General features: G+C 38.9%; 3 protein-coding genes and 1 long non-coding RNA gene across 4 annotated transcripts; 3 read left to right on the top strand and 1 right to left on the bottom strand.

The window, feature by feature from the left end:
• The first annotated feature begins 15,076 nt into the window (after positions 1 to 15,076).
• On the top strand, positions 15,077 to 19,303 carry LOC104115740 (laccase-4-like). The gene is made up of 6 exons (XM_009626432.4): positions 15,077 to 15,287; positions 16,441 to 16,592; positions 17,138 to 17,382; positions 17,488 to 17,616; positions 17,734 to 18,660; positions 18,930 to 19,303. Exons 1-6 carry the CDS (start codon positions 15,198 to 15,200, stop codon positions 19,058 to 19,060), a joined length of 1,674 nt encoding a protein of 557 aa, XP_009624727.1. The 5' UTR covers positions 15,077 to 15,197; the 3' UTR covers positions 19,061 to 19,303.
• A 15,297-nt stretch (positions 19,304 to 34,600) lies between these two features.
• On the top strand, positions 34,601 to 46,037 carry LOC138896550 (uncharacterized). The gene is made up of 2 exons (XR_011409902.1): positions 34,601 to 34,952; positions 45,720 to 46,037. It is a non-coding gene; the product is annotated as an uncharacterized lncRNA (long non-coding RNA).
• A 12,449-nt stretch (positions 46,038 to 58,486) lies between these two features.
• LOC138896125 (uncharacterized mitochondrial protein AtMg00810-like) lies at positions 58,487 to 59,070 on the top strand. The gene is made up of 2 exons (XM_070180906.1): positions 58,487 to 58,929; positions 59,049 to 59,070. The coding sequence occupies exons 1-2, from the start codon at positions 58,487 to 58,489 to the stop codon at positions 59,068 to 59,070; spliced, it is 465 nt and encodes a 154-aa protein (XP_070037007.1).
• A 4,050-nt stretch (positions 59,071 to 63,120) lies between these two features.
• LOC138896124 (uncharacterized) lies at positions 63,121 to 63,501 on the bottom strand. The gene has a single exon (XM_070180905.1). It carries the CDS (start codon positions 63,499 to 63,501, stop codon positions 63,121 to 63,123), a length of 381 nt encoding a protein of 126 aa, XP_070037006.1.
• Between the last annotated feature and the right edge of the window lie 8,588 nt (positions 63,502 to 72,089).

Raw genomic sequence — 72,089 nt, 5'->3', positions numbered from 1 at the left:
GTTATTCAAATCTGGGCTCTATCTTGAGGGCTCGATCGAGAGCAACCGCTGGCATTTACATTAAACACAAGGCTTAATTACTACGTCACTTTGGTTTGATCGTTTTATCTCATTTCAATTCAACTATTTACCGTTCTTTGATCATTTGTGTTAAATTAAACCGCATATCCTTTAAAACGCGTATAAATTTAATTGTTATCCATTTTAATAGATAAACAGTTTGGCGCCACCGTACGGCTAAGGAAAATAGTGGCAATTTAATACGAATCTTGATTACACAAATTATTTTACACTTGTTCTTTGAAGTTTGATTTTAGTCTGTTAAATACAGAGCTGCCAATATGGGTCGGGTAGGGCCGAGTTAGCCTAGCTCAACCCAGGTGGGCTTTAGCAATTGACGGGCTGGGCTGGGCTAGCCCACCATTTTGATGGGCTTTATAATGGCCAGCCCACCCTAGTCCTATGTGGGTCGTTGGTCCCCATGGAGCCCATCATTTTTTAAAATATAATTTTATATTTTTTCTTTAAATTCTAACCTAAAAAAAGATAAATATCTTAAAGTTAAAAAATATCTTATCAGAAAATTTTTGCAAAGCTTAATAATTTTTTATATTGTTCCAATATATCACAATAAACACCAAAAAAGTAAAAGACAAGACTATATTTTATTTACTAAAAGTCAAAACTCAAAACAAACTATTCAAGAGAACATCCATGATGCTTATGGGATATCCAACACATCATTTTTATCAAACACATTTGAATCTGCTTGTGATAAGATTGTCTTAACATCTTCACTTTCATCTACACCTACAATTCATATGCAATATTAATTAGTTAAATATTAAGAATAATAAAATTTTAAAAACTAATAATATTCAAATTCACATAAAAAATATTACTAGTTTGGGAACAAGTGTTTGGACATTTTCATGATGGATGCAACTTTTGTACTTTGTCAGAACATGTCCACCAATGCTAAATATTGATTCCGATGCTATAGTGGTAATAGGAATACTAAGTACATCATGCGCCATCACTAAAAGATCAAGATATTTTCTAGAATGGTCCTTCCAATACATCTCTTGAAACTTTTCAAGATCAAGCTTTGGTTCCTCTGAGTAAAGATCCAATTCTAACTTTTTATCATTAGAGGAAGTATACATTTTATATATTTTAAATAAATATTTTTATTAGGCCCACAGACCGGCCCAGTCCAGCCTCGGTCAAGCTTCACGGGCCATAGGCTTACTCGGGCCGGGCTTAAAAGCTCCGCTTTTAAATGGGCTCCAAATATTCTAGTCCAACCTTACTAAATTACGGGTTGGGCTGGACCAACATGCCAAGCTCATATTGACGGCTTTAGTTAAATATGTCACACTCTTAATCAGCTCACTTAAGTGTCAACGTCAAATCAGGACATCACGGCAAAAATAACAACGGGGTGTCGAATAACAACGTACCCCCTGTTGACCCTAATGGCGTACCAATCGTTGATCCAGTCGATACTAACTCATAGGTTGATGTCAATACTAACCTATCGATTGATCCTAATAACAGCATTCAGGGGGCACCTCGGTCATCAGTTTACGAGGTACCCGAAGGGGGAGGCGATGGAGTTAGCTTACGTTTGATTTTTGAGATGTTGCAAGCCCAACAAGTTGCAATAGCACAGCTGCAGAATCAAAATCATGCACACAATGCGGCTGAACCCGAACAGGTTAGAGAAGATACCCGGAGGGAAGAACGGGTTGTCATAGAGCCCAAAGGGTCCGGATCCGAGGTAACTTCCGAGGTGATGAAAATGCTCGAGGCACTGACAAAATGGGTAGAATCCGGCGAAAAGAAGATAGAGGCAAACCATAAGAAAGTACAAACTTATAACTCGAGGGTCGATCATATCCCGGGGGCACCTCCGATAGTGAAAGGACCGGTTTCCAAAACGTTCATTCAGAACCCTATCCTCCCAAGCGTGGCACCAAAGCCGATTCCGAAAAGGTTCTGAATGCCGATATTCCCAAATATAATGGGACCACAGATCCAAACGAGCATGTAACCTCCTGCACATGCGCTATAAAAGGCAACGACCTCGAGGATAATGAGATCGAGTTGGTGTTGCTGAAGAAATTCAGGGAAACCCTATCCAAGGGAGAGATGATATGGTATCATAATTTACCTCAAAACTCTATTGATTCGTTTCGTATGCTTGCATATATCTTTGTTAAAGCTAACACTGGAGCCATTAAAATTGAGACAAGGAAATCGGACCTGTTCAAAGTCAAAGAGACAGACAACGAAATGCTCAGGGAATTCGTGTCAAGGTTCCAAATGGAACTGATGGACCTACCATAAGTTGCGGACGATTGGGCCGTTCAGGCATTTATTCAGGGGCTCAACCCCCGAAGTTCAGTTGCATCTTAACAATTGAAGCAAAATTTGGTAGAATATCTAGCGGTTGCCTAGGCCGATGTCCACAACCGATATCAATCATAGATCAAAGTCGAAGACAACCAATTAGGGACCTCCTCAGGTTCAGTTTATCCAGGTAAAAATGAACGACAAGTCTAAAAGAGTAGTGGATCGAGAGTTGAGGCCACCCCGAGACGGATACCTGCCTTATAACTCAGATAGAAGGGGAAACAGACCCAGTCGCTATTCGACCAGGAACGACAGAAGAAATGATCAGGGTCCAAGCAATTGAGGCTTGGTGAATAAAAATAGGCTCGACAGATCATTCAGAGTCAGAGATGCCCCGAAGCTATCAGAGTATAACTTCAACGTAGATGTAGCAAGCACAATGTCAACCATCAGTCGCATCAAGGAGACCAAATTGTCGAGGCCGCTTCGGTCCGATCCGGCACAAAAGGATCACAATTTGTTATGCAAATATCACGGTACTCACTGTCATAGAACCGAGGATTGTTGACAGTTAAGGGAAAAAGAGGCTCGTTTGTTCAATAATGGACACCTTTGAGAATTCCTAAGTGAACGGGCCAAAAACCATTTCAGGAATAAGGACGCTAACAAACAGGTCGAATAAGAAGAACCCAAACATGTGATTAATATGATTATTGGAGGAGTGGATGTTCCCCAAGGGCCGATGATAAAACGCACCAAAGTCTCCATCACAAGAGAAAAACGAACTCGAGACTATGTTCCGGAAGGATCCATCTCATTTAGTGACGAGGATGCTGAGGGCTTCATTTAACCTCACAAATGATGTACTGGTAATATTTGTACTTATTAATAAATCTCGAGTTAAGCTCATGTTAATTGATCTAGGTAGCTTGGCCAACATTATCTGATGGAGAGTCATGGAGCAACTGGAGTTGTTGGACCAGATCATGCCAGCAGTCCGGGTGCTGAACGGATTCAATATGGCATGCGAGACAACAAAGGGATAAATCACCCTACCAGTCAACACGACCGGAACCATTTAACAAGCAAAGTTCTATATGATCGAGGGGGACATGAGGTACAACGCCTTGTTCGGAAGACGCTAGGTCCATAGCATGAGGGCAGTACCATCGACCTTGCACCAAGTGTTGAATTTTCCAACTCCATGTGGAATCAAAATGGTTTACGAGGAACAAACGGCCGCAAAAGAGATGTTCGATGTCGGGTAAGTGATCCCGGCACCTGTGATCACGACATCAAAGGATAAGGGACCGATCGAAAAGAAAGATACCAAATAGCAATCACAGATCTCAACCCCGACCAAATCGGAAAAATGGGAGGAACGTCCAACAGATGAAGAAGATGACTTCGGGGTCCCGAGATACTTCGTGGCACCTGATGACACCGATGCAACCAAGTCAACAATCGAGGAACCGGAACAAGTCATACTATTCGAGCATTTACCGGATAGAAAAGTATACATAGGCACGGGGCTAACCCCCAAGCTTAGGAAAAAACTTATTAATTTTCTTAAAGCTAATGCCAATTTTGTTTCCTGGTCCCACTTAGATATGACAGAAATTTAACCAGAGATAACAACTCATTAATTGAGTTTGGATCGGAGCTTCCATCCGGTTAAATAGAAGAGGAGGCCATAATCCGAGGTCAAACACACATTCATCATGTACGAGGTATCTGAACTTTTAAAAATAGGTTCCATTAGGGAAGTCATATACCCGAATTGGTTAGCTAACACTAGTCGTCGTACCTAAAAAGGGAAATGAATTTAGAATGTTTATAGATTATAAGGATTTGATTAAGGCATGCTCAAAGGACTCATTTCTTTGCCTAACATCAACCGAATGATAGATGCAACGGTAGGGCACGAGATGTTGAGCTTTCTCGACAACTACTCTAGGTACAACCAAATACGGATGGATCCGGATGACGAAGAGAAAACTTATTTTATAACTAGGTTCGGCACTTATTGTTATAATTTGATGCCATTTAGGTTAAAAAAATACCGGTACCACATGCCAACGCCTAGTTAACCGGATGTTCGAGGAACAAATAGGGAAACCAATGGAGGTTTATATTAATGACATGTTAGTTAACTCCCTGCGAGCAGAAGACCATTTTGAGCATTTTCAAGAAACCTTCGACATACTAATACAATATAAAGTTGAACCCAGAGAAGTGCGCCTTCGGAGTTGGCTCAGGCAAGTTCCTCAGTTTTATGGTATCTAACCGGGGAATAAAGATCAACCAAGATAAGATAAAGGCCATAGAAGATATCACCGTGGTTAACAATGTCGAAACAGTGCAAAGACTGACCGGACGAATAGTCGCATTGGGCCGATTCATTTACAGGTCGTCGGATAAAAGCCACAAATTTTTCTCGTTACTAAAAAAAAAGAGACTTTGCCTGGACCCCGGAGTGCTAAAAAGCTTTGGAAGAAATCAAACAATACTTATCAAGCCCTCCCTTGTTGCAAACCCTGAAGGCAAACGAGCAACTATACCTTTACTTGGCAGTTTCCGAGATAGCAGTAAGTGATGTCCTGGTTCGGGAACAAGAAGGTACACAATGTTTTATATATTATGTTAGTATAACTCTAGGTGATGCTGAGACGAGGTTTCCGCACCTAGAAAAATTGGCGCTTGCTTTGCTAAGTGGATCTAGAAAACTAAAACCATATTTTCAATGGCATCTTATATGTGTCATGACCTCGTACCCGTTAAGGAATGTTATGCATAAACCCAAACTCTCAGGGCAGCTAGCAAAGTGGGACGTAGAGATTAGCGGGTACGATATTGAATACAAATCCAAGACAACTATAAAGTCCCAGATATTGGCAAACTTTGTGGCCGATTTCACACCGGCCATGATCCCCGAGGTTGATAAAGAATTATTACTCACCTCGGGGACTAGCTCAGGGTTTGGACCATATTCACAGACAGTGCCTTCAACGCAAAAGGTTTGGGTTGGTCATCGTACTAAAACCCCCCATCGGTAACATAATAAGGCAATATATTAGAAATGTGAAATTGACTAACAATGAAGCCGAATATGAGGCTATGATTGCAGGTCTAGAATTGGCTAAAATCTTGGGGGATGAGGTTATTGAAGCCAAGTGTGATTCCTTTCTCGTTGTTAACTAGGTCAATAGAACATTCGAAGTCAAAGAAGACCGAATGCAAAGGTACTTATATAAATTGCAAGTAGTGTTACATAGATTCAAAGAATGGACGCTACAGTACGTGCCTCGAGATCAGAACAGTGAGGTCGATGCATTGGCAAACTTAGGATCGTAAGTAGACTCCAAAGAATTCAACTCCAGAATGGTGGTGTAGTTGATGAGCTTGGTAATAGAGGCCGGTCATGCCGAAGTAAACTCAACAAGTTTAACTTGGGATTGGCGGAACAAACACGTGGACTACCTTCAGAAGGGGAAACTTCCATCGGATCCTAAAGAATCAAGGGCCCTTAGAACTAAAGCTGCTAGGATTTGCTTGGTTGATGGCCAACCGTACCGAAGATCATTTTTAGGACCATTAGCGAGATATTTAGGGCTCGGGGAGACCGATTACGTGGTGAGTAAAGTACACGGGGACTTTGCAGAAACTATTCGGGAGCAGAATCATTAGTTAGGGGTGGGCGTTAGGTCGGTTCGGTTCGATTTTAAGAAATTTGGTTCGGTTATTTGGTTTTCGATTTTGTAAAAGTAGTAACCGAAACTGAACTGAAATAAGTTCGGTTCAGTTCGGTTTAAGAAATTCGGTTCGATTTATTTCGGTTCGGTTTTCGGTTTGAACATTATCATATTGGGCTCTCTCTATGTAATAATTAAACTGGCGAATTTGTTGGTTTTCTTTCAAAATTTCGGTAAATTAGACTGAAACAAACCGAAAATTTGTTGGTTTGCTAATAATTCGGTTTTTCAGTTAACCGAACCAAATAAACTAATAACCGAAAATCGAACCGAAAAACTGAAATTTTAAACCGAAACCGACCGAAAAAACCGAATAACCGAAACCGAAATAAAAATATTTTTGGTTCGGTCGATTTTTTCGGTTCGGACCGAAATATGCCCACCCCTATCATTGGTCCGAAAACTGATCAAGGCTGGGTATTATTGGAATGAAATACAAAAGACTTCATTCATAAGTATGACGAATATTAGAGGCATGCCCTGATGATCCATCAGCTGGGAGAGCTGCTCCACCGGATCCTTTCCCCTTGGTCGTTCATGAAGTGGGGAATGGATATAGTAGGGCTTTTACCATGGGCACTCGGTAAGGCTCAATACATTTTGCTTATGACAGATTACTTCTCCAAGTGGATTGAAGCACTTGCATTTGAGAAAGTTAGAGAGAAGGAGGTTATAGACTTCATTTGGGATCACATAATCTGCCGGTTCGGGATACCAACCAAAATTACATGTGACAATGGGAGACATTTCATTGGGAACAAGGTCAATAAGATCTTCGAAGATCACAAAATCATAAAGATTTTATCGACCCCGTATCACTCGAGCGTGAATGGTTAAGCAGAGTAGACAAACAAGATCATACAGAATAACCTAAAGAAAATATTGACCGATTCAAAACAAAGGTGGAAGGAAATTCTGCCTGAGGTCCTGTGGGCGTATCGAACAACCTCGAGGTCGGGTGCCGGTGAAACACCATTTTCTCTAGTCTATGGGGAAGTGGCTTTGATTCCAGTAGAAATAGGGGAACCGAGCTTAAGGCTCCAATATGCTACAGAAGCATCAAACGACGAGGCCATGGCCGCAAATTTTAGATTTAGCGGATGAACGATGAGAAGCCACCCTGGTCCGGTTAGCAGCTCAAAAGTAGCGGATAGAAAGAGATTACAATCGATGGACAAACCTTCGACACTTCCGGATCAGGGACTTGGTCTTGAGAAAATTCACACTGCATACTAAGAAACCGAATGACGGAAAATTAGGCCCGAACTGGGAAGGAACATACAGAGTCACCGGTATAATCGGAAAGGGCTCATACCAGCTTGAGTCCTGAACTGGCAGATAACTGCAAAACAACTGGAACATGGGACACTTAAGGCGGTACTACTGCTAATATATTAATATTCAGTTTTCTTTAAGATTTATTACCCTTCGAAACTAACCCGTGTAGGTACTTAATCGAAGTCAAGACCAAGAATCACAGAATTAGATCTGAAAGTACGCGTTGTACTCTTTTTCCCTTCGATCGGATTTTTCCTGAAGTGGGTTTTACGGCAAAATTTTTTAACGAGGCAACATGAAGCGTGCTACTTTAGTTCTGAACTCCGGTCAAGGACCGGGGATTGGGGACCGCCCACATCGGATCAATAGTACTCGAGCCCTCAAATTTCGGCCTCAAGTACTAGGGAACTATCATACCCCAAATCAAGCTTCAAAGATCTGAGTCCGAAAATTTTGAAGACAATTTTACTTGACAATCGAAGCCGAGGCTTGAATAATAGGATTTATTATAAGGGTCAAACGATCAAATGAATCGGGCCTTGATAGTTCATTCTTTCCACGACGGATAGTGTTTGTATCTTCGACTATTTACACGACATTTAAAGTAATAAAGTGAGAATTTCACCTTCTATACTTCGTCGGTTCACGCTTACACGAGTAATGTAACCGTTATATCACTTAGAATAAATATTGGGTTAAAAACCTTCTAAGCCCACAGGCCATTATTAACCTGGGGCATGAAACCCCAAGGGCAGTAAAAGTCCACGAGACTGTGCCCAATCATTTAAAGACCTCTAAGCCTGCGGCTATGGGTCTCCCCGAACCGGGGACTGCTGTATGATAATAAGACCAGGCAAATCAGGTTACAAAATTTTGAGGGCACCAAGCCTACGAGGCAAGGCCCAAATACAAGAGGCTACGGCCAACTTAAGGTCCGAAGCCATTGGAGCTTCGACCCCAATGTATAAACGATTCGGAGACGTCTGAGTTCATAAATATAAAAAGCAAGGTCCTTACATATTTTAATTCTACAAAGACTATGTCCGACTTGATCAAATTAATCAGTTTCGAATTTTTGCCAAGGAAAAGGTCACCTTCGGCAAAGACTACATGTGTCCGGATAAATCATTCGAATACCCGAAATTAAGACTTTGTTTCATTTTTGTCAGATCCTTCGAAGCCAAAGAAACTCGAAGCCGTTGTTTGACCCAGATCTTATTCGGGCTTTGGAAGTCAAACAGTTTGAGCGATGAAAATATTTATGCTAAGGCAACGATGATATATTAGCCATACTGAATTCGAGACACAAGTTATATATTCTAAGTCCTAAGCAAAATGCAAATGCGAAAAACTTAAGGGACATAATGTATAGCCGAAGGGTAATTTCATTTATTTACCAAAAATATTTACACATGCACGAGAAAACGGCCCTAAAGTACAAGATAAACGAGTACAAAAAAACAAAAATAACATAAACTAAGGCATTCCCTACATAAACTTCATCAGAGCCTAACTAGCTATCTGATCCCTCGGGCTGGTACTTCGCTTTGGCCTCAGCTTTGAACTTCTTGGCCTCTTCAATCTTGGCCGCTACGTCGACTCCCCCTCCCCCCCAAGCTTAGTTCTCCTCGAGCGCCTCCCTATGAGATAGCCACCTCACATACTCGATCTTCATTATAATCTGGGCTTCAACTATCTCAACGTCAGCCTTATACTGGGCCAGCATATCCTGGGCATCCAATATCTCTTTCGAAGACACTTCCAATTTGGACATCAGCATAGTATACTCTTGGCTAAGAGTGTTAAGCTCTACAACGGGAGAGGCAAGTCGTGCCCGGAGCTCCTCGTTCAAGTCCTCTTTGGTGGAAAGTCCTCTTTGGTGGCATCCCGCTCTAATGCTAGGCGATCTATTTTGCCTCTCAGCTCATCAACTGAAGCCTTGGCCCCGTTCATCTCGGTCCTGAGCTGGTTGATCAGAGTTATCTTTTCCTGGACCTGGGAGGTTACGGCGTTAGCATTGACGTTTAGCCTTTCATTATCAATATCGAGAACTCTTACCTTCTCAACCAAAAGGGCATAGTCCTGTTTTGCTTTCGAGGCCTCTTTCTGGGCCTTCTCCAGTTCAGCCTAAAGGGCGGAGAGGTCAGTCGTATCCCTAAAGACTTCATCCTTTTGATCACAGAGAGATTTGTACATCTCTGTTTGCTGGACTTGTTCTTTGAGGTCGAATTCGATATGGATCACCTCCATCCTGGATCGGTGGAAGGTCTCATGATGAAGCATCGAGACCTGAGATATGGAGAAACAAAATCGTTAAAAATAGTTAGGGCAATGGGAACTCGTTAAAATAAAAATAAAGAGGATATACCGGATTCAGCGCCTGCTTAGCCTTATTGAAAAGGCTTGGCCCTCCTACCTCGTTCATCTTCATTTGGTGTTCCTCGGATACCAAGGAACAGAGATAGCTAGCCACTCTGACTGGCCAGGATAACATGCTAGTGTCCGCCGGCACTGAGAACATGACCGTCTTCTTTCGCTCGGGGTCCACACTTGGGGCAAAAAACTATTTCTCGAACTTTGAGCTCGAACTCGGACCATCTGATTCCAGTTGCACAAACCTTTTCGGGATCTCCAGGTGGACAAAGACAGAATAGTCTTCTAACATACCAACGTCCACACCCTCGAAAAATGAGTTAATGGCATCATCCACAACCCCGGACTTTTCGGTCAATTTCTCTTCAATGGCTTGATCCTCATTTAAAGTGGCCTCCGTCCGGGGTGGTGACACATGGATATGGATAACGGTGTCGCCTTCAGAAACGACCCTTCTCGGGACCGGGGGGCTTTAGTTCGAAGCAGCATCCACATGCTTTTCTTTGGTTCCCCGAGTTAATGATAATTTGGCCTTACGAGCATCCTCCCCAGGGGCCACCAACTCTTGATCAGCATATTTTGAGTCATTCAGCTCGTGGGTGATGAATTCCATATCTTCGTCATCCTCGGGAAAATCCTTGAGCTAACGAAGAGCTTCGGAAACTGGGACTCGGGACCCTGGCATCCAAAGACTTTTTGGTGCTCTTCCAGACACTGAGCATGATTCTTTTTTTTTTCTTGACCTTGGCAGGAGCGTCCGAGGAGTCTGGGGATCTCTTTTTCTTCTTAGTTTTCTCCTCCTTTTCTACAACAACTTCGGTAACGGACGGTAGAGAGGTAAAGGGTTTGGAAGACGAGGTCGATACCACAGTATCGACGGCTTCTCGAAGCTTGGTGGTATTTGGCAAGCCTGTGAAAGAAGGAATGAATTGTGTCAATAATGAAATAAGGAGAGACAATGAAGAGATCTTCTAGAAAAGAGCACTCACCATAGGAACGAGCCTCTCACTTGCCTTTGGAGAGCTTACGCCACTCACGCTTGGAGTAGGTAAGCTGCTTGCATATACCCTCGATCCACTCCTTTTGATGTGGGACCGCATTGGGGACTCGAGGGACAGCTGCACATCGGATGAGATATGTCATGAGTGGGAAAAGTAAATACAAGAATAAACTTTGATGGCATAAGAAGAAGTAAACTTACGATTCAATTTCCACCTCTCATGGAACGACATGAATTCGGGAGGAATAAAGTCCTCGGTCTTTATCCAAACGAAACTCCCCTACCAACCTCGATCCCTGACCTTATCTATGTAGGAAAAGGGAGTCTTTTTCCCCCGACAGGCAAGTTTGATTAACCCTCTCGAAAGATTCGGGGGCTGTATACTCGAAGTCAGTGATCAACCGTGAATCGTGGCTCCTTCATATTATTCGCAAAGTGGCAGAGAGGATTCACAGTCCTTCAATAGGATGGATGAACTTGCCCGACGCAAATGTCATATCTTTTGCAAAACTCGAGGACTACCATATCAACAGGACTAAATGTGAAAGGATACGTGTAAAAACTTAAGTCTCCTTCCACGTGTGTTGTGATTGCCTCATCAGGACTGGGAACAACTACGTCCTTGTCTTCCCATTTACAGTCCTCTCAGACAGGCTTGAGTGTCTCCTTGGTTATGGAGCAGGCATACCTCCATGCTTCCTCACCCCGATCTCCTTATGCGGATGCTTTCTCGACTTTAATGTTATTATCTATGGAACAACCGCCGGGGATAAAATATGTAAGAGGAGGTCCCGAGGCTACTACCGTAGGCACTGGCAGTGGCTAAAGAAGAGGTCGTCGATGCAGTGTTTTGAGGTACCAATTTTGAAGTCTTCACCATCCCTATCTGGGAATATGAAGATCTGGGGATCTGATATGAAGATTTGAAGATTTGATATGAAGATTTGGAGATAAGGTATGAAAGTTAGAAGATAAACTATGAAGATATGAAGGTATGAAGAACAAGTTGTGAAGGTTTGAAGGATCGACAAACGGATGAAGATATGAAAAGCTGGAAGGTAACTTAGGGAAATCTGAAGTCAGAAAGCAAAAAAAAAGTGAAAGTGAGAAACCAGAACTTTTATAGGGAAAGAGTAATGATTGAGAGACATTCCTTATTCGGTAACTACTGAGGTTGTACAATCGACGTTTGACGTGTGTCCAAAGTCAGAGCGACGTGACTGATGGGACGTTTCAGTTCATCAGCTTGCGCATGATTTACGAGAGAAGGAACCGGGGTCAATTAGTCACTTCTCATCGCTCCTACAATCTACTCTCCGAGAAGTGAGGGAACTATTTGTATGCGGGTAAAATCGAGGATAGAGTTACCCCCGATTTCCTGTTGTAAAACAAGAAACGACGTTGCTGGTTACTGGCTCGGGTGAGACCGAAGATACCTACAGATCAGAACCAAGAATAGACGAATGATATAGCGGGTCTTGAGCACTGAACCCGGAGGGAATCAAGCTCTAGTGAGATGAATAATCGAGGGTAAAGAAAATGCGGTCAAAAGAGGCAAACGAGGAGCCGAAATATCCGCCATCAGTAGGATATTGCAGTGCAGATCACACTAGGTATTGGCTGCGGATCTTATTTTCGTGGGAAGGAAGGAAAGAAAAGATTTTTACTTTATTTAGACTTTACTAGGGTTAAATCTCCTCTACTATATAAAGAGGAGGACCCTTTCATTTTTTGTGGACTACTTTCACGTGTAACAAGGTAATAAAATTTACTTTGACTATTTTAAGTATTCTTTAGTTGTTCACTCGTTTATTCGTATCCGGACTCTATCTCGAGGACTCGATCGAGACCAACCGTTGGCATTTAAGCTAAACACAAGGCTTAATTACTACGTCACTTTGGTTTGATCGTTTTATCTCATTTCAATTCAATTATTTACTGTTCTTTGATTATTTGTGTTAAGTTAAACTACATATCCTTTGAACTGCGTATAAATTTAATTGTTATCCATTTTAAGGGCTAAACACATATAATCTATATCAATATACTGTGCTTGAAATTGGAAGGATTTTTAGGGGTGGGTAGGAGCTGGAGCAAAGGAGTATTGACAACTAATAAGTTGTTAAAACCCACGGTTGGCTTAATCTTTGCCTTGAAACAATGTATAATGGCTTATAGATATAGCAAAGAGTAAAATGATGCAAACCCATGAAATCAATTTAACAACCGTAACTACTAGATTTAGTAGGTAGGAGTCATATCTGTTATCAAATTTCTAAGGTTCTATGATAATATGATTACTAGATCTTTACTGACGCCCATAAAAAAGAAGCTTCCTAATTCATTTTCTATCTTTTTTGGTAAATAATAATCGTTTTTATAACGGGTCCTGGCTAATTAATATTAATTATTAGTACAGTTATTACTTTGTTGAGATTCTGCATACCTTTGTTTTGAATATTAATGTACCGGTAGTTCATCAAACAATACCATGGTTATGGCGACTTATTAAGAAAACAAAAGAAGAAGAATTAAGGATTGGTTTAGTCATTTTAATGTTGCCATAGACATATAAATCAAGCTACAATAAGGGAAACCTATATTTTTGTTTTGATGATAAAAAGCCTATGAGATTTAAAACTTACGCGTACCAGATATTTACTCCAAAACAATAGATACATGACATGTGTTTTGCACATGGACTTCAAACACTTACCCATTGTGAATTATATGTATTTATATCTCATTAAATCACTTAACCATGGTATATTAATATAGTTTGGCGAAAATACACTATGCAAGTAAGTATTTACCCTTAAAATGTTGTAGTAATAAATATGGTTATACATATCCTATTTAGTTTGTAATGACCTTGAATTACTATGTTAGCTAATTCCCTTTTTAACAAGACCTTCTTTAATTTCTAGACTTACTTTTCGACATCTTTATGCTTGCAAAAATATAAAAGTTCGAAAGAGTCTTTTTCCATTAAGTTATTTTAGCTTTTAAGTTGGATTGAGTACTCCTTTTGCAATCATTCATTCGCTTTTAGCCTATGATTTATTTGTGAGTCTGAGACAATCGACACATTTTTCATCCTTCTCGTTCTAATAGTCCGTTGTATCAAACTTAGATCGAAAACTTTGAAAAAAGTTATTTTGACATTTTGAGCTATAAATATTTTTCAACTTTCAGAAATATACGTGTGGTTTTAAGTATCATTTGTCTTGGACAAATTTATAATGTCTTATTTTAGTCAAATCGACCGTCAAAAAAACCGCGACGTAGCAAACTGTAGGGGCCACGTACATATTCTTCATGAGAAGCCATTTTCATCCCATGCATGCAGTTCCCACTTTGCTGAGTTAGTTTTAAAACCATATTATAAAATTACTGAAATTTCAAAACCTTGAATTAATTGATCTGTTGTACGTGGGACATGAAGACCATCAAGCATCATAGATTGCTTTTAGATAGTTCAATCAGTTACGCCTTAATTCAACTTTAGTTGACATAAGCATTTAGATAGTTATGAATTTATATTAATTACCCAACTAATGAATGCATTTGGAAAACGCAGAGGCGGCAGCATGATTTTAGGAGGATGGGTGCACTAATGTGAAGAGATGGATCTAGAATTCACATTTGACGTGTTTAACTTTAGTCTCTTACCATGAACCCACTACACTTTTGAAATTATAGGTTCAAAATTATATTCTTTTTGAAAATTTTAGTGATTTTCACGTATATATTTATATCCCTTGCCGAAAACAAGACCATCTAAAGTGGAATCTGAATGACCAATTTCACTCGTAGAGTGCACTCAATAATTATTACACCATAGAAATCTTTGAGTATTGGTGCACGTGTATATATTTAAATAATTTTAAAAGAAATATAATATTGTTATACATAATTTAGGGAGTTGGGCATAAATTCACGTGAAACCATATCCTAAGACCCCTAAAAGCGGCCTATTGCATTTATATGATACGACCTCCCCGACCCTGCACATATGAGGTGCCTTTTTTTAGACAACTAATAAAGACAATTATTAAATCCCAAAGGAACTTTGTTTCTCACAGAAACAAACTAATAGCTTAACTAGCAAATTTATGATGGTCCACAGAGTTTAGAACTTTATGTAAAATGCAAGTAATGATTGAGGGGGAAATTGCATGAAAGAAATTAAATTGCTGTTCAAGAAGTAGAGATGACCCCAAAACATCCATCTCACCTAACTGAAGAAAATGATGACACAACGGAAAATTAAGGCACTTTCAACTATATATATATATATTTGCGTTGGCAGGTCATTCCTGAATACAACAAGATTACAAGAAATCAGAACTAAAAAGAAAATCACTTCAATTCGTTCTCTATAGCACAATTGTAAAGAGAAGTCCAATTGCAGAAATTTCAAGAAAGAGACAAAAATGAACTCTTGGATTCGTCTTTTCATAGTATTGGCAGCTTGTCTTTTTCCTCTTGTCGTTGAATGCAGGATTCGACATTACAAGTTCAATGTAAGTACTATTAGCACTGTTACTACTACCACTACTATTTTTTTCCCTTGTGAATGCGTAGTTAATAAGCTTAATTAATTACCTTCTTGCATCAGTAAACAACAATATGCAAGTTTCTTGATATTACCATAGTCACAAATGTTGGATAATTTGTAATATGGAAAGACATATACTCCCTCTCTCTCAATTTATATGGCATACTTTTCTTTTTAATTTGTCGCAAAAATAACACCATCTTTCTATATTTAGAAACAATTTAAGTTAAAAAATTTTATTTTACGCTTAGTGAGATGATTTGTAGTCATACAAATATTTAAGGCTTAAACCAGAAGTATCAAAAATCTTTATTTATTTTTTAAACTTTATGTCTAGTTAAACGGTGCTACATAAATTGGGATGGAGGGAGTATGTTATAAAAAGGCTCTAACGTTTTGAGATTATGTTCTACAAAAGAGAATGTTGTCGGCACTTAAAGAGAGAATATATGATTAGGAAAAACTCAACCAATTTCAGATAAGTGTGATAACAAGCTTCATATTCCCCGAGATCTGCTATATAATCCAAAGTCAAAGAATCAATCTTTTGAGAAAGCGTTCTGCATGTTTCTAAGTGCTTTTATATTTAAATGGAGTATCCTTTTTCTTCTTCTTTCAGTATCAATTTTTTTAACAATAAACAACTTAATTTTCATTCAATCTGTTAAAAATGTGAAGAGAATCATCTATTATAAGTTTCTTGAAATGACTTGTTAATAAATATTGGGCCCATTTTCTTCTAGAGAAAAAAGAATTTTCTCCTTTTCTTTTGCCTCAGCAATAATAATAATATAAATAAGGAAAACCAGAAAATTTTGGCAATTCCATCCCACTATTAACAAACTGTCACAAAGTCTATGAATCCAGAATGATTGGCTCTGTTAACTGTTAAGTAGATGTTTCGAACTCTAAGGCAACAAAAATTAGGTAAAAGAAATTTCCAATTAACAAAGGTGGTTGGTCTATAAAAACAAATCAGTTGACGCCAAGACAAGCAAAATCAATATATTTACTATCAAAATAATTTGTCAACTATACATCAACACAGTGACTTTTTAATATAAAAAATATAAAATTCATAGCTATAAATATAATAATGTTTAATTGTTGCATGGCAGGTGGTATTGAAGAACACGACTCGCCTTTGTTCATCCAAGCCCATTGTTACTGTTAATGGAAAATTTCCAGGACCTACAATCTATGCTCGGGAAGGTGACACAGTACTTGTCAAAGTTGTTAACCATGTCAAGTATAATCTCTCTATCCATTGGTAAGTCATCTAATATCTACGACTTTAACTATTGTACAATACGAAGTCAGAATTTTCCATAAGAGGATTCAAAAAACAAATACAAAAAATTACACCTGAGATCTAAACTTGTAACGTAAAGCAATTTTTAAATAATAATTGTCACTACACTAGGGGATTTATCAATTTATATATATCCAACTTATATTTGGGATCTTTACACAAATAGCTAGCATGATTCACTGTTTACTTTCCTAACTGGTATATATAGATAAATTACACATGGTTATGTACATATTATTATACATATTTTATATATCCGTCATTTTTTTTTGGTTTAAACTGGCGGATGATCGGCTATTTAGGTGAATTCTTCTTTATTTGTTTTTACCTATTAAGACAATATAACTTTTTCGATGTAGGGAATTCAGTTGAACCCCTTCCTTCCACCTAGCTAGCTCCGCACAAGTAACCGTTCTTAAAAAGTGGACGAATTTAGTAACCTGGAACATAAGACAGATTATCTAATACAATGGATTAAAGTAATGATAACATTTTTTTTACAGGCATGGTATTAGACAACTTAGAACAGGTTGGGCAGATGGACCAGCATACATCACACAATGTCCAATTCAGCCAGGGCAAAACTATGTGTATAACTTCACTATTACAGGCCAAAGGGGTACACTATTTTGGCATGCTCATATTTTGTGGCTAAGGGCCACTGTTCATGGTGCAATTGTTATCTTGCCTAAGCTTGGAGTGCCTTATCCATTCCCTAAACCCAACCACGAAGCTGTCGTGATCCTAGGTAAAAAACATTAACTTCCTTAAACCAAAGTAGTATCATTATTTTCTTGAAATATTTATATACTATAAAATTGGAAGTTTTACTGATTTTGATAATGTGGTGCAGCTGAATGGTGGAAATCTGATACCGAAGCTGTGATTAATGAAGCCATAAAATCAGGATTAGCCCCTAATGTTTCTGATGCTCACACTATTAATGGTCATCCGGGACCCGTCTCAAATTGCGCATCACAAGGTAATACTTATACGAGTTTAGCTTTGATATACTGATAGAAAAAAGGGGAATTAAGTATACCCCAATTTTTGGTAAAGAGCAAAAAACATGACATTTTTTGGACCATATAATATACAGGTGGATACAAATTGAACGTTGATCCAGGAAAAACCTACATGTTACGAGTCATCAACGCTGCGCTCAATGAAGAACTCTTTTTCAAAATTGCTGGCCATAAAATGACAGTAGTTGAAGTTGATGCCACTTACATTAAACCTTTCAAAACAGACACAATTGTAATTGCTCCTGGCCAAACAACAAATGTAATTGTCACTGCCAATCAAGGTTCTGGAAAATACATGGTTGCTGCTTCACCTTTTATGGATGCACCAATTGCTGTTGATAATGTTACAGCAATAGCCACTTTACATTATTCTGGCACACAAGGAAATAGCCACATTTCACTTACTAGTACACCACCTAAAAATGCCACCCCTGTAGCCAACACTTTTCTTGATTCTTTAAGAAGCCTGAATTCCAAAAAATACCCTGCTAAAGTTCCCAAAAAAATTGATCATTCCCTATTTTTCACGGTAGGTTTAGGGATTAATCCATGCCCAACTTGCAAACAAGGTAATGGAAGCAGAGTTGTGGCTAGTGTAAACAATGTTACATTTGTTATGCCAACGGTTGCCCTTTTACAAGCACATTTCTTTGGGATTAAAGGAGTTTTCACGACAGATTTTCCAGCAAACCCGCCTTTTGCTTTCAACTATACGGGAACAGGACCAACTAATTTGGCGACGATGAATGGGACTAAGGTTTATAGGCTGCGGTATAACGATACAGTTCAATTGGTTTTGCAGGATACTGGAATTATAGCCCCTGAGAACCATCCAATCCATTTGCATGGCTTCAATTTTTTTCTAGTGGGTAAAGGCATAGGAAATTTTAATCCAAAAACAGATCCTAAGAATTTTAATCTTGTGGATCCTGTTGAGAGGAATACAGTTGGTGTTCCTGCTGGAGGATGGGTTGCTATAAGATTTCGTGCTGACAATCCAGGTATATACATCATTGTTTGTTAGATACAATATTGGGCTAAAATGACCCAAAGATACTTTTAATATGATGATATATTATCCGCTTTGGACCAAGCCCCCACGGTTTTACTCAAAAGACCTAACCCCATTAAGAAATTCCTCCACTTTTTATGTAGAATTACAATCTTTTTAGCTACCAATGTGAGACTTTATTTGCACACCTAACATTTAACTTAAAGTTTTAAAATATTTTATGTTATTACTGTATTTTAATTATATTTGAAATTGCAGGAGTTTGGTTTATGCATTGTCATCTAGAGATACACACAACATGGGGATTGAAAATGGCATGGCTTGTAGATAATGGCAAAGGCCCAAATGAGTCCCTTTTGCCACCTCCTAAGGATCTTCCAAAATGCTAAAATTGGAGAGGCCTTTTTTAAAGGAGTTAAATTTCACATACGAAGCATAATGTAGGGAAAGCAGGCTGAAGACTGCACCAAGAGAGACAAAGAAGAAAGGCGAGTCAAAAAGCAATGTATTCATTTTTGAGTGAAAGAGAAAAAACATTTTTTTTCCTCAGCCAAATTTTAATAATTATACGAGTATTCAATGTATACATTTTTTGAGATTGTTAATGGAAGTTTGAAAATTGGTTTGCGTTACCTCTCTTTTCTATGATTACTCCTATTGATTCATAGTTCTTTGTGGGAAAAAAAAAAAAGAAAAAAGAAAAAAAGAACATAGGCATCCCAATAATGGGTTTATAGGTTATTGTAAAACAAGAGAAGTATGTACGGGTGTAAAGAAACGAGAGGGCAGCATGATCTGACGTAACTTCGAGTGAAGTCGAAAGGTTCCTCGTTGCGGAGCCCGGGGAGGACGAATGATGCATCTGAAATCGGACACGGCTGAACATCGGATCCGGGCAGAGTGAAGTTTCGGGACTAAGGAAAAAGAGAAACGGTTAAGCACGATGAGCAGGAACAGTAATATCCGCCCTCAACCAGATATTACAGTACAAATCCCATTTGATATCAACTACAGATCGACATTTACCGAAAAAAAGAAGATTTTTACCTTATTTAGACTTGTACTAGGATTGAAACTCCCCTACTATATAAAGGGGAGAACTTTTTTAGTTTAAATTATTGTTGGCACTCATATCAAAGTAATAAAGTTTATTTTTGTCTTCTAGCTCGTTGTTCAAAGTGTTTTTAGTTCTTCCTTTCTTTAGTTACAAATGAGCTCGTATCGAGGGCTCGATCGGTGCCAGTTTTCAGTGTTCAACTTAAAGTCAGGCTCAATTATTCCATCTCATTTGGATTGATCGTTTTATCTCTCTTTAATTTAATTATTTATTGTTCTTAGATAATTCATGTTAAATTAAATCACGTGTCCATTAAATCGCTTATAAATTTAATTGTTACTCATTTATAGGGTAAACAATTTGGCGCCCACCATGGGTTAAAGGATAATAGTGGTGATTTAATACGAATCTCCATAACACACCCTATTTTATACTTGTTCTTTGAAATTTGATTTCAGGTTTACCTAAGAATGTCAAATTCTCAGTCTTCTCACTTGAACGTTGACACCGAGTCAGGCCACCATGGTAAAAACAATAACGTGGTACCTAGCAATGACGTGCCCCCTATTGATCCCAATGATGTCCTAGTTGTTGACTCGGTCGACGCTAACTCACAGGTTTTCATCAACATCAACCTACTAACTGACCCTGAAAACAGTATTCGTGGGGCACCCAGGCCATCAGCTCGAGAAGCACCCGAAGGGAAAGTTGATGGGGTTAGCCTGCGGTTAATTTTTAAAATATTGCAAGCTCAGCAAGCGGCAATAGCACAGTTCCAGACCCAAAGTCACGTCCCTAACATGATCGAGCCCGAACGGGTTAGAGAAAACACTCGAAGGGATGAACAAATTGTCGTGGAACCAGATGAATTCGGGTCCGGGGAAACTTTCGAGGTGATGAAGATGCTCGAAGCATTGACAAAGCGGGTGGAGTCAGGTGATAAAAGATAGAGGCCAACGACAAGAAGGTGGAAACTTACAATTCCAGGGTCGATCAGATCCCGGGAACACCTCCAATATTGAAGGGACCAGATTTTCCAAAATATTCATTCAGAAGCCATTCCCCCCAGTGCGGCACCGAAGCCAATCCTGAAGAGATTCTGAATGCCCGACATTACCAAGTATAATGGGACCACAGATCCTAACGAGCATGTAACCTCCTATACGTGCGCAGTCAAGGGGAATGACCTGGAAGACGACGAGATCGAATCAGAGTTATTGAAGAAATATGGGGAAACCCTATCCAAAGGAGCGATGATATAGTATCATAACTTACCTCCGAATTCTATTGATTCATTTTCTATGCTTGCGGATGCTTTTATGAAGGCCCATGTTGGCGCCATCAAGATCGAGACGAGGAAATCAGACCTTTTCAAAGTCAAGCAGAGAGATAATGAGATGCTTAGGGAGTTTGTGTCGAGGTTCCATATAGAGCGAATGGACCTACCCCCGGTCACGAATGATTGGTCCATTCAGGCACTTACTCAAGGGCTCAACCCCCGAAGTTCCATTGCTTCTCAACAATTGAAGCAAAATTTGGTGGAGTACCCGACTGTTACTTGGGCCGATGTCCATAAAAGGTATCAGTTGAAGACGACCGGCTGGGGGCCCTTCGGGGTCTGTTTACCCCAATAGAGCGAATGACATATCTAAGAGGACTATCAACTAGGATCCAAGGCAGGTCCGAGATCGGTATCAGCCATACGGCTTGGACAGAAGGGGAAATGAATCTGATCGCCACCCAACTAGGAACGATAGGAGAAATGATCAAGGACCTAGCAACCAAGGTCTGATGAGTAAAATCGCTTTTGACAGGTTGCTCAGGGGTAGGGAAGCACCAGATTATCGGAGTACAATTTCAATGTGGATGCTGCAAGTATAGTGCCAGCCATAGGTTGCATCAAAGAGACCAAGTGGCCTAGACCACTTCAGTTTGATCCTGCACTGAGGGATCATAGCTCGGTGTGTAAGTACCATAGTACTCACGGTCATAGGACCGAAGATTGTCGACAGTTAAGGGAAGAAGTGACTCGATTATTTAATAACGAGCATCTTCAAGAATTCCTAAGCGAACGGGCCAAAAATCATTTCAAAAACAGGGACGCCAACAAACAGGTTGAATAAGAGAAGCCCCAACACGTGATCAACATGATCATTGAGGGAGTGGATGTCCCTTAGGGGACAATGATAAAACTCACCAAAGTTTCTACCACAAGCGAAAAACGCACCTGGGATTGCGTCCAGGAAGGGGCCATCTCGTTTAGCGATGAAGATGCCGAGGGCATCATCCAGCCTCACAATGATGCACTAGTAATATCCATGATTATCAATAAATCTCGAGTTAAACCTATGTTGATCGATCCAGGTAGCTCGGCTAATATTATCCGATGGAGGGTCATAGAACAACTGGATTATTGGACCAAATCATACCGACGTTCGGATGTTGAACGGATTCAACATGGCGTACGAGACAACGAAGAGTGAAATAAATTTACCAGTAAACACTACTAGGACCACCCAGTAAAATAAAGTTCTATGTGATCGAGGGGGATATGAGTTACAACGCCTTGGAATTTCCCACTCCGGAATAAGTCAGAACAGTCTATGTGGAACAGTCGGCCGCAAAGGAGATGTTCGTTATCGATGAAGTGACCCCGGTGCCCGCGGTCTCGATATCAAAAAATAGGGGACTAGTCGAAGAAAAGGAAACCAAATAGAAATCAATGATCCCGACCTTAATCGGGCCGAAAATAAGAAGGGCACACAGCGGACGAGGAGGATGATTATGGCATCCCGAGATCTTTCATAGCACCCGATGACACCGATGATACTAAATTGACAATCGAGGAATTGGAGCAGGTTATACTGATCGAGCACCTACCGGATCGAAAGGTATACCTAGGCACGGGACTATCTCTCAAGCTCAGAAAAGTCTTATTGATATTCTTAAAGCTAATGCCGATTGTTTCACCTGGTCCCACTTAGATATGACAGGGATCCCACCGGAAGTGGCAACTTACAAATTGAGCCTGGATCCAAAGTTCCACCCGGTCAAACAAAAGAGAAGGCCCAGTCTGAGATCAAACACGCGTTCATCAAAGACGAGGTATCTAAACTTTTGAAAATAGGTTCTATTCGAGAAGTTAAGTACCCGGATTGGTTAGCTAACGTAGTAGTCGTACCTAAAAAAGGAAACAAACTTAGAATAGATTATAAGGACCTAAACAAGGCATGTCCGAAAGATTCATTCCCTTTGCCTAACATCGATCGAATGATCGATGTAATGGCTGGACACGAGATACTGAGTTTTCTCAACGCCTATTCTGGGTACAACCAAAAGACTTCTTTCATAACCAAATTCGGCACCTACTGTTATAACATGATGCCGTTTGGGCTAAAAAATACCGGTGCCACGTATCAACTCAGAGTTAACCAAATGTTCGAAGAACAAATAGGGAAATCTATGGAGGTGTATATTGACGATATGTTGGTTAAGTTCCTGCGAGCAAAGGACCATTTGAAGCATTTACAGGAAACCTTTGACATATTGAGGAAATATAACATGAAGCTAAACCCGGAGAAGTGTGCTTTCGGGGTCAGCTCGGGCAAGTTCCTCGGGTTCATAGTACCCAATTCGGGAATAGAGATCAACCCGAACAAAATAAAATTATAGAAGATATCACCGTAGTTGACAACGTCAAGGCAGTACAAAGACTGAGCGGGCGGATAGCCACACTGGGCCGGTTTATTTCGAGGTCGTTGGACAAGAGCCACCGGTTTTTCTCATTACTAAAAAAGAAGAACGACTTATCTTGGACCCCGAAGTGCCAGCGAGCTTTAGAAGAACTCAAACGATACCTATCGAGCCCTCCCTTGTTGCACGAACAATTATACCTCTACTTAGCAGTTTTTGAGTGGCGGTAAGTGGTGCCCTGGTCCGGAAAGAAGAAGGTACGCAATTTACTATTTATTATGTTAGTAGAACCCTAGGCGATGTTGAAACAAGGTATCCATACTTAGAAAATTTAGTGCTCGCCTTATTAAGTGCATCTAGGAAATTAAAATCGTACTTTCAGTGTCACCCCATATGTGTCGTAACTTCATACCCACTGAGAAATGTTACACACAAACCCGAGCTCTCAAACCGGCTGGCCAAATGGGCCATAGAAATTAGCGGGTACGATATCGAGTACAAACCCCAAACCGCCATAACATCTCAGAATTTGGCGGACTTCGTGGCTGATATTACGCCGGCCTTGATCTCTAATGTTGAGAAGGAATTACTGCTCACCTCGAGGACTAGCTCGGGGATCTGGACCCTATTTACGGATGGTGCTTCCAATGCATATGGGTCCCGGCTGAGCATCGTATTAGAACTGTAAAATTGACTAACAACGAAGCCGAATATGAGGTTATGATTGCAGTTCTAGAATTGGCTAAGAGCCTGGGGGCCGAGGTGATCGAGGCCAAAAGTGATTCCCTCCTTGTCGTCAACCAAGTAAACAGGACGTTTGAAGTAAAAGAGGAACGAATGCGGAGATACTTGGATAAGTTGCAGGTGACATTACACCAATTCAAGGAATGGACACTACATCACGTACCTCGGGATCAAAATAATGAGGTCGATGCTTTGGCCAATTTAGGATCGTCAGTAGACTCCGACGAATTTAACTCTGGAGTAGTAGTACTATTGATGAACTTGGTGGTAGAAGAAGGTCACGCCGAGGTGAACTAGACAAGCTTGACTTGGGACTGGAGGGACAAATACATAGACGACCTTGAGAAAGGGAAATTGCTATCGGATCCCAAGGAATCAAGAGCCCTACGTACTAAAGCTACAAGGTTCAGCTTGGTCGATGGAAAATTATACAGAAAATCCTTTTTCGGGCCACTAGCTAGGTTCTTGGGTCCGGGGGAGACCGACTACGCCATGATGGAAGTACACGAGGGTACTTGTGAAAACCATTCAGGAGCGGAATACTTGGCTCGAAAATTGATCATAGTCAGTTAATACAGGAACGAGATGGAGAAGGATGCGAAAGACTTCATTCGAAAATGTAACGAATGCCAAAAGCACACCCCGTTGATTTATTAACCAGGGGAAATACTTCACCCAGTCCTATCGCCGTGGCCGTTTATGAAACGGGAGATGGATATCGTCGGTCCCTTGCCATGGGCACCCGGTAAAGCCCAATACATACTACTCATGACCGATTATTTCTCCAAGTGGGTCGAAGCACATGCGTTCGAGAAGGTTCAGGAGAAAGAGGTCATCGACTTCATCTAGGATCATAAAATATGGCAATTTGGGATACATGCCGAGATCTCTTGCAACAATGGGAAGTAGTTCATCGGCGGCAAGGTAAATAAGTTTCTCGAAGACTACAGAATTAAAATGATCTTGTCAATACCTTACCACCCTAGTGGGAATGGTCAAACAGAGTCAACAAGAAAAACTATACTCCAAAACGTGAAGAAGAGAATGACTGATTCGTAGGAAAAGTGGAAAGAAATTTTGCCCAAGGTCTTGTAAGCATATTGAACGACTTCAAAGTCAAGCACCAGTGCGACCCCGTTCTCTTTAGTATACGGCGCGCAAGCTTTGATCCCGGTCGAAGTAGGAAAACAAAGCCTAAGGTTCCAGTACGCTACCAAGATGTCAAATGACTAGGCCATGTCCACGATCTTGGATTTATTAGACGAAAGGTGAGAAGCTGCCCTGGTCCGGTTAGCGGACCAAAAACAGTGAATGGGGAGATACTACAACTGAAGAGCTAGCCTTCGACATTTTCAAGTCGGGGACTTGGTATTAAGGAAAGTTATGCTACACACCAAGAACCCAAACGACGGGAAACTAGGCCCGAACTGGGAAGGTCCGTACAGAGTTGTCGGTATAACCGGGAAAGGTTCATATAAGCTCGAGTCAAGGAACGATGTAAAGCTACCAAACAACGGGAATGTGGCACATTTAAAGCGATACTATTGCTCAGGTACGAACACAATTTCCTTTGAAATTTGTTATGCTTTGGAATAACCCATGCAGGTATTCGGTCGAGGTTAAATTTGACGATTAGGTCTAAAAGCACGTGTAACACTCTTTTTTCTTTGGATCGGGTTTTCCCGAAGTGGGTTTTACGACAAGGTTTTTGACAAGGCAATAGTAAAACATGCTACCTTAGTTTTAAAGACTGGCCTGAGGCCGGGAATGCTGATCACTCGTACTGGATCGACAGTGTTCGAGCCCTTACGAGGTTAGCGTCGAATACTGGGGGAGCCATTACGCCTTAAGTTAGGATCCTTATAAGGCATTTTTTTATTTGACGTTAAAATCCAAGGCTTGAATATTAGAATTCATTGTAAGGGTCAAACGGTCAAATGAACGTGCCCGTGTAGCTCATTCTTGCCATGGAAGAAAGTTTTTGTGCCTTCGATCATGTACTCTACGTGCAAAGTAATGAAAGAAATTTGTCCTCTATATTTCATCACTTCGTATTTGCACCAGCGATATATTCGTTAAGTCATTTAGAATAAATAATGGGTTCAAAATCCTAGAGCCCACAGTCCTCCCCGAGTCGGGGACTGCTGTCCGATAATAAGATCGGATGGCTCGGGCTATCGGGTCCCGGAGGCACCATCCTATTAGGTAGGGCCCTAACATGAAAGGCTACGGCCAATATAAAATGGCTCGGAGACGTTCAAGTTCGTACGTAGAAAGTAAGGTCCTTACACATGATTAAAACCTATGAAAAAAGGCCACCCTCGATAAATCATCATCGTGTCCGGTTAAAACATTCAATTATTTTAAAGACTTCATTTTTTATCAAATATTTTGAAGCTTAAGCAACTCAGAGTTGTTATTGAAACCATGCTCATTCGGGCTCTAAGGGAACGAGCACTCTAAATTATGCCCAATTTTATGCTAAGGCATTAATGATATTTTTCAAACAAAGAGTTACCAACGGATGCTGAAAAGTAAAAGACACAGTATAGCCGAAGGGAAAAATGTTCTATAAATGCCAAAAGTATTTACAAAGGCACGGTAAAACGGCTTCAAAATAAACAAAAAAATGTACAAAAGAAAACAAAAAATAAACTAAGTCATCTGCGCCTAGTCTTCGCTAGAGCCCGATTCATGGTCTGAACCCCCGGGCTCGTATATCTCTTTGGCCTCGGCCTCGAGCCTTTTAGCCTCTTCAATCTCGGTCGATAGGTCGAACCCACGGGCGTGAATCTCCTCGAGGGACTTCCTCCGGGATAACCACTTTACATATTCAGCCTTTGTTATTAAACTGGCATCGGCTATCTCTATGTCGTTCTTGTATTGGGCTAGTATATCCTGGACCTCGGAGGACTCGTTCGAAGCCACCTCCAACTTGGACTTCAATACCGTATACTCCCGACCGAGGGCATCCTGTTCCGAGATGGCCGAGCCTAGTTGTTCTCGGAGCTCATCATTCAGCCGAGACCACTTGTCGGCTTTAACCTTCATCACCCTGAGCTGGTCATTGGACGATGCTAACTCCTCTTTAGTAGCCTCCTTTTCTGAGGCCAGAAGATCCATCTTGCTCCTCAACGCCTCGGCCGAAGCTTTGAGCTCGTTCATCTAGTCCCGTAGCTGGTCGATTAGGTCTATCTTCTCTTGGACCTACGAGGTTGCAGTGTTAGCTACTGCGTTTAACCTCTCGTTATTAATCTCAAATATCCTTACCTTCTCGACCAGAACGGCATGCTCCTGTTTCACCGACGAGGCCTCCTTTTGAGCTTTTTCCAGCTCGGCCTAGAGGATAGGGAGTTCCTTGAGGGCCTCGTCTCTTTGCTCGCTAAGAGCTTTGTACACGTCCTTCTGTCGGACATGTTCCTTAAGCTCGAACTCGATCTGACTCACCTCCATCCGAGACCAATGGAAGCTCTCATGATGAAGCATCAAGGCCTGAGAAACAAAGTTGATGAGATCATAAATACGCTAAGGTTAAATGAACCTTTTAGAGGATACAAAAGAAAGAAAAATATACCGTGTTCCGCGCCTGTTGTGCCTCATTGAAATGGCCCGGTGCATCCACCTCGTTCATCTTCGCTTGATCCTCTTCGGTCACCAAAAAACAAAGATAGCTGGCATTGACAACCGGTCCGGACATCACCCGGGTATCCGTCGGGATTGTAAACATAACCATTCTTTTGCGGTCGGGATCCACGCTCGCAGCGGAGAATTGCTTTACCAACTTTAGGCTCGAGCTTGGCCCTCCTGACTTCAGAAGCACATATTTTTTCAGGATCTCCAGGTGACCGAACCCAGAGTCGTCGTCCAAAGAACCGATATCCATGCCTTCGAAGAACAGGTTGAAGGCCTCATCTGCGGCCCGTGATGTCTCGGTTGGTTTTTCTATGATGGCCTGAGCCTCGTCAAATAGAGACTTCGTGTGAGACAGCGACTCCTGGATATCAATGACACCGGCGGCTTCTCTCGGAGCGGGAGTAGCTTCTCGAGAGGCCGTAACAACTGGATTTCTTTTGGGCTCCTGAGCCAAAAATAGTTCGGCCTCCCGGTTACTACCCTCCGATGTTGCCAGCTATTCTGCATCAGTGGCCGGCCCATGGGCGATGAACTCCAAGTCATCATCTTTAGGGTAGTCTCTGAGCCAGTAAAGGGATTCGGGGTCTGGTACCCTGGCCCGGGTACTCTTCTTGTTGCTATTTCGGACCCTGACCGCGACCCTCTTCTTCTTGGCCTTGGCATCCACATCCGAGGAAACGGAAGACCCCCTCTTTCTTCTCTTTTTCTCCTCCTTCTTCACAACGGCCTCAGGATGTCCCGAAGTGGAGGGTTTAGCAGGTGAGGACGGAGCATCGTCCTCGTCTATTGCTCGGAGCTTAGTGGTATTGGGCAAACCTGTGGAAGGAAGAGAGAGACTTAGTAAAGATGACAGTCGAATAGAAAGGGAAACTTGATCGGGGGGAGAACACTCACTATGGGAACGGGCCTCAAACTTGCCCTTTGAGAGTTTGCATCATTTGCGCTCGAAGTACGATAACTGTTTGCAGATCCCCTCGACCCATTCTTTGAAGCGGGGAACTGCGTTGGGGACTTGGGCAACCGCTGCACAATGGTAGAACCATACGATAAGAAAGAAGAACAAAACCCAAAAGGTATTGTAAATACTCGAGAGGAAAGGAACTTACGTGGTAGGTTCCACTTTTCAGGGAACGACAGGAACTCGGGGAGAATGAGATCCTTGGTCTTCACTCGAACGAATCTCCCCTGCCAGCCTCGATCCATATCCTCATCATTACTCGAGAATCGAGCTTTCTTTACCCGGCGGACGAGCTTAGTTAATCCCTATCAGAAGATTAGAGGACTGAGGCGAAGCAGATGGTCGATGGTGAATCGAGGTTCCTCCGTGTTAATGATGAAGTGACGGAGGAGGATCACGATCCTCCAAAAGGACGGGTGAATCTGCACGAGGCAGACCTCCTACCTTTTGCAAAAGTCGAGGACTATTGTATTCACTGGGCCAAGCGTGAAGGGGTATGTATAAACACTTAGATACTCCTCCACATGTGTGGTGATGTCCTCATCAGGGCCAGGGGCGACCACTTCCTTGCCCTCCCACTTGCAGTCCTCCCGAACAGTCAGGAGTGTGTCCTCGGTGATAGAACATATGTACCTCCACACCTCCTCGCCTCGATCCCCTTGCTTGGAGGCTTTTTCGACCTTAAAGTCATTTTCTATAGAGCAGCCTTCAGGGATAAAATTCTTTAGAGGAGGTTCCGGGGTCACTTCAGGTACGACACCTCAACAACCGTGGCCGAGTTAAAAGTTGAAGGGGCAGTTTGTTGGGGAACATATTTTGAAGTTTTCGCCATCGAATTCCGGGAGTATGAATGTATGAAGGCAGGTATGAAGGTTTGAAGATGAGAATGAAGGTTTGAAGGTCAAACTTGAGGATTCAAGAATGAAGTATGAAGATTTGAAGATGGGATGATGAAGATATGAAGATGTGAAGAACAATGTATGAAGATTTGAAAGGATCAAGAGCAAGTAAAAAGTTCGGGGGTAAAATAAGAAAATTTGAAATCGGAAAGTAAAAAAGTAAAAAAAGAACGCTGCTTTTATAAAGGATAGGTAATTAATGCATGACTTTTCGCATTCGAGAACGTTTCGCATTCGAGGACGTTACACCAGCGGCCGACACGTGTCTGAAGTCAGAACGACGCGATTGATGGAACGTTTCGCTGATTCATCGACCCGATTGCAGCGTACGGAGAAAGGAACTAGGGTCACTTAATCACTTCTCGTCGCTTTGATAAATCTGCTCTCCGAAAAGTGAAGGGACTATCTATGTGCGGGTAAAATCGGGGATAATATTACTCCTAATTTCCCAATAAAGAAACGAGAGGGAAGCATGATGTGACGCAACCTCGAGTGAAGTCGAAGGGTTCCTCGTTTCGGAGCCCGGGGAGGATGAACGGTGCATCCGGGATCGAACACGGCTGAACATCGAATCCGGGCAGAGCGAAGTTTCGGGACTAAGGGAAAAGAGAAACGGTTAAGCACGATGAGCAGAGAACCGTAATATCCGCCCTCAATCGGATATTATAGTGCAAAAATCTCGTCCGATATCAACTGCAAATCGACACATTTACCATAAAGAGAAGATTTTTACCTTATTTAAACTTGTACTAGGATTGAAATTCCCCTACTATATAAAGGGGAGAACTTCTTCTTCTTTTTTCAAAATATTATTGGCACGCATATCAAAACAATAAAGTTCATTTTGTCTTCTGGCTGATTGTTCAAAGTGTTCTTCAGTTCTTCTTTTCTTTAGTTACAACCTAGTCCGTATCGTGGGCTCGATCGGAGCCAGGTTCAATTGTTCCATTGCGTTTGGTTTGATCGTTTTATCTCTCTTTAATTTAATTATTTATTATTCTTAGATTATTCGTGTGAAATTAAATCACGTGTCTTTTAAATTATATACAAATTTAGTTGTTACTCATTTTTAAGGTAAACAAGAAGATGTTTGAAAATTGCTTAACTTAAAAGGTAGATACAGCCGTTACAAGACATAATTATACGATTTATAACTACTAAAACGATTTATTTGTAACTAAATTCATCTTCAAGTTTGATTTTATTTTAAATCTCGTTCAGCACGGAACATTAGATCTTGATTCAATTCGAATTTTTTTTCCCTTTGTTTCTTGCTTCTTCATGATTACGCAGCATTTTGATTTACTGATCTTTATGAAGCAGAAGTCACTTCTTCATTCCTTTAATTTTGACCATATGGTATTCAAAATTCATCACTAATTCAGGTTCGAGTCGAGTAAACTCAATAAGGAGATTAAACATATTCTATCCATAGGTTTTTTGTTTCCAAAGCTTGAATCAGATAAATTTCAACTATTTTTATAATTTATTGCACCTCTCAAAACAGTATAGTGGATTACCTATGGTAGGGGTGTCAATGGATATTTAAAAACCGACAAAACCGACCGAACCGCACCGAATCGATTTTTAGGTTTCTTTTAAGAAAACCGTAGGTTTTTATATAAATCTATAACCGTACCGATAATTAGTGTAGGTTTTTTATTTTACAAAAATAAACCGAAAAAATACCGGACCGTATCGAATAAATTTTACATGTGAAAAATATATTTATATAGTAAGTTTAAAAATAATAAAATATTAAATTTTTCTTTGGATCTTGAAATTATGAAAACACTTATAAGTCAACGACTAATTTAACTAAAACCTATTATGCTACTTCTACTTAAACTAAGTTATTTCCAGCATATTCATTAGCAAGACACAAAGTATTTTAGTGATTATGAGTAGCAAACTACAATATATTGAATATGTTTTCTTTCATATAATCTATATTTATCTTTTTGAATATTTAATCTTCTATAGACTTTAGTCTTGAGTCTCAGCTTGGTTAAAATCTTTCCACTCGTGTGATTTATATTTTCTTTGTCTTTGCTTGATTTCTTTTATGTTGTTGTAGAATAGTTGATGGATTTATACTCTGGTCATCTTTTTTTTTTTTTTTTAATTCATCACCCTTTAAACGGTAAAAATGACTAGAGAGTTTTGTTAAGTCCTATAAAAGAACATATGTTATTGCATTCTAGTTCTACTGATGACTTTTACATGACATTTAAAAAAATGCCGAATATTAACCGAATCGTACCGATACCGAAGAGAAACCGACATGATTGAGACGGTTTCAAAAAAGTCTAATTTTGGTTATACATAATAGAATAACCGAAAAATTAATATGGTACAAATTTTATAAAATAACCGGCCGAACCGAACCATTGACACCCTGCCGTATGGATATTTTGGACTTTCCAGAACATCATTATTCTAAGGGAAAGAATCCGGAATGCCCATAAAAAATAAAATAATTACACACCACTACCTAAACCAAATTATTTATCCGATCTTACCCATCATTTGAGTTCTCGGGCATGATTTCGACTTCCAGCTTGATGGAAAGTTCAATTAGTGATGTTTACATTTTTCCCTTTTCTTTATTTCTTTCTTTTCTTCTACTAATTTCATTATTTTTCCCTAAATTATTTTTATCCTTTTTACGATAATCTGACTTCACTCACTTTTTTGGCTCCTTTCTTTTCGTTTTTTTAAATTTATTCTTTTCTTTTTCCTCTATATCAAATAAAAAAAGCTAACTAATATAGTATTGTTTTTTAATTTCTCAATGAATTATCATAAAATAAGTTAAACATTATTTATTTTTACTTTTTTCTTTCATTTTCAACTTATCTTTTTAAATATGTAAATTATTGTAAACGTTTCTAGCATATAGTATACTGCAATAATATATTAGTACAACAAAATAGAATATCAATATAATAAAATGACATATTAGGTAAATTACTATTTTATGTGTATTCCTATACCTACTTTCAGTGTAGTGGATAATTACCTCCATGAAAACTCTATCAAATACCTCATTTAAGAGAAAAATATAAAACAAAAAAACTCTATTAACAATTTGTAAAAACAAAATCAGTTGAATTTTTTTAAAAATTCAAAAAGGACCAAATTATAATAGTATATTATTACATTATATTTTATACTATAAAAGTATAATTTTGCAATATATTATATATTATTGAATTATATATTGTATACCTAAATGGTCTACAATATATCATTTTGATATTATAGTATTCAATTCGTCTTCTTTTTGTGTAATGAATAATACCTCCATGAAACTTCAACAAACACCCCATTTAAGAAAAAGTTTAAAAATAAAAATATGAGAACTCTGTTGAAAACTTATAAAAGGACCTAGTGGTAAATTTTAAAAAAAATTAAAAGGACCAAATTGTAACAGCATACTATATACTGCAATTGTATACTGTAAGAATATATTATATACTATAATAGTATACTATTACAATTAATGGTATACTTTTAAAATATTTATTGTATACCAAAATGATATACGATATATTATTTTTGTATACATTATAAATTTGTCTAAAAATCAACTCTAACATCTCCACCAAATTGACTTAAAATTTAGCCACAACCTCAAGTGTTAATAATTAGTTGATCGAATGAATAGATTGAGGTTGAAAGAGATAAACTAGTCGGTTCGTGAAGAGAAAAGTCGAAAAAATGGTCGCCGCTGGAGTTAGATTTGTTGATAAGCAAAAATTAGATATAAGTTTGAATAGTTACTGGTGTAAGTAATTTGGATGCCCCAAATATGTTAATGTAGCTAATGTAATAAGGTTTAAGATGGGTAAGTACAGGTGATTATTTGGGTTGTCTGAATTATAGTTCTGCCTTATTATTCCAAGCCCAAACATCAGAGACTAAGTGGGCCGAACGTTGTTATCATAAAATATTTCTGGATCTGTGGCTGGGTTAGTCCAACAAGTTAAACGTTTCCTTCTCAGCCCTTGTTTACCCCGTAGAAGTTGGGGATCTTTACACAAATAGCCAATTGAATTTTTCGTCGATATTATGTAAATTATACACAATTATATACATATTAGGTAAACATCTGTTTAGGTCAATTCTACTGGAAGGGAAGTTGTTAATCTCCAAAGGAACACCTTAGTGGAAACAAGATGACATTATTTGTGAGTCACAGTATCATTACTACTGAGCGTTTTATACTCTTCTGTTAACAATATATAATATATTAAAGAAAATGTGACAAAAATTCTAGCAAAACACTTTTCTCCATTCTCCCTAAGGATCTCTTCTCCGACTCACTAAACATTTACATCCACAAATAACTCCTTCCTTTATTTTTCAGCAAAAAGAAGAAAATAATACACCTAAAAAGTGTCCCTTTCAAGATTAGAAGTGTCACTTAATTAGCATGTGCTGATTATTTGTTTGAATTAAAATAACTTAGTAATGTTATGGTTCCAACTCCCAAATTGAAGAATATACCAATATTAATAGTAATAAAAAGATTATTTAATTTGATGATGTGACTATGTGGGACCCTTGATGCGACTTTCCATCCACTCAATCATGCACTTGAGGACCCTCCTTTAGTCCATCTTCTTCTGTGCTGCATGTACAATTGCACAACACTACTCACTGAAATTGGCAACTTTATAACTCTACATCAAATCATAACTAGAAGTATATGATCGTGGAAAAGTATGGACATCCTTGCGCACTACCATTCAGATTGGCATATAATCTAGTGATATCTTTAGAAATCTTATATATATATATATATATATATGTTAAATGATATCAGGGGCATAAGTGTCTTTACAGTCTAGATGGTATAGCTTAATACAGTTAATATCTACCTACACCTAATTCTCACGTGTATAAATGTATCAGCCAAGTATACACAATACACATAATTGAATAATATCAAAGTCACCACACTCAGTCATTTCTTCTTCTCCTTTATCTCTCTGTACTTCATCTTCTTCATTCATCTTCATCTTCGTCTTGAATTATATCATGGTATCAAATCTATCTAGCTCATATCTCTGAGCTTGAAATCGATCATTCCAGATTAATTTTCGGATTACTAATTATGTGCTCAAATCAATTTCTGGGAAGAAAATTTTGAAAAAAAATGGGTTCAATTGCAGAGGAGCAAGTGACTCAAAACTCTGAAAATCAAGGCCTAGAAATTGACTATAATCACCCACAGTTCTTATCACCAGCTGATATGAGTGAGATTCAAATCATTTCTTTCCAATTAACAGGTATTGAAAACTATTCAATTTGGCAAATATTTATGCAGAGTTGCTTTATTGGGTAGAAATAAACTAGGTTTGGTTGATAGTACATGCAAGAAAAAAAGATTTTCAATTACTACGGGGAATCATTGGGAAAGAGTTAATGCAATAGTATTATCTTGGATTATGAATTCGATAGCTAAAAACCTTCTAGGAGGAATTATTTATGCATCTAGTGCTCAGGCTATCTGGGATGACTTATTAGAAAGGTTTAATAAAGTTGATGGTTCAAGAACATTCAACTTGCATAAGAAAATTACTACTCTGACCTAAGGGACTGCTTCTGTGTCAGTCTACTACTCTAAACTGAAAGACTTGTGGAAGAATTTGAAGCTTTGGTGCCTGCACCTGGCTGTGATTGTGAAAAATCTAGAGATTTTGTGCTTTATTTGCAAAAAGTGAAGCTATATCAGTTCTTATTGGGGGTTAAATGACTCATACTCTCAAACAAGAAGTCAAATCTTGATTAGGAGTTCATTACCAACTGTCAATCAAGCATATACTATAATAGATAGGGATGATAGTCAAAGGTCTGTAGCAGTCAATTCTGGAAATTTGGGGAACAATCAGACCATCACTATATGCAACTATAAAATTGCCATGTACTCGAGGACTGGTGGAAATCAATATGAGAAGTTAAAAAAGAATTACAACATTCAATGTGAATTCTGCAAATTGAAGGGACACGGCAAGAAGAACTGCTACATGATAGTAGGGTATCCCCCTTGACTTCAAACATAAAAAGAAAAGCATTTTCTCAGTTATGTTAAAAATCAGTTTGATAAAAGCATCAATATTATCAGAATTGATAATGGGACTGAATTATACTGTCACGCCCCAAACCTGGAAGCGAGACCGGCACCCGGTGCCTCACCTAACCTAGCATACCAAATTGCAACTAAGGGACTCTGAACATATAATGTCATAATTTGGCCATAGAGCCACATTGCAAGATAATTTGCAAAGCAAAATATAAAACTTAATGGAAACTAGCGCTGACTAAACATCAATATAAAGTTGGGCCGACAAGGCCGTCATAACTACTACAGCTAACAAACCACCAAAATATACATACCAGGCCTACAAGTCCAATATACTGCACTAACTGACAGAATTTATCTACAAGCCTCTACTGATGGATGTATTATGATCGAAACAGGGCCCCGACCTACCCATAACATATATACATACATACATACAAAAGATGTACACGAAACCCTAGACCCGATAACTCCGAAGGATGTGGAGCTTACCGATCAGGCTGAACTCAGGGAACACCTACTGAGGAGGTCTACCCGTCTGTCTATATGAACCTGCACGCATGAAATGCAGCATCCCCAGAAAAGGGACGTCAGTACGAAATAATGTATCGAGTATGTAAGGCAATAACATAACTGAAAGCTGAAACTGAACTGATAATATAATAACTGAAAGTACCTGGGAGTCAAAGATGATCTGGAGATATACTTACCTGTTGACACTAACTCAACTCCTTCAATATAGTAAGTAAAATAAATGTTCGGCCCTATAAGGCTCGATCGTAGTAGGCTCGCTCATAGGCGCTCGGCCATACTAGGTTCTGTATCTCGGCCATCCTAGGCTCTCTCATAGGCGCTCAGCCATATTAGGCTCGGTGTGTATATATATATATATATATATATATATATATATATATATATATATATATATATATATATATATATATATATATAAAACTTACCATCTGATCAGAGGTTGCCCAATAGGGGCCTGCCCACCAATTATAGCTCGATGGTGGTAAAAATACTGTAATACTGTATATATATAGACCCTCTTCTCTCTTGACTGGAAGAAGACAATACTCAATTGAATATAAAGTCTCGATAAGGGAGAATACTTTAACTTCTGAGACTAGGATAATATGAATAAATTCATGAATATGAACTTCTCTTTATGTCTCATTATCAAACACATGTAGCTACGAGATCATGCCAAATGAAGGAAGGGCTTAGCCTTAACATACCTTATCACAGTCTTTCCAATCACCAAGTTGAACTCGCCTCTTCTCACCTTAATCTACAACAATGATAAAAATACTATCATTAAGTTACGAAAGGTACAATTATCGCACAACGAACAACAAGCTTGTTTTGTATTAAAACGGACAGCATCTCCCCTATAATCCTTACTTCCTCCAAATTCAAGATAACACAAACAACACCAAAAATAAAAATAACAACATATATACATTATTTTTCAACCTTATGTACACCACACAATACTACAAAATAGCCCAACACGCCTCAATCTCTTCATACACAAAACGTAATAGTGTCGACAACCCGAAAATATTACGACGAATGACCAGCCCAACATCCTGCATTTATGTGGTGTTTCTCCACACCCTTCCTCCTCCAATCTCCACAAAACAATAGTAAATCATGAAGCCCAACAATAACACCAAACAATCCACAAAACAATCCACAAAACAGTCCGCTATAAGTGAATAACTCGAACTCACGGCTTCCGATCACCGTCCTGTGAGTTCTTACAAATATAGAACAACTTACTATGCATCTACAATAGAAAAGAATGGATGAACGAGAGAAGTAAACATACCTTATTTGTTGGATAACTCAGCTCCTATCTTGGTTCTTCAAACTCTAGGCTTTACCTCCAATTAGAACTTGAAAGTGATAGAAAATCAATTGGGTTTTGTGGGAAATTTTTGGGAGGATTTTTGCAGAGATTAAGTCTGGTTATTTTGCCTTATTATCAGCCTAATATATGAAGGGGATAGGCATTTAAAAAGTCCTCTTTGAACGACCCGAACTGGCCCAATTTTGGATTCTCGTTTAAGCAAGTAGGTGATGGTCTGCGCAGTCTCGCAAAAATGCCCATATCTCTCTACTCCAATATCATATTGGTAAACGGGTTAATGTGTTGGAAAATAGACTCATAGATCTTCAATTTGATGGGTGGAACACCCCATAACCCTAGGTATATTGGGATAAAGTAGTAGTTACATTTGACCTAAAGTTTCAGTAAAACTTATGAACGTAACTTGTGATGACTTTTATCAACTTTTGTTCCACCACTCGCTTGACTTCAAAACATAACACACGACTATCATACTAATAACATAACTCATAACATAACCTACTTATCATGTTAAAAACCCTCGTCTCACCCCAAAAGTACATGCTATAACATTCCCAACTTGTCGACTTTCGACGAAACATTATTTTCTTCAATTCCTTTAGCTTCTGAATCTTCCAACCCTCTTTGTACTTGTTGCTCATGATATTCAATATTTGTAACCTCCGAGGTAACATGATTAACTTACTTTATATATTTTCAAAGATGATCTCATATTTGGTCCTACATTAGTTTGCTCACGACGTAGTTTTACGTACGAAAATATAGGGTGTAACATCATTCCCCCCTTGGGAACATTCGTCCTCGAATGTTTACTCTTAGAGACTTTGGAAAATAATTTCCAGAGTCTCCTCCGTACACTAGACTATAACCAACTTGCACACAGCCAGAAAATATACTATGCATGCCACACATGGCCAATGTCTATAAATAGCAACATTGTTCCTCACACAGTCGTAAATCATAAATACTGAATGTCAGGAAATAAGAGCTTACCTAATGACCTACTAGCCTGAATAGAGTTGTGCTGTAGCATCCCATCTCGAGCCATATCTTTAGTTTGAAATAGGTGGTGGTATTTATACTTCATTTCTTCCTTCGCTTCCTATGTCATCTCTTCCACATTCTTGCTTCTCCATAAAACCTTCACGGAGGCTACCTCCTTATTTCGTTGCTTGCAGATTTGTCGATCTAGGATGGCAACTGGAATTTCCTCATATAACAAGTCCTCCGTAATCTGTACATCATCCGTAGGCACCACTATGGTAGGATCACCAATGCACTTCCGTAGCATAGATACGTGAAAAACCAGATGGACTGACTCCAGTTTTGAGGGTAATTCTAACTCATAAGCTACTTGGCTCACTCTCCGAATGATCTTATAAGTCCCAATATACCGTGGGCTAAGCTTGCCTTTCTTGCTAAACCTCATCACGCCCTTCATAGGGAATACATTTAAGAATATCCAGTCATTAACCTCAAACTCTAAGTCTCATCACCGCACATCAGAATATAACTTCTGACGACTCTGAGCTGTCAACAGTCGCTCCCGGATAAGCTTTACTTTCTCTACGGCCTGTTAAACTAGGTCTGGCCCATGCAACCCAGATTCTCCAACATCAAACCACCCTATAGGAGATCTGCACTTACGCCCATACAAAGCCTTGTACAGAGCCATCTGGATACTGGAGTGGTAACTGTTATTATATGCAAACTTGACAAGAGGTAGATGTTCATCCCAACTTCTTTTAAAATCCAACACACATGCTCGTAACATATCCTTGAGCGTCTGAATTGTGCGCTTGGCTTGCCCATCAGTTTGTGGATGAAAAGTTGTGCTGAGATTCACCTGAGTCCCTAGACCTTTATGAAATGACCTCCAAAAATATGCTATGAACTGGGCCCCACGGTCAGATATAATAGATACTGGTACTCTGTGTAGCCGCACTATCTCCTTAATATATAACTTTTCATAATCTTCTATTGTATATGTAGATATGAAAAGTAGGAAATGAGCTGATTTTGTGAGCCTATCGACTATCACCCATATAGAATCGAACTTACGATGACAACGGGGTAAACCCGTGACAAAGTCCATGTTTACAGCCTCTCATTTCCACGTCGGGATCTCTATAGTCTGCATTAGCCATCCGGGCTTCTGATGCTCTACCTTCACCTGCTGGCTACTAGGACATTGGGCAACAAACTCAGCAATGTTCTTCTTCATATCGTTCCACCAATATACATCCTTAATGTCATGATACATCTTCATCGACCCAGGATGAATGGAGTAACACGAATAATGTGCCTCTCACATAATCCTGTCTCATAGACCTGCTACATCTGGAACACACAGACGACCCCTGTATCTGAGAACCCCATCTCCCTTAAGCTCTAACAACGACTTCTTCTGCTGCGGAACTCGCACTCTCAACTCGACCAACTCTAGGTCCTCGTACTGCCCTTCCTTGACTTCAGCTATGAGAGATAATTTTGCAGTGTTTTGGAGTACAACTCCACCATCATCGGAATCTACTAATCGAACCCCCACACAAGACAACTGATGAATCTCTCTAGTTAATTGTCTTTTCTCGACCTCTACATATGCTAAGCTACCCATAGATTGGCGACTTAAGACATCTGCTACAACATTAGCTTTCCCTGGATGGTAGAGAATGTTAACATCGTAATCTTTCAATAACTCAAGCCATTGCCTCTGTCACAAATTCAACTCTTTTTGCTTGAAGATATATTGCAGGCTTTTATGATTTGTAAATACATCAACATGAACACCATATAAATAATGCCGCCATATCTTAAGTGCATGGACAACCGCAGCTAACTCGAGGTCGTGGGTTGGATAATTCTTCTCGTGCTTCCTTAACTGCCATGAAACATACACAATTACCTTCCCATATTGTATCAGGACACATCCTAACCCGACACCTGAGACATCACAATACACATCATAACTCTCTGGACCCTCTGGAAGTGTTAGAACTGGCGCTGAGGTCAACCTGTTCTTAAGCTCTTGGAAACTCTGCTCGCAAGCCTCCGTCCATTAAAAGTTAGTTAATTTCTGCGTCAACTTCGTCAATGGTGCCGAAAGGGAAGGAAAACTCTCTACGAACCTCCGGTAGTATCCTGCTAAGCCTAGAAAGATACGAACCTCTGTCGGAGTGGTAGGTCTAGGCCAAGATTTCACGGCCTCAATCTTCTGAGTGTCTACCTTAATACCTTCATCGGATACAATATGCCTCAAGAATGCGACAGACTTCAACCAGAACTCACAATTAGAAAACTTAGTATACAACTTACGATCATGGAGGGTTTGGAGTACCGCTTGCAGGTGGTCCACATGCTCATCCTCTGAACTTGAATAAACCAGAATATCATCAATAAATACAATCACGAATAGATCTAAAAATGGCTGGAATAGGCTATTCATCAAGTCTAAATACGGCGGGTGCATTCGTCAACCCGAAGGACATGACAAGGAACTCGAAGTGGCTATATCAGGTCCTAAAGGCTGTCTTCGGAATATCTTTCTCCCGAACTCTGACCTGGTGGTATCCCGATCTCAAATCTATCTTTGAAAAGAATCTATCCCCCTGCAACTGATCAAACAAGTCATCGATCCTTGAAAGTGGATACTTATTCTTAATAGTTACCTTGTTCAGCTGTCTATAATCGATACACATCCTCAACGAGCCGTCTTTCTTCCGCACAAAGAGTACCGGTGCACCCCAAGGTGAGGTATTGGGCCTCATGAAACCTTTCTCCAGTAAATCTTTTAACTGCTCCTTCAACTCCTTTAATTCAGCAGGTGCCATTCTATATGGAGGGATGGATATTGATTGAGTTCCTGGAAGAAAATCGATGCTAAAATCAATCTCTCGTTCTGGAGGAATACCTGGAAGCTCATCTGGAAACACATCTGCATAGTCTTTGACTACGGGAATAGACTAAAGTGTAGGTATCTCAGCATCTGCATCTCTAACTCGCACAATATGATAAATGCACTCTTTTGCAATCATTTTCCTCGCCTTCAGATAGGAAATAAACCTACCTATGGGTGTCGCACTATTACCTACACATTCAAGGACTGCCTCACCCGAAAAATGAAATCTGGCTGCCTTTGCTCGGCAATCAACTGTGGCATAGCAAGCTGCCAACCAGTCCATGCCCATGATAGCATCAAAATCCATCATCTCTAGCTCAACTAGGTCGACTGAGGTCTGACGACTACAAACTGTCACCGTACAACCTCAGTAAACCCGTCTAGCAATAATCAATTCTCCGACTGGTGTAGATACCACAAAAGGATCACTTAGTATTTCAGGCACTATACCAAACTTCCTCACAAAAAATGGGGTAATATATGATAAAGTAGATCCTGGGTCTATCAAGGCATAAGCATCGTGAGAGCAAATGGTCAATATACCTGTCACAACATCTGATGAAGACTCGTGGTCCTGTCGACCCGCTAAAGCATAGATACGGTTCTGATTAACACCTGAACTGGAACCGCTACCTCTGCCTCAACCTCTACCAACCAAAAACTGAGACTCGTACCCTGAAGGATACACGGATATAGATGATCCTATTGCTGAACTTGTTGGTTGTGCCATACCCCCAGAATCTCTATTTGGGCAATCTCGCATCATATGCCCCGGACGCCCACATGTATAACAAGCATCAGAACCTGCTCGGCATTGGCCCAAGTGTCCTCCACCACAAATGTCACACCGTGGCGGAAATGACCATGTCTTCCTTGAACTTCGCTGTCGTTGCAAACCCGATGCCTGTGAGCTCTCACCTGGTCCTGGCTGGGTTTATCGGTCATCTTTATAACCCTGTAACTGAGGTGGCGGAGGCCTAGGTGGCCATCCGAAGTACTGGGGCCTATAACTACCGTGAGACCTGGGAAATCTCATCCTCTTATGATGCCCTTGCTCAGTCCTCTTTGTACCCTGCTGCCGATGCCTACCCCTTTCTATATTCTAAGCAAATGCCTGAATTCGGGAGATATCCATACTATCATGCAATACAGTGGTGGCACATGCCTCGGTCAACTCTGGGGCTAACCCTGCTATAAACCTGTGGATCCTGTCCCACATAGTAGTAATTATGGATGGTGCATATCTGGCTAATGAGTCAAAATGGAGACTATACTCTCGAACACTCATATTGCCCTGCTTGAGGGCTAGAAACTGATCGACCCAAGCCTGTCGGATCTCCCGCGGTAAGTACTGGTCAAGGAAGGCATCTGAAAAATTCTCCCAACTAGATGGAGGTGCATCATGTGCCCTGGACCTCTCCCATCCCTCGTACCAAAGGATGGCTATATCTCGGAGTCGAAAAGCTGCTAGCTCAAATGCCTCTTTCTCTGTGGCATGCATAACCCGAAAGATCCTGTGAAGTTGATCTATGAAATTTTGTGGGTCCTCCCTCTGATTTGTTCCCGTGAACTCTGGGGGACTCAAAGCATTAAACTCTTGGACCCTTGAACTCCCAGACCCCTCAGAAGATCCTGCACTAGCTGATGCCCTAGCTTGTTGCTGGGTAGCTACCAATTGTGTCAACAAATATACCGCACTCCTCAAGTCCTGATCTGATGGAAGTGGAGGGGGAACTGGATGTGTGGTATCCCTATGAATCTCCTCAGGTGGTGGAGGAGCTGGTAATGGTTGAGTGGGGGTCTCCCCCTGGGCCTCAGACTAGGACCCATCTACTGGGGGTACCTTGTTGGTCCCCTCACATGCTGTTGTATCTCCCCTCTTGCTAGCCGTAGACTTCCTAGTCACTGTCATATGTGTATGCAAACACCAACACATAAGTTTAACTCAAATCTCCTATAACTCAATTCTACAACACGATTTAGATTTCAAAGAAGGGTAACCAACTCCTAAATGCCCTGTAGTTCCCTGCTTATATAATGTGGTGCACAACACATCTATAAACAAGACCCTACTAGACACGGCTTGTAGACTCCCTAGGATAGAACTGCTCTGATACGAAGTTTATCACGCCCCGAACCTGGGAGCGAGACCGGCACCCGGTGCCTCACCTAACCTAGCATACCAAATTGCGACTAAGCGACTCTGAACATATAATGTCATAATTTGGCCATAGGGCCACATTGCAAGATAATTTGCAAAGCAAAATATAAAACTTAATGGAAACTAGTACTGACTAAACATCAATATAAAGCTGGGCCGACAAGGCCGTCATAACTACTATAGCTGACAAACCACCAAAATATACATAACATGCCTACAAGTCCAATATACTGCACTAATTGACAGGATTTGTCTACAAGCCTCTACTGATGGATGTATTATGATCGGAACAGGGCCCCAACTTACCCATAACATACATACATATATACAAAAGATGTACACGAAACCCTAGACCTGATAACTCCGAAGGACGTAGAGCTTACCGATCAGGTTAAACTCGGGGAACAATTACTGAGGAGGTTTACCTGTCTGTCTATTTGAACCTGCACGCATGAAATGCAGCGTCACCAGAAAAAGGGACGTCAGTACGAAATAATGTACCGAGTATGTAAGGCAATAACATAACTGAAAGCTGAAACTGAACTGATAATATAATAACTGAAAGTAACTGTTACATCTATCATTTTCATACGTTAAAGTTTCGTCTTCAGTTAATCAACGTAGACTCGGGATGAGATTATCTTAAGGTTAATGTATTTATGCTATTTATAACCAGCGATAAGTAAGTGCCATAAAGGGTAAAGGGTACACGAATGAAAGAAAATGAGTTTCGCTAAAGGTTGTCGATTTGGGATAAAATACGGTCCAAGCTATAATACCCGATATTTAGGGACTAGTATCATACAAGGTACCATATGACCATGATAGTATGATGTATAAAGTATATTAAAAATTAGTAGTATTTTAAGTAATTTGAGATAATTCTTAATTATGTGGGTAATTGGTTAATTATCAGGTAACGGGATATTACCTAAATAATTAATAAATTATAAGATAAGAATTAACCCCCCCCCCCCCCCCCAAAGAAATGTTGCAGCAACCACCACCCAAAACAATGACTCATTAGTCATGTTGGGATTAGATGGCAACTAGTTAAAAGACAAGCCTTGAATTTCGAAAATGCTACATATTTATCTTACAAATTAGAAGATTCATATCTTCAACATTTGAGAGATTAGAAAAGGCTTTTCATGAAAACAATTTGAAGCTAACGAAATGCATCCTAAAGCCAACATCGAAAGCAATCTGAAACTAACATAGAAGGGTGCGGGTCTTTTATAAATCGAACAGAGATTTTGCAATTTTAAGGGAATACGGTATAAACCTTCTCAAGAATATCACACAGATTTTTTCCTACTCCAGGTATGTTAGCTATCCCTTCTTTCTTTTTGGAATGATCCAAATGATACAAGAAGAAACGAGCAAACAAACAGTTTTCATAAATGACTTTATTCATAGAAATACTAGGGGTCTCTGTGTTTTTGATTCCCCATGTGACGTATTATTATATCTTCTTTTCATGGGTCTCAGAATAATACGCAGTTGATAATGTTTATCCTAAGGGAATGTTGATATTATTAACATATTTTCATGCATTTCATTTATTTATACATGTACATTGACCCATGACCAGATGGCATTAGATACGCGTATTTATATGTATATGTATATATATATATATATATATATATATATATATATATATATATATATATATATATATATATGTATATGGGTTGTGGGAAAAGGTTACGTCGTTATATACGCAACACCACCTGATCAGTTGGTATATGTTGATGATTTTGCCCACAGTGGCTGAGATGATATGATGGGATGCCCTCAGAGGGTTGATGATGTTATGTACACCTATACCTATGCATGCCACGACATTTACATGCACGTGCATGATGTTATAATTGTTTCAGGATTTGCAAAGTTATTTAGACTTACAAGTGGAATTCCTTATTCCATGTTTCATCTATGTCTCTTATGTACTGATTTTCATGCCTTACATACTCAGTACATTGTTCGTAGTGATGCCCTAGTTCCCGGGGCCTGCGTTTCATGACCGCAGGTGCAGGTAGGCAAGCTGACGGCCCCCCTTCTTAGGATCCTTAATCAGCGAGAGTTGGTGTGCTCCACTTGATCCGTAGCTGCTTTTGATTTTGGTACGATATGCTTGTATACATATATGGGTATAACGTGGCTCAGCATCGTCTTTGTACAGTTATATTTCTATTAGAGGTCTGTAGACAATTATGTACAGTTGGATAGTATGTGGCCTTGTCAGCTTTTAGTTTTGGATATATAGTTGTCTATAACAGCCTTGCTAGCTCGCCCCACTGTATTCCGCATGTTTATGTATATATGTATTTTGGATAGGTTTCCCTCACATACACTATTCATGTTTATATCTTAAACACATGCTTAAGGATGTTTGACATGTAGGATTCGGGCACCCGTCGAGGCCCATCGGTTTGGTTCGTGACAAAGTGGTATCAGAGCAGTTCTTTCCTAGGGTTGTCTATAGACCGTGTCTAGTAGAGTCTTGTTTATGGGTGTGTTGTGCACCACACTTATAGATAGGAGGCTACAGGTCATATAGGATGTTATCCTCTCTTTTCATCTTAGATCGTGCGATATTAGAATTCATGTTCCTAACGATGTGTTATATTTTTAGCGATGCCTCCAAAGACTACAGCCGCCAGAAGGGAAAGTCCATGGCTGGTGAGATTACTAGCCGAGCGCCACGAGTGACCAGGGCTCGGGGAGAGTCTCATAGTGAGATTCCATCTCAAACTTCACATACCTCGCCTTCTCCAAGAGAGCTCCGAGGGGCACCAGCTCCAGCGCCCGCCCCTGTACGTTCAGCCCCTCAGCTGGATGTACTGAGTCAGGAAATGAGGGATGCTATTCAGTTAGTAACTCGATTAGTAGCCGCACAGGCTCGGTGTCAGGAACTAGGTATTGGTCATGCAGATAGGTCCGTCAGTGCGAGGGTTTGTGATTTCATTAATTTAGACCCTCCGGTATTCACGGGGGCAGATCCAAATGAGGACCCTCAGGTATTTATTGATAGAATGTAGAGGACGTTGAGGGTAATGAAGTCCACTGCGACTGAGTCAGTTGAGCTTGCTTCCTATAGACTCCAAGATGTTGTAGTTAATTGGTACGAGTCTTGGGAATTGCCCAGAGGTAAGGATGCCCCTCCAGCAGTGTGGCATGAGTTTACAAAAGCTTTTCTTCATCATTATCTGCCACCAGATCTTAGACGGGCTAGAATTGATAGGTTCTTGACCCTTCGGCAGGGTAACACGAGTGTTCGAGAATACAGACTTCATTTTGATTCGTTGGCTAGGTATGCTCCCACTATTGTATCTAAGATGGAAGATCGGGTTCACCGGTTCGTGATGGGGTTAGAACCGAACTTGCTTAACGATTGTATGCCGGTCTCACTTCAGCCAGACATGGATATTTCTCGTATTTAGGCATACGCTCAGGGTGTAGAGGAGCGTAAGCAGAAGCAGAGGATGGATCGTGTGCATGATAGGGCCCAGAATAAGAGAGCGAGGTCTTCGGGTCCTTCTGGTGAGTTTCGAGGTGGTCAGAGACCACAATACCCGAGGTATCCAGCCCAGCCATCGGCTAGCGCACCCCCTCAGTTTGGCGGTAAGATATTTGATCGTTCCACATATTCAGGGTCTGGTCAGAATTTTAGGGCCTCAGGTTCTCAATATAGGGGTGAGTCAAGTTAGATAAGGCCGCCCTTGCCATGATGTGCTCAGTGTGGTAAGCAGCATGCCGGGCCATGTTATGAGGGATTGTCCAACGAGAGGTGATTATAATGACCCAACCGGTCATTTTAACTTTTAGAACCCCGTTCCCTAAAATAAAACTTTTCGTAGGTGCTTGTAATGATTTATGACTTGCGGGGATGGTTGGTTCGGGATTTAGAAGTGTTTGAGGTGAAACCGGAACACTTGGTTTCTTAAGTTGGCCTTAAAGTGCTAAATTTGACTTTGGCCAACATTTTTAGAAAATGACCCCGGAATAGAATTTTGATGATTCCAACAGCTCTGTATGGTGATTTTGGACTTAGGAGCGTGATCGGAATTTTATTTGGAAGTCCGTAGTGAAATTAGGCATGAAATGGCTAAAAACAAGAACTTAAGTTTGGAAGTTTGACCGATGAGTTGACTTTTTGATACCGAAGTCGGAATCCAGTTCCGAAAATTTTCATAGCTCCGTTATGTAATTTATGACTTATGTGTAAAATTTGAGGTCAATCGGAGTTGATTTGATAGGTTCCGACATTGAATGTAGAAGTTGAAAACTCTTAGTTTCATTAAGCTTGAATTGGGGTATGATTCATGGTTTTAGCATTGTTTGATGTGATTTAGAGGTTCGACTAAGTTCGTATGATGTTTTAGGACTTGTTGGTATATTTGGTTGAGGCCCTGAGGGCCTCGGGTGAGTTTCGGATGGTTAACGGATCAAAAATTTGAGTTAAAAAGCTGCTGCAATTTTTCCTCTTCTGTTGGACATTCTGGGCTGTGATCGAGCCCAGATATCGAGCCAGATATCGAGCCCAGATATCGAGCCCAGGGTTGACAAGGTACCGGCTCGAGCTAGTGTATCGAAGCCATGATCGAAGGTCCAACTCGAGGGCCATGATCGAAGGTCCAGCTCGAGGGCCATGATCGAAGGCAAGGCTCGAGGGCATGATCGAAAGCAAGGCTCGAGGGCATGATCGAAGGTAAGGCTCGAGGGCTAGGATCGAGACCCATGCTCGATGCCCTGATTGAAGGCACATGTTCGATGCCCTGATCGAGGCCATGACCGAGGTCTAGGCTCGAGCCTGTGATCGAAGCCCCGATCGAGGCCCAGTTCGAGGACCAGTTCCGAAGGGTGCTGGACAGTTTTATAAAAAGAGGGCATTCGTCCCATTTGTCATTTTTGACGAACTTGAGCTTGAGCAGAGACGAATTTTGGCAGATTTTCAAGGGAAAAATATTGGGATAAGTGATTCTAACTCGGATTTGGTCTACATATACAAGTATATCATTGTTTTCACAATTTAATTAGTGTTTTGAGATTGAAATTTGGAAAAGTTTAGAAATCTCATAGAAACAAAATTTTTAGATTTCGGTATCGATTCGGAGTCGGATTTGAGTGAAACTGGTATGGTTGGACTCGTAATTGAATGGGTTGTTGGATTTCATAACTTTCGCCGGATTCCGAGATATGGGCCCCGCGAGCGAATTTTTAATTAATTTAGGGATCTTTTCTTAAAAATGTAGTATTTTCTTATAGAATTGATTTCTACAATATTTAGTGATTTTATCGAATTATTTTGGCTAGATTCGAGCCAGACGGAGTTGGATAATCGTGGAAAAGGCAAAATTATGGATTAAATTGGAGCAAGACGAGGTAAGTCTCTTGTCTAATCTTGTGAGGGGGAAATTAGCTCATAGGTGATTAAGATTAAATAATTATTGCTAATTGTGGGGGCTACGTACGCACGAGGTGATGAGAGTCCGTGCGTAGCTACTATTAATGCTAAAGTCCAGGTAGTTTAGGACTCAAAGCATGTATTACTTGTGTAAATTGTATTCTTTGATTAATTAATATTAATTGATATATATATATATATATATATATATTGATATATATATGAATATATATATTGTGAATTATTTGATAAAGATATTAAAGGATGAAAATCTCATAGGCTTGATTTCTATTTAAATCAATTAATTGTCAAAAGAAATTGTTCTCCTCCCAAATTTATCATATAATAAACATACTGTCTTTCCGGAGGCACATAAAAAAATGTCCTCCTTTCTTGTAGAGCGGGCCGAACGCCTCGGCAGGATAGATGCATCTATGGATCGCGCCACATGTCCCTCGGCAGTGTACACGACACTCTGGATCGGGCCGTACGTCCTCGGCTGAAATCGTGCATAATAATAATAATAATTACACGATACTTTAATAATTTATTTCAGCTTGAGAAGCTAATTAATAAATTGAAAAATCCTTGGAATTTAATGAATTATTATTCTAGCTTGTTTATGGAATTAATTGTTACTCCTGTAAATGAGATTTAAATTGATAAATTAGAATTTTTCTGAATTGAAGGAATTTAATTAATATATTGAGAATTGTTACATTTGAAGGAATTTGATTATCTCTGCTGATTAAATAAATTATTGTAAATTCTGTAAATCATGCTGATTTAAATATTCTAGATATATTTCAGTTATTATTATTGACCCACAGTGAGTGTTAAAGTCGGCCATCTTGTCTCTACCACTTCGAGATTAGGCTTGATACTTACTGGGTATACGTTGTTTACGTACTCATACTATACTTGGTGCACTTTTTGTGCATGATCTGAGACAGGTGCTAGTGGAGGACCTATCATTACATACCCACGTCATCCCGAGGCATAGTGGTGAGCTGCCTTTCTGAGCCGTTCTGCAGCTACCAGTGCCTCTTCTTATATTTATATTCTGTCTATTTCATTTCAGACAGTATTTGGAGTTTTGTATAATCTACTAGATGCTCATGCACTCGTGACACCGGGTCTTGGCACACACACATTGGTAGAAGTTGGTATTTTATTATTTTCTTGGAATAAAAGTTTAACCAATATACGTATGACTTATTAGTTGGCTTGCCTAACTGTAGTGTTGGGCGCCATCACGACCTATAGGTGAAATTGGGTCGTGACAGTGATGCAAGCATAGCTCAGCCAGTGGGATCTGTAGCTGGTTCATCATTATCAGTACGCCCCCCTGGGCAAGGTTCACAAGCACCAATGAGTCGTGGTAGAGACAAAGGCGGAACATCTAGCTCGAGCTGTCCTCAGAACCGCATTTATGCGTTGGCAGGACGACAAGATCAGGAGACATCGCCCGACGTTGTTACAAGTATATTATCAGTCTTCTCATATGATGTATATGCACTAATTGACCCAGGTTCCACCTTATCATATGTTACTCCGTTGGTTGATAGTAAGTTTGGAATAAAACCTGAATTGGTTAAACCTTTTGAGGTATCTACACCTGTTGGGGACTCAGTGGTAGCTAAGCGAGTATATAGGGGTTTTATAATATTGGTTCATAGTCGATCTACCGTAACGGGCCCAATCGAGTTAGATATGGTAGAATTTGATGTTATAATGGGTATGGATTGGTTGGCTTCTTGTCATGCCAACGTTGATTGTAGATCAAAGATAGTCCGATTTCAATTTCCAGGGGAGCCCATTTGGGAGTGGAAAGGTAATACGGCGTCGCCGAGAGGTAGATTTATTTCCTATCTCAAGGAAAGTAAGATGATAAGAAAGGGCTGTATTTATCACTTAGTTTGGGTTCAGGATGTGGAAGTAGAGTCGCCAACCATGCTGTCCATCCCTATGGTTAATGAGTTTCCCGAAGTTTTTTCTGATTAACTTTTGGGTCTTCCGCCAGAGCGAGAAATTGAGTTTTCTATTGATTTACTACCAGATACTCACCAAATGTCTATTCCTCCCTATAGAATGGCCCCCGCAGAGCTGAAGGAGTTGAAGGAAAAACTAAAGGACTTGCTTGAAAAAGGCTTTATTAGACCTAGTACATCACCGTGGAGAGCACCTGTGTTATTTGTGAGGAAAAAAGATGGTTCCTTATGGATGTGTATTGATTATAGACAATTGAATAAGGTGACGATCAAGAATAAGTACTCGCTCCCGAGGATTGATAATTTATTTGATCAGTTGCAAGGTGCTAAGTGTTTTTCAAAGATAGACTTGAGGTACGGGTACCATCAGGTAAGGGTTAAGGAGGAAAATATTCCGAAGACAGCATTCAGGACCAGATACGGGCACTTTGAGTTTCGTGTTATGTCATTTGGTTTGACCAATGCCCCAGTAGTATTCATGGATTTTATGAACCATATGTTCAGGCCCTTTTTAGATCTGTTCGTAATTGTATTTATCGACGATATATTGGTGTATTCTCGTTTAGAGGCTGAGCATGCAGATCATTTGCGTACTGTGCTCAGAGTTCTACAAAAGGAAAGTTGTATGCAAAATTCTCTAAATGTGAATTCTGGTTGAACTCTGTAGCTTTCCTTGGGCATATCATTTCGAGTGAAGGTATCTGGGTTGATACACAAAAGATTGAGGCAGTAAAGGCTTGGCCTAGACCCACGATACTGACGGAGGTTCGTAGCTTTCTCGGTTTGGTAGGTTATTACAGGAGATTTGTAGAGGGATTTTCTTCCCTTTCAGCACCTTTGACAAAGTTGACTTAGAAGGGAGCAAAGTTTCAGTGGACTAATGCTTGCGAACGGAGTTTCCAGGCAGTGAAGGACAGATTAACTTCAGCACCCATTCTAACGCTCCCAGAAGGGACCGATGGTTATGTTATCTATTGTGACGTTTCAGGAATTGGATTGGGTTGTGTGCTGATGCAACATGGTAAGGTTATAGCTTATGCTTCTAGACAACTAAGGAAATACGAGAAGAACTACCCGACCCACGATTTAGAGTTATCCGCAGTGATTCATGCACTAAAGATATGGAGGCACTACTTGTATGGCATTCATGTTGATATCTATACGGATCAAAAGAGCCTCCAGTATATCTTCAAGCAAAAGGAATTAAAGTTACGTCAAAGGAGATGGTTGGAGCTACTTAAAGACTATGACATTGATATTTTATACCATCCGGGGAAGGCGAACGTAGCAGCCGATGCCCTCAGCCATAGATCTATAGGTAGCCTCTCATATTTACAGCTAGAAAAGAGGGGAATAGCCCATGATATCCATCATCTAGCTAGCCTTGGAGTTCGGTTACTGGACTCAGGTGATATTGGAATTACTATTCAGGATATGGCAACATCCTCTTTAGTAACTAAAGTAAAGGAATGCCAGTACGAGGATCCTGTGTTAGTTCATTATAGGGATACCACCCCTCAGAAGGAGAAGACACCGTTTGAAATCACAGAAGATGGGGTCCTCAGATATCGAGGACGATTATGTGTTCCTAATATTGCAGGGCTGCGTCGGCAGGTTATGGGAGAAACTCACTATTCTCGTTATTCTATCCATCCAGGAGCAACAAATATGTATCGTGATATCAGGGAGGTATATTTGTGGGATGGAATGAAAAGGGATATAGCGGAGTTTGTTTCTCAGTGCCCTAACTGTCAGTAGGTCAAGATTGAGCACCAAAGACTCGGTGGATTATTGCAGGCTATAAAGATTCCGACTTGGAAGTAGGAAGTAATCAATATGGATTTCATTGTAGGCTTACCTCGTATCCAGCGTAAGTTCGATCCTATATGGGTGATTGTTGATAGGCTTACAAAATCAGCCCATTTTCTGCCCGTTAGGACCTACATATTCTGCAGAGGATTATGCAAGGCTTTATATTAATGAGATAGTATGACTACATGGTGTCCCTATCTCTCGGATCGAGGAGCTCAATTTACAACTAACTTCTGGAGGTCCTTCAAAAAAGGATTAGGGACTCAGGTAAGTCTTAGTACAACATTTCTTCCCCAGACAGACGGACAAGCTGAGCGTACTATTTAGACACTTAAGGATATGTTAAGAGCTTGTGTGATAGACTTCAAGGGTAGCTGGGGTGATCATCTGCCGCTTATGGAGTTCGCATATAATAATAGCTACTATTCCAGTATTCAGATGGCTTCATACGAAGCTCTTTACAGATGGAAGTGTAGGTCGCCTATAGGGTGGTTCGATGTTGGGGAAACTACGTTAGTAGGACCAGAATTGGTACAGCAGGCAATCGAGAAAATTAAGCTTATACAGGAAAGGCTATTAGCAGCTCAAAGCCGTCAGAAGTCTTATGCGGATAATCGACAATGAGACTTGGAATTTCAGGTTGACGATTAGGTATTCCTAAAGGTATCACCGATGAAAGGCATTATGAGGTTCGGAAAAAGGGAAAAACTTAGCCCTCGGTACATTGGACCATATAGGATCATACGCAAGGTAGGCCAGGTAGCATATGAGTTAGACTTGCCTTCGGACTTGGAGTCTATACATCCAGTCTTTCATGTGTCTATGCTCCGTAAATGCATCGGAGATCCTTCTAGAGTTGTGTTAGTTGACGACGTTCAAGTCACAGAGCAACTATCATATGAAGAAACTCCCACCTTTATATTAGACAGATAGGTTCGGAGATTGAGAACCAAAGATGTAGCTTCGGTAAAAGTACTTTGGAGAAACAACAATGTGGAATAAATGACTTGGGAGGCCGAAGAAGACATAGAGTCTAGGTATCCCTACTTATTTCTTCCTCCAGGGAGGGATCCGACTGAGACATCACAACCTTAAGGTACGTGTATGGCTTCTTATGTTAGTTATTCTCATTGGTCGTGTGAGGCCATTGTCGTTATTGATGATTATGGTACTATGTGCCATTGAATTATTGAATTTCTGTAGAAAGAGTTGGTAGTAGTATTGTTACAAAGGGAATGTTGAGATTATTAACATATTTTCATGAATTTCATTCATTTATACATGTACCAGACCCATGACCAGATGGCGTTATATACGCATATTTATATGTATATATATGTATATGGGATGTGGGAAAAGGTTACGGTGTTATAAACGCACCACCACCTGATCAGTTAGTATATGTTGATGATTTTGCCCATAGTGGCCGAGATGATATGATGGGATGCCCTCAGAGGCTTGATGATGTTATGTACACCTATACCTATGCATTCCATGACATTTACATGCACGTGTATGATGTTATAATTGTTTTAGGATTTGCAAAGTTATTTAGACTTACAGATGGAAATCCGTATTCCATGTTTCATCTATTTCTCTTATGTATTGATTTTCATGCCTTACATACTCAGTACATTGTTCGTACTGACACCTTAGTTCTCGGGCCTACGTTTCATGCCCGCAAGTGCAGGTAGGCAAGCTGACGGTCCCCTTTCTTAGGATCCTTGATCAGCGAGAGTTAGCGTGCTCCATTTGATCCAGAGCTGCTTTTGATTTTGGTACGATATGCTTGTATATATATATGGGTATGATGTGGCTCAGTCCCGTCTTTATACATTTATATTTCTATTAGAGGTCTGTAGACAGTTATGTATAGTTAGATAGTATATGGCCTTGTCAGCTTTTAGTTTTGGATATATAGTTGTCTATACCAGCCTTGCCGGCTCGCCCCACTGTATTCCGCATGTTTATGTATATATGTATTAGGGACAGGTTTCCCTCACGTACACTATTTATGTTTATATCTTAAATGCATGCTTAAGGATGTTCGACATGTAGGAGTCGGGCACCGTCGCGGCCCATCGGTTTGGGTCGTGACAGTAACTGGGAGTCAAAGATGATCTGGAGATATACTTACCTGTTGACACTGACTGAAATCCTTCAATATAGTAAGTAAAATAAATGTTCGGCCCTATAAGGCTCGGTACGTGTAACTGATCGGCCGTAGTAGGCTCGCTCATAGGCGCTCGGCCATACTAGGCTTTGTATCTTGGCCATCATGGGCTCGCTCATAGGCGCTCGACCACAATAGGCTCGTTATATATATATATATATATATATATATATATATATATATATATATATATATATATATATATATATATAAAACTTACCATCTGATCAGAGGTTGCCCAATAGGGGTCTGCCCACCGATTATAGCTTGATTGTGGTAAAAATATTGTAATACTGTATATATATAGACCCTCTTCTCTCTTGACTGGAAGAAGACAATACTCAATTGAATATAAAGTCTCGATAAGGGAGAATACTGTAACTTCTGAGAATAGGATAATGTGAATAAATTCATGAATATGAACTTCTCTTTATGTCTCATTATCAAACACATGTAGCTACGAGATCATGCCAAATGAAGGAAGGGCTTAGCCTTAACATACCTTATCATAGTCTTTCCAATCACCAAGTTGAACTCGCCTCTTCTCACCTTAATCTACAACAATGATAATAATACTATCATTAAGTTACGAAAGGTACAATTATCGCACAACGAACAACAAGCTTATTTTGTATTAAAATGGACAGCATCTCCCCTATAATCCTTACTTCCTCCAAATTCAAGATAACACCAACAACACCAAAAACAATAATAACAACATATATACATTATTTTCCAACCTTATGTACACCACACAATACTACAAAATAGCCCAACACGCCCCAATCACTTCATACACAAAACGACTGTCGTAGTAGTGTCAACAACCCGAAAATTTTACGACAAACGACCAGCCCAACATCCTACATTTATGTGGTATTTCTCTACACCCTTCCTCCAAAACTCTACAAAATAATAGTAAATCACGCATCCCAACAACAACACCAAACAGTCCACAAAATAGTCCGCTATAAGTGAATAACTCAAACTCATGGCTTCCGATCACCGTCCAGTGAGTTCTTACAAATATAGAACAACTTACTATGCATCTATAGAAGAGAAGAATGTATGAAAGAGAGCATTAAACTTACCTTATTTGTTGGATAACTCAGCTCCTATCTTGATTCTTCAAACTCTAGGCTTTACCTCCAATTTGAACTTGAAAGGGATAGAAAATCAATTGGGGTTTGTGGGAAATTTTTGCAGAGATTAAGTCTAGTTATTTTTTCCTATTATCAGCCTAATATATGAAGGGGATAGGCATTTAAAAAGTCCTCTTTGAATGTCCCGAACTGGCCCATTTTTGGATGATTCGAACTAGCCCAGTTTTGGATTCTCGTTTAAGCAAGTTGGTAACAGTCTGTGCAGTCTCGCAAAAATGTCCATATCTCTCTACTCTGATATCGTATTGACAAACGGTTTAATGAGTTAGAAAATAGACTTATAGATCTTTAATTTGATGTAACACCCCATAACCCTAGGATATTGGGATAAAATCACAGTTACATTTGACCCAAAGTTTCAGTAAAACTTATGAACGTAACTTGTGATGACTTTCATCGACCTTTGTTCCACCACTCGCTTGACTTTAAAACATAACACATGACTATCATACTAATAACATAACTCATAACATAACCTATCTATCATGTTAAACACCCTGGTCTCACCCCAAAAGTACATGCTATAACATTCCCAACTTGTCGACTTTCGACGAAATATTATTTTCTTCAATTCCTTTAGCTTTTGAATCTTTCAACCCTCTTTGTACTTGTTGTTCATGATCTTCAATATTTGTAACCTCCGAGGTAACATGATTAACTTACTTTATATATTTTCAAAGATGATCTCATTTTTGGTCCTACATTAGTTTGCTCACGACGTAGTTTTACGTACGGAAATATAGGGTGTAACATATACACCAAAGAAGATGTGCCTACACTCCTCAACAAAATGGATTAGCTGAAAGGAAGCATAGGCACATCTTAGAAGTTACAAGATCTATGAGGTTTCAAGCAAATATACCTATCAAATTCTGGGGGCACTGCATTTTAACAACAGTCTATTTAATTAACATAATGTCCAGTTCTGTCATTGCCAATATGTCACCCTATGAAAGGCTATACAAAAGGAAGCCATCTTTGAATCATCTTAGAATATTAGGGTTCCAATGTTTTGCTAAGATACTACAAGAACATGACAAGTTGATGCCATGAGCTAAAATGGTTATGCATATGGGGTACTCGGACATTCACAAAGGCTACATTATATATGATATAAGTAATCATAATTTCTTTGTCAGTAGAGATGTTACATTCAGAGAAGATACATTTCCTTTCAGCATAACAAGCACAAACTCATAGCCACTATTTGTTACTCAAGATATAGGAATTTTATAAGATAGTTTCTCTAAAATTACATTTGAAACATACCTACACAGTCAATCAAACACTATTCCTACACATACTGAAGGTTTAACCAACCAACCAACCTATTCAAGCATAAGCAAGTTCAGAAGTCTCTATACCATAAAATCATGAAATGCTAACACAAATATCTCAGCTACCTGAACAACAATTATCAGATAATCACCTACCAGATAAGCATTTACCAAATATACAACCAGTAGATGATATTCAACAGAACATACAACCTGCAACCAGAAGATCATCAAGAGACAAAAATCCTCTAGTTTGGATGAAGGACTCTGTATCATTGAACATTCACAATGATGCACCATATGCTTTAGACATGTATATAGGCTATGATAATCTGTCATCCAAATATAAGGCCTATGTTGCCTCATTTTCATCTACTGTGGAACCTTCAAATTACTCTGAGGCAGTGAAAGTCCCAAAATAGGTAGAACCTATGCAAGAAGAAATCAAAGCATTGGAAAATAACCATACATGGGACTTGGTTACCTTACCAGAAGAGAAAAGGCCTACTAGCCGCAAGTGGACATACAAAATAAAGTACAAAGCTTTGGAGAAGTTGAGAGATTTAAAGTTAGATTAGTTGCTAAAGGGTACAGTCAACAAGAAGGAATGGACTATTAAGAGACTTTTTCACCTGTTGTGAAAATGGTAACAGTCAAAACTATCTTAGCCTTGGCAGTAGCTAGGAAATGGCACATATATCAAATTGATGTATATAATGACTTTCTTTAAGGTGATTTATATTATGAAATATACATGGACTTGCCTCAAGGATTCTCAAGTCAGGGGGAGACAAGGACAGTTTGCAGACTTGTGAAATCCTTGTATGGTCTTAACCAAGGTCCAAGATAATGGAATGCTAAATTCTCTGAAGCATTAATAAAGTTTCAGTTTAACGAAAGCCAATTTGATCATTCTCTGTTCATTAAGAAAACTACTGAAGGTATTGTCATTACTTAAGTGTATATAGATGATATGTTAATTACACGAGATAATCTGAAAGTGATTGAAGAAACCAAGATCTCATTTCAAAAAACCTTCAAAAAGAAGGATTTGGGAGATCTGAAGTATTTCTTAGGTATTGAATTTGCAAGATCTAAGGAAGGAATCAATATGCATCAGAGGAAATATGCCTTAGAACTCATTTCAGAAGTCGGATTGACTGCTGCCAAACCTGCAGAAACATCTATTGATACAAATATCAAGCTCACTTCAACACAATATGATAAGGAAATTAATACAAAGAGTCAAGTTGAAGAAGATCCCTTGGTTGATCAAGCTACTTATCAGAGACTTATAGGAAAGTTGCTCTATCTAACTGTAACCAGACCTGATATATCCTTTGGAGTACAAACTCTAAGTCAGTTTCTTCAGCAACCTAAACAGTCATATATGATAGCAACCTTAAGGATAGTAAGGTATATAAAAAACTAACCAGGTCAGGGAATACTTTTATCTAGCAAAAATAGTAATGTTGTGACTGCATATTGTGATGCTGACTGGGCTGTCTGCCCTATTACTACAAGATCTGTCACAGGTTTCTTAATCAAGAATGGTGACTCATTAGTGTCATGAACATAGTTTATTAATTATGAGAACCGACAATTTAATCTTCTGTGCATGAGCTAAGACTCCATACACTAAATTATCTACTACATAACTAAAGGGCATACATGTAACAAATGATCTATTTAAAATAATACTTTATTGAGTTGAATAATTCAAATAAATAATTGTTGCATAAAGAATAAAATACATATTATATATAAACCGCATGGTAATAGTATATCCCAATAATCTCCCATGTAGACTCATAACCATGCGTCTACAATTCTAATACCCAATTCCTTCTACATGCTTGTCAAAAATATTTTGTGGCAAGCTCTTTATAAACGGGTCTGCTAAATTATTCTCTGACGCAATCTTTAACACTTTTGCATCACCTCTCTGATTTATGTCCTGAATTAAATGATATTTATGCTCAATATGCTTACTCCTTTTATAGCTTCTTGGTTCCTTCGAGTTTGCAACTGCACCACTATTGTCACAATAAAGTACAATGGTGCTTGAACTGAAGGAACTACATTAAGCTATTTTAGAAAGTTCCTGAGCCAAACAACCTCTTTAGCTACCTCAGAGACAGCCATATTTTCGGCTTCCATGGTGGAATCAGCAACACATTATTGCTTGATACTCCTCCAACTTATGGCTCCACCTCCTAAGGTAAAAATATATCCTGAGGTAGATTTTCTAGAATCTCTATTTGATTGGAAACCTAAATCAATATAACCAATGGGTGCAAAATCACCTGAGTGATAAACCAACATATAATCTCTAGTCCTTTCCAGGTACTTGATTATATGTTTAATGGCCGTCCAGTGTTCTCGTCCAGGATTAGACTGAAATCTACTAACCATGCCAACATCAAAGTAGATATCATGTCTAGTACATAGCATAACATAGCATATATGAGACTCTCTACAGCAGAAGCATAAGGGATTGCCTTCATCTTTTCTATCTCATTAGTCATTTTTCGGGACTGATCTTTTGACAGTGAGATTTCATGCCTAAAAGGAAGAAAACCTTTCTTGGAATCTTGCATGCTAAACCTGGTGAGAATAGTATCAATATAAAGTTATTGGGATAAGCCTAATATCCTTCGCTTGCGATCTCGCATAAGCTTGATCCCAAGGATATGTGTCGCTTGTCCCAAGTCTTTCATATCAAAACGCGAGGACAATCATTCCTTTACTGAATTCAACATGCTCACATTATTTTTTATGACCAAAATATCATCTACGTACAAAACCAAAAATGTAACTTTATCTCCATCCCACTTCTTATAGATACAAGACTCGTTTTCACATTGATCAAAACTGAAGGTTTTAATCGATGTGCCAAAACAAGTATTCCATGCTCTAGAAGCTTGTTTCACTCCATAAATGGATTTCTTTAATTTACACAACATGTCCTCATTACCACTTTTTATGAAACCAACTGGTTGTGCCATAAGATGTACTCATCAAGACGTCAATTAAGAAAAGCCGTCTTGACATCCATTTGCCAAATCTCATAATCGTAATGAGCAACAATGGATAAGAGAATCCTAATAAATTTAAGCATGGTTACTGGCGAAAAGGTTTCCTCATAATCGATCCCTTCTTTTTGAGTAAACCCTTTTGCAACAAGCCTAACTTTAAAAGTTTGCACTTTTCCATCTACTCCTCTCTTTTTCTTATAGATCCATCTACAAATAATAGGTTTGACTCTAGTAGGTGGTTCTACAAAATCCCAGATTTTATTGGAGTACATGGACTCCATTTTAGATTTCATAGCAATAACCCATTTATCAGCGTCTGTATCCTGTAGTGCTTCATTGTAATTAAGAAGTTTTGTATTAGGCTCTTCATGGATTCTATCATAAGATTCTCTCAATAGCGCAAACCAGAGAGGTTTTTAATAATTCTCCCACTACGACTAGTCACTACAGGTGCAGTTTGATTTTGTTGTTGAACCATAACATCATTTTCCGGAACTGAAGCATCAATCTTATTCTCCACGCCTTGCGCTACTGGGATATCATTAACTTCTTCCTAGAGTGAAGGTTGTACAACCATTTTAGGTTGCTCAACAATCTGAGGTTGCTCAACATTACTCCTACTACTTTGGGGTAATGAGATGTCAGGAAATTGTTCCTGTGCGTTCTGCTGCCTATTGGCATTTCTCCCACTACAATAATGCAGTGGTATGTCAATATTGGCTTCCGGGATACGTTCCAGAGATGAGTCATTAGCTACTCCATTGCTTAATTCCTGTAAAACTAGTTTACTTCTAGGAAATGGTTCATTAAATAGTTCTCTTCTAAAAATTTGGCATTTGTTGTAACAATTACCTTCTTTTCCCTGGGACAATAAAACAAACCTCCTTTCGTTCCCTTTGGATATCCAATAAAAATGCACACTTCTATCCTCGATTCCAATTTATCCGCTTTCCCTTTCAGCACATGTGCCGGACAACCCCAAACCTGAATATGCCGTAAACTAGGCTTGTGCCCAATCCACAATTCTGCTGAGGTTGAAGGTACTGACTTTGAAGGAATCAGATTCAGAATGTAATTTGATGTTTCTAAAACATATCCCCAAAAAGAAGAAGCCAAATCAGAATAAAATAATATTGATCTAACTATTTCCATAAGGGTTCTATTTCTTCTTTCTGCCACACCATTTTGTTATTGTGGTGTTCCTGGGGCAGATAATTAAGATGTAATTCCACAATCTGATAAGTATTTAATAAATTCCGTAGAAAGATATTCACCACCACGATCAGATCACAATGTTTTGATATGTTTATCATGTCGTTTCTGTCTTAAATTCTTTGAATTTCTCAAAGCATTCAGACTTACGGCGCAACAGATAAATATATCCATATTTTGAGTAATCATATGTGAAAGTCACAAAATACTCAAAACCACCTCTTACTTGTATATTCATATGGCCACACAAATCAGAGTGAATTAATTCTAACTTATCGCTAGCTCTATTTCCTTTTGACAGAAAATGTTTCTTGGTCATTTTACCTTCTAAACAGAATTCGCATGTTGGCAGTGCCTCCACTTTCAATGAACTCAAAGGTCCATCTGAAACCAACCTCAAAATCCTATTTATATTTATATGACCTAGACGTAAGTGCCACAAATAAGTTTGGCTCAATTCAAAAATACTTTTTCTTTTATGTGGCAGATTAATGTTATTTAATTCTTTTGGTTGTAGCAAACGAGAAGATATATTAAGAATAAAAAGCTCATGTACTCTAGCAGCATTGTAAATAAAACATTTATTAAACTTAATAACAACATATTTATTAGCAAAATAAATATTATAACCAGCATCCATTATTTTCGAAACTGAAATCAAATTCCTTCTAATAGAATGCACATAAAGGACATCTTTCAAAACTAAAACTCTACCACTACTAAACAAAACTCTAATATCTCCTAATGCTAAAGCTGGTGCTTGCTCGCAATTGGCTTGAAAAATGCAAACTTCGTTCTCACTTAGCCGTCGCGTTTCCTGAAACCCCTACAAAGTAGTACATATATGATTAGTGGCTCCTGAATCTACACACCAAAACATGGTAGAGAGAGTCGCTAAACAAGTTTCAATGACATTTAAATTTGAATTACCTTGCTTATTCAACTTTGCCATATAGGCATGGCATTGCTTTTTATGATGCCCAGGTTACTTGCAATGATAGCACTTTCCTTTGGGATTTTTCACACCAACAGTCGTACCTCCAGGTGCCAAAACTTTATGAGCCTTCTTCTTTTTCTTACCACCTTTCGACTTAGAAACCGAAGCTTTCTCAACATTCAGTGCCACAACTTAAGCTTGTTGTTTGATAATAGATTCTGCCGCTTGTAGCTCATTCAACAATTTTGCAAGTGATAAATCCATTTTGTTTATATTATAGTTCAATCAAAATTGTTGAAAACTGTCAGGCAGAGTCTACAGGACCATCTCAACTTGAGATTCCTTATCAATCACAGCTCCTAGGACATCCAGTTCATTCAGAAGATCCATCATCTTCAAAATATGGTCCCTAACTGATGATCATTCAACCATCTTGGTATTCAAAAGGGCTTTCATGGCTGTCTGCTTAGCCGCACGATTTTGCTCACCGAACATCTCTTTGAGATTTTCGAGCATGTCATAAGCAGGCCCCATAGACTGATGCTGATGTTGCAATACATTCGCCATAGAGGCAAGAATGTTACATCGCGCTATCTCATCAGCCTTAACCCATTTTTCATAGGCCTTAACCTGATCATCAGTAGTATCTTCATCAGGTTTTTCTGGGCACTCTTCAGTGATTACGAATTTGTAACCTTCAGCGGTTAGGACAATATCAAGGTTCCTTTTCCAGTCAACATAATTCGGTCCTTCTAACTTGTTTTGGTTCAAAATTGAGATAAGTGGGTTGAATGAAGACATGGTTAATCTGAGAGATATTCACATTAAATAGATCATTAGTTATGCAATTAGAATAATAAAATTCAAAATAGCACATTACACATAACCATGCTGATTGAACAATTAGATTCGTTAGGAAAACTTAACTATTCATGCAAAATATATAAGTTATGTAAGATATTTACCCCCATAAAAATAGGACCAACTCAGATGGAGAGTAAACTGTCAATTTAAGATTGGTAAATATCACTATTATAAATCCTAGTTTCATTGAATCAACATGTAACTCAATTGGAGAATTAATACAAGTTATAAAATAATTAGAGGCAAAACTACAGTAATCATCTATAATGAATTTATCCGATATGAAAAAGACCTATGTCAGCATATAAATTCAGTATATTATTGTAAAACATGATTGGAACCAATAGGGATTGAACCCTACCATCACTGTTTTCTTTTAAAAGAATTATTAAAAAAAATTCTAAAAAATAGAAAAATGGCCAAAACCCCATCTAAACGACCCCTGAATGCCCGAAAAATGACGTACGTCATGAGCATAGCTGATGGGTATTGCGGTCAATCGGAGTTCGACAGAATTTCAAATTCATGACCTATTTGCAAAATCTATTTTTGGCATTTTTTAGGGTTCTATTTATTTTGACTTGTTCATATCACATAACATACTTATATATGTTAATCCATGATTTCAAAACTCAAAATATTATTATAACAATCTCATTTTTATATATATAAAAAATTATTGTTATGGAATAAATACAACAAACATGGGTAAAACAATACTATTTTCATGAAATAGAACACCATTGTTTATACTTAGGTATGTTAACCCATAATTTCAGAATTAAAATACTATTTAAAATAGTCACATTTTTTTGAGAAAACACCATTGTTTTCATAGAATAACTACACCAAATATGTATAATTTAATAACACATTTTAATGTTACTCTATTCATGTTATATTACATTATCTAGTTAAATGTAAGACGACATCTGATATCAATTATTAGAACATGCACAACAGAAGAAAGCATACAACTCAAGTATCACAAACATGTAAACTAGATAATGATTCAATACGGATATTAGAAGCACTAACCTCTTAAAAATGTTGCACAATGTCCTTCACAGAGCAAGAATCCAAGGTTGCAGTCTTCTGCTATACTCCTTGTAAGACCTTAGACGAAATTGTTTGAGTGGGTAAAATAATACAACTCTGAAGAGTGAGTTATTAGGTAAAAAACGTCTTCCTTTTTGTAGACCCGAAATTAAGCCAAAATGGTTTAAAACGTGTAGGGTTCTGCTAGTGCAAGTAGAATCCTACTCTAACTCAAAAGGATAACTTTTCTCCCAAGCCACCTTTTACCTAAGTCTGTTAAGATTTTTATTAGGTATAGAAAGGACCACAGATGAATTAAATCCTACTATAATTCATTGCAGTTTATTCCACTAAAAAACTGTAATTGAACTCCTCAATATGAATTTTGAAAATTCACTAACACTTATTTTAACTCCCCATGTTAAGATTATAAATATCAGTTAATTAAACTAAATCACTAACAATTTAATTTAATCAATTAATTAAATCCTTTATAATTCCGCTTAAACTATTTCATGCGACAGATGCAAAATCCACCGGCCGGATTTTCACATGAAAACTTATAAGCTCACATAAAGGGGTATCATCAAATTCAAAATCGAGTCACGGATTTTATCAACTAATTATTATTTCACAAATGCTATTCGTTATTGTCCAATCTATTAGGCATACACTAACTCTGAATGGAGTTGTACCTTTTGATAAATTAAAACAATGAACAAATCACATTGATCATAATAGCTATATCAAGAGTAGGAGTATAAGCTCATTTAATGAATTAGAGAAAATATTTTATATATATTCAGTACACAAATATATTTTCTCTACTTGGTCCATTCAATATACAATAAGTATACTAGCACAAGAATTTGGAGAAAAACCACTCTCATAATCAAGATAAATTATACTTTAATCTTGTGCTACAATCATCAAGATATTTTGCTCAACAATATCTTCGATTGTGAACATAGTTTATTAATTATGAGAACCGATAATTTAATCTTCTTTGCATGAACTAAGGCTCCATACATTAAATTGTCTACTACATAACTAAAGGACACACATGTAACAAATGATCTATTTAAAATAATACTTTATTGAATTGAATAAATCAAATAAACAATTGTTCCATAAAGCATAAAACACAATATTATATCTAAACCGCATGGTAATAGTATATCCCAAGAGTGCTTGCCTTGACCCATTTTTCGTGTGACCTTTTAATGTATATACAATCAACCCTCTCTATAACACTCTCATTTGTTCCTATATTTTTAGGCTTTTATGGTGAATGGCTGTTATACACCTATAACGACATCTGACATTTAAATATGTTTCCGTTGTTATAGATAAAAATTATCCAGAAATCAATTATTTTTCCATTTTTTATGTTACAAATAAAACATAAGAAAATTATTAAAATTTAAATTTTTAAAAGATATGCATACTTCACTAGTTAAGTATTAAAGAAAGCTAATACATTATTAATAAATTCATAACTAAAAGTATATAGATTTAAACTCTAAAGCAGACTTTTAAAGCTACTTAAAAAAATATTTTGTTTCAAGATTGATGGAAGAACTTAGTAATTGTAGCTTGTTTCGTAGATTTCATTCTCTTACTAGCGATATAATGCTTGAATTGGGGAAGATTCGTATCTAAATTTTCAGCAAAAAGGTATCCAATAGCTTTTCCTTGAAGATAATTTAAGAGCTTAACAATTAATTTTCTATCTAAATATTTTTTGGAATTTATTCAATGATATATCATGTGCAAATCTTCAAATCTTAAATCTTATACAAGATAGAAACTTTGTTTAATGGAAAATATTAGTGCATATTTTTAAAATAATTATTCGTAATCTTAAAGATTCTATATAGATGTTATAGGGATAATTTTATAAAGAACGTTCTGCTATAAATTTGGATATTGCTGTTATAGATAAAAAGTTATTTTAGAGAAGTAAAATATAACTTAATAAATCGGTTCTGAGAAAAACCTTGCTTTTATAGTGAATAGTTATTATATAGGGATGCTGTTATAGAGAGGTCCGACTGTACATATTTTTGAAAATATTTCTCTTAATCTTCTATGTTCAGTTAATTCTTAACAAATTAGTATTGAAATGTAATTTTTTTTAAACAAGAAAAATAAGAAAGACTAATAGTAGTAACTAAATGTAGTTACGATTATATATATTGATGTGGCAATGCTATTGTTGTTTTGGTGGATTGCATAATACTATAATGAACTCTTTGTAGTTGGTTTGTTCATTGCGTAAGCCATTGTTAATTCGCACGTTAAACATATTTAGTATAGGTCAACTAATTGTAATGATTACATAATCATACACGTGGAAACATAATGAAGAAGAAAAAGGACAATAAAACGAAAGAAAATGAGGAAGAGGTTTTAAACCTTGAAGTTCAACTAAGAAATTAGTTGTGCATCTTCTTTTAATTCTCGACGGTCTTAAAAGAAAATAAGAACTGAGATAAAAGAAAGAATCTAAAGAGCTTGCTATCCACACAGTTCGGAAATTTTGTATAATAAAGCTATAGTCGTTGCCGTAAGCATTTAAATTTTATCGAATTTAAATCGATAAAACAACGTGGACTATATTTTAGTATATTAGTCCAAACAAATATGTGTTAATATAATTGAATTAATTACTTAAATCCAATAAATATTGATTGGGCTAGCCCATTTAGTTGGGCTACAAATAATGAGCCCACTTCGTTAGGCCCAATAAGACATCTTCCTACAGGCCCAGTTTGGTGCCACGTGTCAAATGACGTGGCACGCCAAGTCGAATGGAAGAGCCAATAGGATCATGCCATGTGTCAAAATGACAAAGCATGCCAAGTCAAATTAAATGGCCAATGAAATTGTGCCACACGTGCAAGCGACATGTTTTGGCCAATCAAATGCGGCTTTGTCACGCTTCAATTTGATTCGTCGGAAAGAATTTCTTCTTATCATAACTCTTTCCTCCCACAACTATAAATAGGGGTCTTCATAACTCAGAAAAGACACCAGGAGTTATAACTAGAAGCAAGAAAGAGTTTGTTGATCAAACGCTGCAAATTCCTCCACAAATTTCAAGTTTCAAGCAATCAAGTTCAAGCTCAAGCTCAAAGACGAAGAACAAATCAAGTTCAAACTCAAGAACGAAGAACAAACCAAGTTTAAGCTCAAGCTCAAAAATGAAGAACAAATCAAGATTCAAGGAGTACGAGTTCAAATCAAAGTTCGTGCTAGTTGAATTCAAGATCATCATATGTGGCAACAAATATAGGTTCAAGATTAAGCTCAAAGGCCCCTGAATTTATATTGAAAAAGTAGAATCAGAGGAATCATAGAGATTGTAACACTCAAATACTCGAAATCAAATACTATGATTGTTGTAATATTTTTTGATCTTGATTTTATTTTCTTGACGTAAATTTATTGTCACGACTCAAAAACTAACCCGTCGTGATGGCACCTATCTCAATACTAGGCAAGCCGAAAATCTCAATAAATCACATATCTTTTAAATACGAAAATATAATAATTAATTTAAGCAAAAGAAATCTCACAAGTACAAATATAAATACTCCTACAACCCGGTGTCACTGAGTACATGAGCATCTAATATGAATACAAGTCTGGAAAATATGGTCTATAATAGTCTAAAACCAAATACAGTAAACAAGGAGATAGGGAAGGAGAGGCAAGGTCTACGAAACACGGCAGCTACCTCTGAATCTCCCGAAAATCAACTGTGCGAAAGAAATCAACACTCGCTACGGCCGTGAACACCTGAATCTGCATACGAAGTGCAGGGTGTAGTATGAGTACAACCAACTCAATAAATAACAATAATAAATAAGGAACTGAAGATAGTGACGAGATACACAGTTATAGTTTATTTCCAGTAATTCCAGCAGTTTAAGTCAAATCAGTTTTATACAGTTCAAGTTCATGTAATCCGGATATAAAATCTTAGAGAATTTCACAACAATGACAGATAGCAACTAAGTGCAACAACAAATGAAAAGCAAGTACAGCCTATCACGGCAACAGTTACTCAACTCGTCATAATAGCTCAACCACTCGGCTCTCAGCCCTCAGCACTCACACTTAATAGGTACCCGCGCTCACTGGGGTTTAAAGACTACGGAGGGGCTCCTACAGCCCAAGCGCTATAATCTGCACGGACAAATCACGTGCTGTACGGACAACTCACGTGCTATAGTATAAATATCTGGATCCGCACGGATAACTCACGTGCTGCACGGACAACTCACGTACTATAGTATAATATAAGAATCTGCATGGATAACTCACGTGCTATAGTATAATATCTCACAATTAGGACATCGGCCTCACTCAGTCATAAATCTCTTCAGTCTCTCAGGCTCTCAATAGTTATGATAATCAGCCCAAACAACAATAATATGATGCATTAATAATGAACAATAAAGACTGAGATAAAATAAATAAGTAAACTGCGACTGAGTATAAAATAATAATTTAGCAGATAATTCAACATGTACACGACCTCTTTGGTCTTTACAGCACCAACACATAGCCTAAGCGTGATTCACTGTCAAATTTCTATAGCACAGAAAGGGCACATAGATAACAACAAGCTTATTCACTTTCCAGTTTTACAGAATGGGCCAAGTCCCAATTCCCACGGTGCACGCCCACACGCCCATCATCTAGCATGTACGTCACCTCCAAAATACTCGCATAATACAATAATCTGGGGTTTCATACCCTCAGGACCAGATTTAAAATTGTTACTTACCTCAAACCGTAAAATTCTTTATTCTGCAATGTATTTCCCTCGTGAATTAGCCTCCAAACGCCTCGAATCTAGTCAAAAATAATTCATTTCAGTCAATAAAATTTATCGGAATTAATTCCATAAGAAACTTTTAATTTTCCAACAAAATCCGAAATTTAGCTCAAAAATCGCATGTGGGACCCACGTCTCGAAATCTGACGAAACTCACAAAATCCGATAACCCATTCAATTACGAGTTCAACCATACTAATTTCACTCAAATCCGACTCGGAATCGATGTTCAAATCCCAAAAATTCGTTTTGTGAAATTTCTTCAATTTTTCCCAAATTTCCATATCAAACTACTGACTACATGATGAAAACAACGATATATTCATATATGTTAACCAAATCTGAGTTAGAATCACTTACCCTGATGAATTTCTTGAAAAACTCACAAAATATCGTCTCAAACTGAGCTCACAAGGTCCAAAAATGAAATAATAACCTAAGCCTCGGTTATATAGTACATTCTCTGAAGTCACCATGTGCGGTCCGTAGTGTGGCCGCACATCCCAGCTCCTGTGGTCGCACAAAAATGGTGCGGCCGCACCTTTTGGTGACTACACTACGACGACTAATTATTTTGGCCATAACTTTCTTTACAAATGTCCAAATGATGACTTCTTTACCTTTCTGGAAACTAGACACGAAGAGTTACAACTTTCGTTTTTGAATCATCTCAAAATTCCTTGTAATAAAAGATATAAGCTTCCGAAGTCGGACCGGCGAATCTGCAGATTACCTGGAGTGCTGCCGTAGATAGAATTGTGCGGTCCGCACTCCTCATCTAAGGTCCGCACTTTTCTGCTGCGGTCCGCACCTCTCCTTCACCTCAGCACCCCAAAATGTGCCATCCGCACCCCCAAAAGTGCCAGAACAATATCATAGTGCCGAAATGCTCGGACTCGCTCAAAAGTCACCACGAAACACGCCCGAGGTCCCCGGGACCTCAACCAAAGGTACCATCAAGTCCTAAAATACCATATAAACTTAGTCGAGCCCTCAAATCACATCAAACAATGCTAAAACCGCGAATCATACCCCAATTCAAGCCTAATGAACTTTGAAATTTCAAGTTTCCACAAACAACACCGGAACCTATCAAATCATGTCCGATTAACCTCAAATTTTGTACACAAATCATAAATGACATAACAGAGGTATTTCAATTTTTAGAATCGGATACCGACCCCGATATCAAAAAGTCAACCCTCCGGTCAAACTTCCTAAAAATTCAACTTTCGGCATTTTAAGCCTAATTCCTCTACGGACCACCAACCAAATTTTCCGGACACGCTCCTAAGTCCAAAATCACCATACGGAGCTATTGGAATCATCAAAACTCTATTCCGAGATCGTTTACACATAAGTCAATATCCTGTCAACTATTTCAACTTAAGCTTCCAAGCTAACTCCGAAATATCTTTAAACCAAAATCAACCATTCACACAAGTCATAATATCTCGTAGGAAGTTATTCAAGACTTCAAATAGTTGAAAGGAGCATAAATGCTCAAAACGACCGATCGGGTCGTTACAATCTCCCCCACTTAAACATACGTTCTTCCTCGAACGTGTCAAGAGTTGTTCCTAAGCCTTTAAATCAATGTTTCTCCTTACAATGCACATAATTGGGGGTGATCCCACGTCACCCTAATCTATATAGGCCTGACAACATAACACTACTGAAAATCATTATTTTAACCTTAGCCCAAAACACAGAGCCCAATTTCTAACACCTAGAATTCTTTTCAAGATCTAAATCTCACACACCGTATAAGTCTGAACAAGTTGTATCAAGCCATAGCCATAACCCCAAATATAATCACATTGCATACTACACAACTCACATGCTCGCAGCACCATTCCCGGTCACAGTAATTACTCCAAACCAACCAAGTATAAGTATTAAACCTCATAACAAGCCAAACCTCATTCCAAAACCTTCGTACACTGCTGATAATAAAAGAAACATGCAAAAATCTCATGACCCCTTATCAGGGCAACAAGTCACGGAGCTCTCTCGCCCCAACCAGAACCATAATCATTTTCTAAGCCGACTTTCAATATTATCCTCCCGAATATACCGTAATCAAACCTGATAGTACTCATTCTAGGTCCAATGACCTTATATTATTAAACACAACTATCCCACAGACACGCCGCATCAATATAACTCAAGCCACAACTGCGCAATACATGTACCCAAATATGGGAGGTGTCTCAAGGAAGAGAACCGTATTGCAAGTTCAACAAGCACCACCACAACCGCAATGTTACAACTAATTCCTCAAATTTCATGAAGAGGATAACCGTAGGCGCATGTGCACAATTGTAGATGAAGGAAATTAATGAATCAGATAAATTATCATAGAAATAAAATTCCCACACACGACACGGATAACTCACGTGCCAATAATATAAATCGCCTGATATGGTCACAAGACTCCAGCCCCAGCATATCATACATGAGCAATTAAACAAGTACACTTGTATATGTTAATAAAATAAAAATTTTATGCTCCTGGACTGGTATAAATAACACGCCATAGCGTAATCATGTGCAAAGTCTGGTATCACACTTCAAATCGGCAAGTTAACGCAGAAATAGTAACTACCCCATTTATTCAGGGGAATTAGCCTCTTTG

Source organism: Nicotiana tomentosiformis, chromosome 7 (assembly GCF_000390325.3).
Source record: "Nicotiana tomentosiformis chromosome 7, ASM39032v3, whole genome shotgun sequence".
NCBI classification, from domain to species: domain Eukaryota; kingdom Viridiplantae; phylum Streptophyta; class Magnoliopsida; order Solanales; family Solanaceae; genus Nicotiana; species Nicotiana tomentosiformis.
Note: the sequence above shows the minus strand (reverse complement) of the source record. Positions and strands in the feature narration are given on the sequence as shown.

What these genes read in the sequence shown, in the direction of transcription:
- LOC104115740 (XM_009626432.4), top strand. Translation starts at nt 15,198, where the DNA reads ATGAACTCTTGGATTCGTCTTTTCATAGTATTGGCAGCTTGTCTTTTT. An exon ending in TTCGACATTACAAGTTCAAT is followed by an intron (nt 15,288 to 16,440) that starts GTAAGTACTATT and finishes GTTGCATGGCAG; the next exon opens with GTGGTATTGAAGAACACGAC. An exon ending in CGAAGCTGTCGTGATCCTAG is followed by an intron (nt 17,383 to 17,487) that starts GTAAAAAACATT and finishes AATGTGGTGCAG; the next exon opens with CTGAATGGTGGAAATCTGAT.
- LOC138896125 (XM_070180906.1), top strand. Translation starts at nt 58,487, where the DNA reads ATGTTAATTACACGAGATAATCTGAAAGTGATTGAAGAAACCAAGATC. An exon ending in GCAACCTTAAGGATAGTAAG is followed by an intron (nt 58,930 to 59,048) that starts GTATATAAAAAA and finishes GATCTGTCACAG; the next exon opens with GTTTCTTAATCAAGAATGGT.
- LOC138896124 (XM_070180905.1), bottom strand. Translation starts at nt 63,501, where the DNA reads ATGTCTTCATTCAACCCACTTATCTCAATTTTGAACCAAAACAAGTTA.